This window comes from Dendrobates tinctorius, unplaced genomic scaffold, assembly GCF_039654945.1.
Source record: "Dendrobates tinctorius isolate UK_male_01 unplaced genomic scaffold, ASM3965494v1 ptg000084l, whole genome shotgun sequence".
In the NCBI taxonomy this organism is placed as follows: Eukaryota; Metazoa; Chordata; class Amphibia; order Anura; family Dendrobatidae; genus Dendrobates; species Dendrobates tinctorius.
This window is the reverse complement of record NW_027361752.1, coordinates 44,095,299-44,167,083: the sequence shown is the minus strand read 5'-3', so window position 1 is coordinate 44,167,083 and position 71,785 is coordinate 44,095,299. Positions and strand designations below refer to the sequence as shown.

At 45.8% G+C, this 71,785-nt stretch overlaps 2 protein-coding genes across 4 annotated transcripts; both read left to right on the top strand.

Moving 5' to 3' along the window:
• The first annotated feature begins 23,510 nt into the window (after nt 1-23,510).
• Nucleotides 23,511-39,111, top strand: DNAJC28 (DnaJ heat shock protein family (Hsp40) member C28). Of its 2 annotated transcripts, none has more exons than XM_073584602.1 (2): nt 23,511-26,005; nt 37,914-39,111. In XM_073584602.1, exon 2 carries the CDS (start codon nt 37,949-37,951, stop codon nt 39,080-39,082), a length of 1,134 nt encoding a protein of 377 aa, XP_073440703.1. In that variant the 5' UTR covers nt 23,511-26,005; nt 37,914-37,948; the 3' UTR covers nt 39,083-39,111. The 2 variants fall into 2 exon arrangements, with proteins under 2 accessions (XP_073440703.1, XP_073440702.1); XM_073584601.1 differs by lacking the exon at nt 23,511-26,005 and adding an exon at nt 28,465-28,580.
• A 2,556-nt stretch (nt 39,112-41,667) lies between these two features.
• Nucleotides 41,668-61,170, top strand: TMEM50B (transmembrane protein 50B). 2 transcript variants are annotated; one of them, XM_073584598.1, is made up of 7 exons: nt 41,668-41,806; nt 46,154-46,261; nt 47,922-48,034; nt 51,158-51,225; nt 52,258-52,350; nt 54,596-54,653; nt 57,034-61,170. In XM_073584598.1, exons 2-7 carry the CDS (start codon nt 46,163-46,165, stop codon nt 57,077-57,079), a joined length of 477 nt encoding a protein of 158 aa, XP_073440699.1. In that variant the 5' UTR covers nt 41,668-41,806; nt 46,154-46,162; the 3' UTR covers nt 57,080-61,170. The 2 variants fall into 2 exon arrangements, with proteins under 2 accessions (XP_073440699.1, XP_073440700.1); XM_073584599.1 differs by lacking the exon at nt 41,668-41,806 and adding an exon at nt 41,840-42,007.
• The last annotated feature ends 10,615 nt before the right edge of the window (nt 61,171-71,785 follow it).

Here is a 71,785-nt window from a genome sequence, read left to right as displayed (position 1 = left end):
GTAAGTATGGGGGCCGAGTCACGTCCTCCTCATCCCTAGATGGGCATCTCGGCGGCTCCAATCTTATTCAAAGCGGCCACTGCGGCCGCCGCAATTACTCCTGGCCCTGGTGTCAGAAGGGGCATTGCCCGGCGTTCCCCCCCCCCCCCGCCTTCAGTCCTGGGCCCAGCAGATGGCAACGGCGCTCTGCAGAGCGGTTGCTGCGGCAGCGCTGCGGGACCTCCGCGCTGACAGGCGGCTGCCGCTATTAATTTAGGCCCCGGCTTCATTTCGGGCCTTCTGCGTCGCGGCCACGCCCCCCGCCCCTTCTAAGCGGGCTTCTCTCCTGCCCGTTCCAGGCCCTCCCACCGCCTCCTTCTTGCACCCCAGCCAATTCTTGGCTAGCGGGCGGTGCCTCCTTCAGCCTGGCAGTTAACGCCGCCCTTCTTCCCCTGGGAGCGCGCGTTTTCCCATTCCTCTCAGGCGGTCACCATCTTCCCAGCCTGTCAGCCGGATATCGCTCTCTGGGCCTGTCAGCCGGATTTCGCCCTGACCTGCAGCTGCAGACAAGCCGGATAGCATTGTCTCTGGGGACACCGGACTGTGAGTAGCGCTGCATCTGCAGACTGACACCCTCCTCTGCCTTCTGTCCCCCAACCTTCCGGCACTACCTCAGTTATCACTATGTCTAACTCTAAATCTGATCGTGCCCGCTCTACGGCTCCCCCCTGCACTCTAGTCAAGTACTTTGCATGCTCTGCTTGCAATCGCAAACTTCCCTCAGGTCAGTCCACTCCCCTCTGCCTGGACTGTAGCAATCCAATTCAGCCTGATGCCGCCCATGAGCCATCTATGGCCCCATGTGAGAGTGAACCCCCCATGCCTGGCTGGGCTTCATCTCTTTCTCAATCAGTGGCAGACCTCACCAGGGTGTCTCAGTCCCTGGTAGCCGCTCTGGATAAGTTGCCCGTGGACACTTCTGCAGGGTCCAGCAGGTCTCAAGAGATTCCGTCTGAGTCAGCCAACGTTAGTCGCAAAAGACCCAGGCAGGATCTCCAGCCGGAATCCTCCCCTCATCCCATCTCACCGCATAGTCAGTCTCAGCAGCCTCCTTCCCGGGCCTCCTCTCCCGAGTCAGGTGAAGCGTTCTCGGACAGGTCTTCTGAGGGGATTTTAGAGCTGGATTCGGACCAGGATGCGAACATGAAGGTTACGGTGCAGAACCTCATTGCAGCGATTCACCAGACCTTCGAGATTGCTGACCCCCCTGCGAAATCCTCAGATCAGGAGGTTTCGTTCAGACGGGCGGAAACACCCTCCAGAGTATTTCCTTTCCATTCCGAGTTTGGAAAGATTTTTACCAGGGAAAGACTTTTACCAGGGAAAGACAAGATCCGACCAGACACTTTCAAAGAGGAAAGCGTCTCGGCGTACTGTACCCGTTTGCTAAAGAGCTCACGGACAACTGGGCTGCTTCTCCCTCGGTGGACCCGCCCGTGTCCAGACTTTCTAATAACACGGTTCTCCCGCTTTCAGGCGTGGCGGCTCTAAAGGATTCTAATGATAGGATTATAGAATCCCTAGCTAAGTCCGCCTTCGAAGCGGCTTCAGCGGCGGTATGTCCAAGCTTTGCTTCGTCTTGGGCAGCAAAAGCCCTAGCTACTTGGGCAGAGGATCTTCGTCAGGGCATCCTAGATAAAGCACAACCAGAGCGATTGGCCGATCTCGCCAATCAGATTTCCCATGCGGGGGATTATCTGCTTTCTGCTTCTTTGGATGCCGCATCCTGCGCGGTTCAGGCGGCAAGCAACGTTGTGGCAATCCGACGTACAATTTGGCTCAAGGCCTGGCAGGCGGACTTGTCTTCCAAGAAGTCTCTTACTAATCTGCCTTTTCAGGGAGTACGCCTCTTTGGATCCCAATTGGACCAGATTATTAAGGACGCCACCGGAGGCACAAGTTCCCTTCTCCCTCAGTCTAAGCCTCGCAGACCTCCACTAAGGCGTCAGTTTCGACCCTTTCGGGCTTTCCACCGTTTCAATACGGCGGAGAACCCATCCAACCAACAAAGACCGCAGGCGCGCCAAGATAAAAAGAAAGTTTCCTTCAGACCCACTCCTTCCTGGCGATCCCACTCTTCCCAGGGCAGACCATCCAGATCCAGGTCTGGACGGTCTACATCTGCATGACTATTGTCGGACTCCCGAGGGTCCCTTCCGATTGGGAGGTCGACTTCTCTTCTTCAGGGACGTTTGGCTGGCCTCAGTAGAGGACGTTTGGATCAGGAGGTTGTATCGTCAGGATACAAGCTAGAGTTCGTTTCTCTTCCACCGAATCGTTTCTTCGAATCCCGTCCTCCAAAGGATCCAGCCTTGATTCCGGGGTTCTTTACAGCCATCACCTCTCTTCTCAGTTCCGGGGTGATTGTGCCCGTTCCCGTCTCGGAGTGGTTCACAGGATTTTATTCGAACCTTTTTGTGGTGCCGAAAAAAGGCGGGGCGGTCTGACCCATCTTGGATCTCAAGCTTCTCAACAAGAGAGTACGCCTTCGCCACTTTCGGATGGAGTCGGTTCGTTCGGTAATCGCTTCCATGGAGGAGCAGGAATTCATGTGTTCAATAGACATCCAAGATGTCTATCTACATGTTCCCATATTCTCCGGACATCAGAAGTTCCTGCGGTTTGCGATTCGCCAGGAACATTACCAGTTCGTCGCGCTGCCCTTCGGTCTCGCCACCGCACCCGAGTCTTCACGAAGATCATGGCTGCGCTGATGGCCTTGTTGAGGATCAGAGGTCTCGTTCTTTTTCCGTACCTCGACGATATTCTGATCAAAGCTTCCTCTTTTCAACAGGCTCGCCTAAGTTTGACGATTGTCCTAGACACCCTTTCCAATTTCGGGTGGATCGTCAACAGGAAAAAGTCTTGTCTGATTCCTTCTCAACGTCTTGTGTTTCTGGGCCTACTGTTCGACACGCGTCGGTCAAGGGTCTTTCTCCCACGAGAGAAGATTCTTTCCCTGCAGCAGGATGTACGATCGCTGCAGACCACATGATTTCCGTCCCTCTGAACAGCTATGAGGGTCCTGGGAAAGATGGTGGCGGCGATAGAGGCAGTTCCCTTTGCCCAATTTCACGCCAGACCTCTCCAGCACGCCATTCTGTCGAGGTGGAACAGGTCGGCTCTGTCCCTGGATCGCCCTGTACGTCTTTCATGCCGGGTCAAGCGGTCACTCAACTGGTGGTTGACGTCACCTCTTATCCACTTGGGTCGGTCTTTTCTTCCCATTCACTGGCAGATTGTAACAACGGATGCCAGCCTCCTCGGCTGGGGTGCAGTGTTCCGCCATCACACTGTTCAGGGTCGTTGGTCGACTCAGGAATCAGCCTTGCCGATCAACGTCCTAGAGATACGAGCGATCCATCTGGCTCTCGTCCACTGGGAAAGGCTCCTCAGGGGCCTGCCGGTCCGGATTCAGACAGACAATGCCAAAGCGGTGGCATATGTCAACCGCCAAGGAGGGACACGGAGTGTCTCAGCCCTGGCAGAAGTGTCCAAGATCCTTCAGTGGGCAGAAATTTCGGTACCGACAATATCCGCGGTACACATTCCCGGCGTAGACAACTGGGCCACCGACTTTCTCAGCCGCGAGGGTCTCGCGGCAGGAGAGTGGTCCCTACATCCGGAGGTCTTTCTTCAGCTCTGCAGTCGTTGGGGAACCCCGGACGTAGATCTGCTAGCTTCTCGCCTCAACAGGAAGGTCCCACAGTTTGTATCCAGAGCTCGAGATCCTCTCGCAGTGGGCGCCAACGCTCTGGCCATTCCTTGGTCACAGTTCGAGCTCCCCTACCTGTTTCCTCCCCGCCTCTTCTTCCCAAGCTGTTGAAGAAGATCAAAGCAGAAGGAATTCCAGTCATTCTCATCGCCCCGAATTGGCCCAGAAGGTCTTGGTTCGCGGACATTGTCAACCTTCTCGCGGACGCCCCCTGGAAGCTTCCAGACAGGGCAGATCTGCTGTCTCAAGGTCCGATTTGCCACCCCAATTCTCGGCCGCTCAATTTAACGGCGTGGCTGTTGAGACCGAGGTTTTGAAACGAGCAGGATTCTGCAGTCGTGTAATTCATACCATGATCCGAGCCAGGAAGCCATCATCTTCCAAAATTTACTACTGTACTTGGAAGGCCTATTTCTTTATCGCCTTATTGGGGGACACAGATTACCATGGGTGTATGCTGCTGCTAGGAGGCTGACACTATGCAAAAAACAAGAAAATTGACTCCTCCCCGGCAGTATACACCCACCGACAGATACCAAGTACCTCAGTTTGTGCTTAGTGTCTGTAGTAGGTGGACCGGGATCTCCCCAGATCCGCATCTAACCATTTTCTTTTAGGTTTTTGTGTGTGTGTGTGTATTAATCTTTTCCCATTTATTTTCCAGATTCTACATCGGGAAACGGGGTAAATGTTCACCCTGCTTTCCCATATCATGCGGCTGAGCGAGCAGTGTGGTGTCGCCCACATCGCAACTCTCAGTACCGCAGGCAGGACTTTTTCCATATCACCATTCGGTGCTATGGGCGGACGACAGGTGGCCGGTCCTTGCCAAAAAAACCTCCTCATCCCTATCCTAGGACAGGGCTGAGAAGAAGACGGTAGTCACCATCGCTCCCAACAAAAGGACGCCGTCTTCTACGTGACACGGGTAAGAGGACCTCCCAGCGGCCTGTCTGCTATGCATGCCCCTGCGGTCATCCTCTTCAGGGACGTCAGGTAAGACCCTAACTATCCCTTTAGCCCCGTATGTCTTCACAAGCAGTGGTTTCAAACTTTGAATTTCCCGCCTCTACTTCCCCAACTGCAGCCGCGCGCATCACATCGCAGCCGCGCTCCGGTTATACTAGGGTCAGGGAGAGAGGCACACAAGGTCTACTAGGACACAGGGGGGTCCTTGTAAGCAGCGGTTCAACGCAGGCTCACCTTTTTTTATCGGCGCCGCGGGCATCAGTATAAGAACTCAGCATGGAGCGAGACATGGTTTCGCTTTCAGCGCGCTCCCTCCTCCCTGTCCGGAGCGCGCTCCCCTTTTCTCTGGGCGTGAATTTCCACTCTGGGCGCGCTTTTTCTCGCGCCCATTTCACACCAATCACAGCACTACTTTCTTTTTAAGGACGTCAATCTCCATTTTTACCGCGCCCCTCTTCTGCCATTGCCTAGTCTCGTCACGACGCCAAGTGCCGCCCACCGAGATCACAGCCAGCTTCCTCCTGCAATTTCACTGGCTTCCTGCGCTGCTTGGGGGACACGTCAGGGTCCAGTTCGTCAGAACTTCGGTAGGCTCGGCGCTTAATGGAAAAATTGTCTCTCCTCTGCAGCCCTTCTATTTAGTGCAGCCATAGTGCTCAACATACCTATGTTTAACCCTTCAGCGGCGCTATCTTTCAAGCCCACCGTTATCCACTACGCTTGTGCACGCTGTAAAAGGAAGTGGGCGTCAGGTCAGTCGTCTCCCCTCTGCCTGTCCTGCAGCCCTTCAGCTATGTCGGCCTCTCAGGAGCACACCGATTCCCGGGATGAGGGCACTTCCCCTCTCCCAGAGTGGGCCGTTGCAATGTTCCAGTCGGTCTCCGATCTGACTAAAGTCTCTCAGTCCCTGGTCCAGGTCCTAGAACGTTAGCCTCAGCTATCTACAGCCACCTGTGCACCGACCGCCTCTCAGGGTGAGTCGTCCGCACCTGACCGCGACCTTCAGAGGGACAGGCCGAGTAGGATTTCTAGGAAGCATGTTCTGTCTGACTCGTCTTCCAGTTCGCTAGGCCCGTCGGCTTCTCCCAGGTGTCCTTCTCCATCGTCAGAGGACGACCCTAGGTCTGACGACGATCTCCAATCGGGATCTAGTTCAGAAGCAGATAATATATCAAAAACGCGGAATATGGTCGATAGTCTTCTTTCTGCCCTCTTCCAAACCTTGGAAATTAAGCAGGACGAACCTCCTCCTCAGGAATGTTCTGTTCCATTTAAACGAGCGAGGCCTCCATCCCGAACCCTTCCAAACCACAAGGAGTTCAATACTACTCTAACCAAACATTGGGAGCACCCTGAGCAACGCTTTTCAGGCCGCAGGTACTTAGATGTCCTGTATCCCTTTGATGTAGATCTGCTCACAAAATGGACCAAAGCCCCCGAGGTGGATCCTCCCGTCTCTCGTATAGCCTCTAAGACGGTTCTATCCCTTCTGGATGGGGCATCGCTTAAGGATCCAACAGACAGGCAGATAGAATCTCTGGCTAAGTCTATTTTTGAGGCATCCGGCGCCTCTCTCTGTCCTATTTTCGCTTCCTCCTGGGTGGCAAAAGTCATTTTAGCTTGGGCAAAAACTCTTCGCAGAGGCATCTTAGCGGCAGCTCTCCAGGACGAGCTGACAGATCTAGCAGATCAAATTAATCATGCGGGTAAATACCTCTTAGCCGCCTCCTTGGATGCGGCTGGGTGCGTAGTAAGGGCTAACGGCAACATAGTAGCCGTACGCCGAGTCCTTTGGCTAAAGTCATGGAATGCAGGTACCACCTCCAAAAAGTCGCTTACCAATCTGCCTTTCCTTGGTTCTCGGCTCTTTGGAGCCAAGCTAGATCAAATAATTTTGGATGCCACTGGTGGTAAGAGCACTTCTCTTCCTCAGTCTCGGCCAAAACGCTTTTTTAACAGAAAGGGTTTCCGCCATTTAGGCCCTTTTCTGCCTTCTCGTCCACAGAAAAATCTACCCAGCAAGGTTCTCCTCCAAGTGACGGGTCACCCCCACCTGGAAGTTTTTCCAGGGTGGGAGGCAGACTTTCCTTTTTCGCGGACGCTTGGCTGTCTGTTGTCGACGATGCTTGGGTCAGGGAAATCATCGCATCCGGATACAAGATCGAATTTGCTCCCAGCCAAACAGATGTTTTTTCCTGTCTCGACCCCCAAGACAGCGGTCCCACGTCCCAGGATTCTTTCAAGCCGTCTCCTCCCTTCTTTCCGCCGGAGTGATTGTCCCCGTTCCCTCAGACGAACGGTTTTCAGGGTTCTACTCAAATTTTTTCGTAGTCCTGAAAAAAGACGGGACCCTTCGACCAATCCTGGACCCAGCGTCGGACTGGAACACCTTGGGCCCACCAGAGAAAATCATTCTTGGGGCCCACTATGTAGCTGCATAGAGTTAAATACCAGACCACCAATTATGCGGTAAAACACGCTAATATCCGGGTATAATATAAGGTTGTACATGTCTTAATTATGTAGCAGGAGTTGGGGTAGCCCCCTCATAGAATATAAAGCAGCCCCCTCACATAGTATAATGCAGCCATCTCATAGAATATAATACTGCCCCCCTCATAGGGTATAATACTGCCCCCCTCATAGGGTATAATACTGCCCCCCTCATAGGGTATAATGCACCCCCTCATAGGGTATAATGCACCCCCTCATAGGGTATAATAATGCACCCCCTCATAGGGAATAATGCACCCCTTCATAGGGTATAATACTGCCCCCCTCATAGGGTATAATACTGCCCCCCTCATAGGGAATAATGCACCCCCTCATAGGGTATAATGCTGCCTCCTCATAGGGTATAATACTGCCCCCCTCATAGGGAATAATGCACCCCCTCATAGGGTATAATGCTGCCCCCTCATAGGGTATAATACTGCCCCCCTCATAGGGTATAATACTGCCCCCCTCATAGGGTATAATACTGCCCCCCTCATAGGGAATAATGCACCCCCTCATAGGGAATAATGCTGCCCTCCTCATAGGGTATAATGCTGCCTCCTCATAGGGTATAATGCTGCCCCCTCATAGGGTATAATACTGCCCCCCTCATAGGGAATAATGCACCCCCTCATAGGGTATAATGCTATATAGATATATAGATATAGAGTTAGATAGATATAGATAGAAAGATAGATGTAGAAATAGATAGATATAGAGATAGATAGTAGATAATGGATAGAAAGTAGATAATGGATAGATATAGATAGAAAGATTCATAGAGATAGATAGAGATAGATATAAAGATAGATATAGAAAGAAATATAGATAGATAGATCGATAGGTAGATAGATATAGAGATAGATAGAAAATAGATAATGGATAGATAGATAGATATAGAGATAGATAGCTATAGATAGAAAGATATAGAGATAGATAGATATAGAGATAGATAATAGAGATATACAGATATAATAATAATAATAATAATATAGACATATATAGATAGATATAGAGATAAATATATATAGATAGATGGCTATAAATAAAAATAGATATAGAGATATATAGAGATATAGAGATAGATAGATAGATATAGAAAGATAGATATAGAGATAGATATAGAGATAATAGCTAGATATAGAGATATGTATAGAGATAGATAGATATAGAGTTAGAAAGATAGATATAGAGAGATATAGAAATAGACAGAGATAGCTAGATAGATAGATATAGATAATAGAGATAATAGATAGATATAATAGATAGATATAGAGATAGATATAGAGATAGATAAAGAGATAGAGATTGATAGATAATGAGATATAGAGATAGATATAGAGATATAGTGTTAGATAGAAAGATAGATATAGAGATAGATAGATATAGAGATAGATATGGATATAGAGATAGATAGATATAGAGATAGATAGAGATAATATATAGATAGATAGATATAGAGATAATATATAGATAGCTATAGAGAGAGAGATCTAGAGATAGATATAGAGAGAAACAGATCTATATATAGATATAGAGATAGATAGGTAGATAGATATAGAGATAATAGATATAGAGATAGATATAGATATAAAGATAGAGATAGAGAGAGCGGTAGATAGAGAGAGAGATAGATACAGAGATCGATAAATAGATAGAGAGATAGATATAGATAATAGATAGAGATAGATAGATAAAGATAGATAATAAATATAGAGATAACAGATAGATATAGAGATAGAGTAAGATAGAAAGATATAGAGATAGGTAGATATAGATAATAGAGATAGCTAGATAGATAGACATAATAGATATAGATAGATATAGATATAAAGATAGATGTAGAGATAGAAAGATAGATATAGAGATAGAGCGATAGACAGAGATAGATATAGATAATAGAGATAAATAGATAGATAGATAGAGAAAGATAGATAGATATAGAGATAGATATAGAGATAGATAGATAGAGAAAGATAGATAGATATAGAGATAGATAGAGAAAGATAGATAGATAGATATAGAGAGAGATATAGAGAGAAATAGATATAGAGATAATAGATATATATAGAGATAGATATATATATATAGAGAGAGATAGATACAGAGAAAAGATATAGAGATAAATAAAGATAGATAGATATATAGATATAGAGATAGAAAGATAGAGCGATAGATAGATATACAGAGAGATAGATATAGAGATAGATAGAGATATATAGATAGATAGCTATAGAGATATAGAGATAGATATAGAGAGAAATAGAGATAGATATATAGATATAGATATAAAGATAGATATAGAGATAGATATAGAGATAGAGCGATAGATAGCGAGAGATATAGATATAGAGATAGATAGATACAGAGAAAAGATATAGAGATAGATAACGGATAGATAAATAGATAGATAGGTATAGAGATAGATAGATATAGATATTAGATAAATATATATATATAGATAAAGATAGATAGATAGATATAGATGGTAGCTAGATAGATAATAAATATAGAGATAATAGATATAGAGATAGATAGAGTAAGATAGATAGATATAGAGATAGATAGACATAATAGATAGATATAGAGATATATATAGAAAGATATAGAGATAGATAGATATAGAGATAGATGTAGCGATAGAAAGATAGATATAAAGATAGAGCGATAGAGATAGATATAGAAATAGATAGATAGAGATAGATATAGAGATAGATAGATATAGATAATAGATAGAAAGATAGATAGATATAAGAGAGATAGAGAGAGATATATAGATAGAGAGAGAGCGAGAGATATAAAAAAAAAAACAAAACACAATACTCACCTCTCCTCCTCGCTCCCACGCTGATCCCGGCTTCAGTGTCAGGAGCTGCCCCCTCTGCCAGACACACAGCGGGTGCGCGATGTAGTGACGTCATCGCGCACTGGCTGTGAGCCAGGAGCAGAGAGGACTGAGGGCGGCGCCGGCCCTGATTTACAGCTGTCGTCTGCAGAGCGACTTACTGGGCTGGGGGCGGGGCCTCTGGGGGTGTGGAGACCTGAAATGATATTCACTGCTTCGCAGTGAATATTCATTTCTCTTTAGCAGCGGGGACAGGGGCTCCTGACACCCGCTGCTGCTCCGCTGGCAGGGGCCCCCATAGCAGCTGCATGGTGTGCGACACACCACTGGCTGGGGGCCCCTGGAGCAGCGGGGGCCCTAGGCAACTGCTGGCCCTGTATGCCAGCAGGTGCCAGGGCCCACCGGAGAATCCTCCGGTTCCCCGGTGGGCCAGTCCGACGCTGCCTGGACCTCAAGTTGCTCAATCGCCATGTGAAGATTCTCCACTTCAAAATGGAGTCTCTTCGATCAGTGATAGCCTCAATGGAACCCCGAGAATTCCTCTGCTCTGTGGACATACGGGATGCTTATCTTCACATCCCTGTTTGTTTGCAACATCAGAAATATCTTCGGTTTGCGATTCAGGAAAATCACTATCAATTCACGGCTCTTCCCTTCGGCCTAGCCTCTACTCCCCGTGTTTTCACGAAGGTGATGGTAACGGTCATGGCCATCCTTCGATCCAGGGGGATTCTCATCATCCCTTATCTGGACGATCTCTTGTTCAAAGGCTCGTCCCGTCAAGACTGTCTCCTAAGTCTTCACATAACCCTGGATACCCTCGGCCGTCTCGGATGGTTAGTCAACAAAGAAAAGTCCATTCTCAGACCCACTCAGGGTCTGACCTTCCTAGGCATGGAATTCGACACGAGTCTGGCCCGGGTGTTTCTTCCGAGGGAAAAATTTGCGTCTCTGTCCAAAGAAATTTGAGCTCTCAAACGGCCGAAGTCCATTCCCCTTCGGCTCTGCATGAAAGTTCTGGGAAAGATGGTGGCTTCAATGGAGGCAGTGCCTTTTGCAAAGTTTCATCTTCGCCCCCTTCAGCTGTCCCTCCTCTCAGCTTGGGACAAGACAACGTTGTCCTTAGACCGCCCCATTCTCCTCCCTCTCAGAGTGAGGCATTCCCTGACTTGGTGGGCAATGCCTACGTCAGTCCTACAGGGGAGGTCCTTCCTCCCGCGCCAGTGGCAAGTCATTACCACCGATGCCAGCCTTCTAGGTTGGGGAGCGGTTTTCCATCAGAGAACGGCCCAAGGACGCTGGATTCCACAGGAAGCTCTGCTCCCTATCAATCTTCTCGAAATCAGGGCAATCTTCCTGGCCCTTCTTCGCTGGCAACCTCTTCTCGTCGGCAAGCTGGTCCGCATTCAGTCGGACAACGCCATAGCTGTGGAGTACATAAACCATCATGGCGGCACGCGCAACATCCAAGTGATATCAGAAGTGGCCAAGATACTGCGCTGGGCAGAACAGTACGTTCCAGCAATCTCCGCTGTTCTAATTCCAGGGGTGGAAAACTGGGCAGCCGACTTTCTGAGTCGCCAAAGCCTAGCGTCAGGCGAATGGTCTCTCCATTCCACAGTCTTCGATCAGATATTCCAGCACTGGGGTTATCCGGATGTCGACCGCATGGCATCTCGGATGAACCACAAGGTTCCGCGTTTCGTAGCCAGGTCCAGGGACCCTCTAGCCGTCGCTTGCGACGCCCTAGTTATTCTGTGGTCCCAGGTCCAACTCCCTTATCTGTTTCCACCTCTTGCCTTGATCCCAAGAGTGGTCAAGAAGATAAAATCGGAAGGCGTGCCAGTGTTTCTTGTGGCTCCAGACTGGCCAAGAAGGCCTTGGTATGCGGAACTGGTGAACATGCTCGCGGACGTCCCCTGGAGGCTTCCAGACCGTCCGGATCTTCTCTCGCAAGGCCCCCTTTACCACGAGACTTCTCGGTCCCTGAATTTAACGGCATGGCCGCTGAGGCCGCAACCTTAAGAGGATCAGGTTTTTTTCCAACCAGATGTTTCAGATGATGGTCAAAGCCAGGAAACCATCCTCTTCCCGCATCTACCATAGGCATTGGAAGGCCTTTTTCCGTTGGTGCGACGATAAGAGTCTTTCCAATGTCCTTTTCCATTCCGTCCATACTGGGTTTCTCCAGCCTGGCTTAGATTCGAGTCTGTCTCTCAGTACCCTCAAGGGCCAGGTTTCCGCTTTGTTTATCCTTTTTCAAAGGAAGCTCGCTTCTTTACCGCAGGTTAAGGCTGGTTTCACATTAGCACTTTTTAAGCGCACGCACGGCCGGGGGTAGCTCCGCCCCCGAGCCGGCTCTCTGCCCGGCGTGCCCGCCCCTTGCTTGTAGCGCCGCCTCCTAGCGCACAGCGGCGCCTGCGATCGGCGCACCCTATCTTTAGCATAGGGTGCGCAGATCGTGCGCAGGCCGTGCGCTAGTTGCGCTTTGACCTGCGCTGCGCACTTTTGAGGGTGCGCCGTGCGCGCCAAAATCAAACTTTTCGGATTTTGGCGCGCACGCGCACCGTCAAAAGTGCGCAGCGCAGGTCAAAGCGCAACTAGCGCACGGCCTGCGCACGATCTGCGCACCCTATGCTAAAGATAGGGTGCGCCGATCGCAGGCACCGCTGTGCGCTAGGAGGCGGCGCTACAAGCAAGGGGCGGGCACGCCGGGCAGAGAGCCGGCTCGGGGGCGGAGCTACCCCCGGCCGTGCGTGCGCTTAAAAAGCGCTAATGTGAAACCAGCCTAAGACATTTCTCCAAGGAGTTGCTCATGTGGCCCCTCCTCATCATTCACCGATAGAACCGTGGGATCTCAATCTCGTTCTTAGCGCTCTCCAAAAAAAAGAAAAAAAAAAAAAAGAGCGCCGTTTGAGCCCATCCAGGACATTCCTTTGTCTTTTCTTTCATGGACGGTAACCTTTCTGATTGCCATAACATCCATCAGAAGAGTTTCTGAATTAGCGGCCCTGTCATGTCGTTCTCCTTAGCTGGTACTCCATCAGGATAAAGTCGTCCTCAGGCCCATTCCTTCCTTTCTTCCAAAGGTGGTATCCTCCTTCCACATCAACGAGGATATCGTTCTTCCATCATTATGTCCTGTTCCTTCTCACCCTCTTGAGAAGTCACTCCACAAACTGGATGTTGTTAGAGCCTTGCGTGTTTATCTCGCTAGGACTGCTTCACTTCGTCAATCCCATTCATTGCTGGTCATCTCCGGTCACCGGAAAGGGCTTCCGGCATCCAAATCCACGATCGCTCGCTGGATTCGTTCTACTATTCTGGAAGCATACCGTCTTCAGGAAAAACGGCCGCCTCCGGGAGTGAGAACTCACTCCTCCCGGGCGGTGGCAGCTTCGTGGGTCGTTCGACACCAGGCTTCGGCTCTGCAAATTTGCAGGGCCGCGACCAGGTCGTTCTTGCATACGTTTGCGAGGTTCTACGGGGTTCATACCCAGGCTTCGTCTGATGCAGTCGTTGGTAGGAAGGTCCTGCAGGCGGCGGTGGCGCATCGGCCGACCTAAGCCCTTCCTGTTCTTTCGTTCCTTTTTGCTGTTCCCGCCCTTGGGACTGCTTTGGAACGTCCCATGGTAATCTGTGTCCCCCAATAAGGCAATAAAGAAAGATGGATTTTTGGTTCTTACCGTAAATTCTCTTTCTTGGAGCCTTCATTGGGGGACACAGCACCCTCCCTGTCTAAGTTGTACCGTGTTGGGTCCTTGAGTCCCTTGTTGGGTTGGTAGATATGTTTATAGTTCTGTGGCTTCTCCTACTGCTTTCTCACCAACTGAGGTACTTGGTATCTGTCGGTGGGTGTATACTGCCGGGGAGGAGTCAATTTTCTTGTTTTTTGCATAGAGTCAGCCTCCTAGCAGCAGCAGCAGCATACACCCATGGTAATCTGTGTCCCCCAATGAAGGCTCCAAGAAAGAGATTTTACGGTAAGAACCAAAATCCATCTTTCACTTGGTGTGAGGCCAATAACATCGCGCCTATGTGCTTTTCGCTCCCTTCCGTTCTGGCGTTTCTTCAGGCAGGGCTGGATGCGGGGCTTGCTCTCAGTTCCTTGAAGGGTCAAGTTTCGGCACTGTCCATTTTATTTCAGAAGACTTTGGCCTCCCGCCCTCAGGTCAAAACCTTTCTTCAGGGCGTGGCTCACACGGCTCCTCCGTATCGAGCGCCCATGGATCCATGGGATCTTAATCTGGTTCTTGAGGTTCTGCAAGGTTCTCCCTTTGAACCTCTCAGAGAAGTCTCCCTTTCCCTTCTCTCCTGGAAGGTAGCCTTTCTGGTGGCCATCACCTCCATCCGGCGCGTGTCTGAATTGGCTGCTCTTTCTTGCCGCTCTCCTTTTCTGGTACTTCACCAGGACAAGGTAGTACTGCGGCCTCCGCCCTCTTTTATTCCGATGGTGGTGTCATCCTTTCACCTCAATGAGGATATTGTTCTGCCGTCCTTCTGTCCGAGTCCAACTCACCCTCGGGAGCGGTCCCTGAACAAGCTGGATCTGGTCAGGGCGATGAGAGTCTATCTGTCTAGGACGTCTTCCTTGCAAAAGACAGACTCTCTTTTCGTCATTCCAGATGGGGCGCGGAAAGGTCACCCGGCTTCCAAAGCTACTATTGCTCGCTGGATCAGATTGGCAATTTTGGAGGCCTACCGGGTTAAGCATCGAGTGGCCCCTCCGGGGATCAGAGCGCACTCTACCCGGGCAGTGGCTGCTTCCTGGGCGGTACGTCACAGAGCCTCCGCGCTGCAGCTTTGCAAAGCGGCAACCTGGTCTTCAGTTCACACGTTTGTGAAGTTCTACAGGGTCCACACCTACGCTTCGGCGGACGCCAGCCTAGGTAGAAGGATTCTGCAGGCAGCGGTGGTGAGTCCACTGGCCTGATGGAAGTTTGTTTCCCACCCCAGGGACTGCTTTGGGACGTCCCATGGTCTCTGTGTCCCCCCCAATAAGGCGAACGAGAAAACAGGATTTTTGGGTTGCTTACCGTAAAATCTGTTTCTCGGAGCCTTCATTGGGGGACACAGCACCCTCCCATGTTCTACAACTCCTGTTCTTACTTTGGTGGATTTGGTTACAGTTGAGTTGTTTGTTCTGGTTTCAATCTATTCTGTTACTTCTCCTACTGCTTTCTCTCTAACTGAGGAATTCCCTGCCGGTCGGTGGGGTGTACACTGCGGAGGAGGAGCTAACCTTTTTTTGTGCATAGTGTCAGCCTCCTAGTAGCAGCAGCATACACCCATGGTCTCTGTGTCCCCCAATGAAGGCTCCGAGAAACAGATTTTACGGTAAGCAACCCAAAAATCCTGTTTTTGAATAGTCATTGCAAGATGGCCTCCAGTTGTATTTATAACTAGCTGAAGAGCCCGGCGCTGCCCGGGCATAGTAACTAACTGTGGTTAGTTATAACAAATTATAATAATCCTCCATCCCATAGTCCCGTGCCCATATACCCTTCACACATCCACGATCCCATTGGCCCGTGCCCATATACCCATCATACATATCCTCCATCCCATAGTCGAGTGCCCATATACCCATCCTCCATCCAATAGTCCCATGCCCATATACCCATCATACATATTCTCCATCCCATAGTCCCATGCCCATATACCCATCATACATATCCTCCATCCCATAGTCGAGTGCCCATATACCCATCACACATCCTCCATCCCATAGTCCCGTGCCCATATACCCGTCATACATAGCCTCCATCCCATAGTCCCGTGCCCATATACTCGTCATACATATCCTCCATCCCATAGTCCCGTGCCCATATACTCGTCATACATATCCTCCATCCCACAGTCCCGTGCCCATATACCCGTCATACATATCCTCCATACCATAGTCCCGTGCCCATATACCCATCATGCATATCCTCCATACCATAGTCCCGTGCCCATATACCCGTCATACATATCCTCCATCCCATAGTCCCGTGCCCATATACCCGTCATACACATCCGCCATACCATAGTCCCGAGCCCATATACCCGTCATACATATCCTCCATCCCATAGTCCAGTGCCCATATACCCGTCATACACATCCGCCATACCATAGTCCCGAGCCCATATACCCGTCATACATATCCTCCATCCCATAGTCCAGTGCCCATATACTCATCACACATCCTCCATCTCATAGTCAACCATTATGACATCATAATGAGCGGCGGCAGGGCTTGCAACCTATGATGACATCAGCGTCGCCATGGCAACCATTGTGACATCATAATGAGGGGCGGGGCTTGATATGCACACACTGCTTCCCCAGTATGCAAATAGGGGCATTATGACATCATAATGAGGGGCGGGGCTTGACGCGCACACACTTTTTCCCCAGTATGTAGACGGGGGCAAAATTGTTTGGTGAATTGGAACGCGCGAGGTTAAAATTTCGCCTCACAACTTAGCTTAGGACGCTCTCGGGGTCCAGACGTGTGACTGTGCCAAATTTTGTGGCTGTAGCTGCGACGGTGCGGATGCCTATCCCGGACATACACACACACACACACACACGCACACACACACACATACATACACACACACATACATACACACTTTGAGCTTTATATATTAGATATCAAGAAAGTTGAGATGCTCGCTTTACATCTCACTTGTAAAGAATAGGCCAATCTCATTATGACAGAAGCAATTCACAAATTTGGTGAATTTTCTTTATGTACCTGCCCATTGTATGAACATGTCACCAATATACCTCACCCATAGTAAAATGAATGTGATACATCGTTCCATCTGTTCAGAGAAGACTATGTTGGCCTCACCCAGCGTGACACTACGATTGTGGGAAGGATAAGTGCACAACAATGGGAAGAAGGAAGGCGGAGCCCAAACACTAAGTAAGAGGGAGTGGAGACCTCTAGGCAGATCTAAAAATCCCCCTGTCTGCCGTAAATGTCCCTATATAGGTTCTGCACCTAACGCCGCGCAGGAACGTAATCCTTGCCTGACCCTAGCGATAGGACCTACATAGGGGATGGGGTGGAACATGAGTCAGGCCCCACTAAAACTGAAGACGGATGCGGAAACAGCTTGAGAAGACAACTGAGATGTCTCGCCAGCAATCCCTCAAGGGTCCTCAGGGAAAGATGCTAACCGACTGCTAGAACTTTCAACAAGACTGAGGCAAGTATGAGCTAACACCCGCATCTTGCTGCAGCAATTGGATGTATATAATCCTTCAGAACAGGCGTGTGAATAGCAGCAGAAGGTGGAGGTAACTATTGAGTCCTAGAGGGAAAAGGATATCACTCCATAACAGAGATGCAAAAATCAAGAAGGTGCTTGAGCTAAATGCAAAAATCTTCTATAGCCGAATCCAGGATGACTCACACCCGCGACACCTAAATAGAGATTTGCAAAACTTGGCGCACAGGGACTTTCCATGGCAGTCCCTAGCTGTTGATGGTAAAACTGTCCCCCAAATGTCAAAATGAACATTAAAATAACGACCGTTATGTTCCTTATATTGCATTGCCTTGTTTCTAAATTGTATTGCACTGCCTCACATCCCGAGGTGTGAGAGATGGAACTATAAAGGGCCTGTACACTGGCTAGGCTAGGCTGGTTAGGAAGGTATTTGATGGCGTCTCAATTCCTTCCAATTTTTAGAGTATGTTCATAGTATCCCACACATGGGAGGGTAAACAGATGACAATGTTTCTCCGTATTTTCTCCACCTAAATACTGATATTTTGAGACAATTCCCTAATGCCAGATACTATGGGACGTCCTTTAAGATTTTGAATACCTTTGGGGATACTGTAGGTAGAACGTTGGCATTTGCGGTTAGTCTATATAGAGAAACTTTTGTCTGAGACCCTTAATCCTAGCCTCCCCTAAAATGTTCTTTAATTCTTCTCGAAGCTGGGGAAGGGGATTACGGTCTAATTTCTAATAATTACGAACTTTCAAGATGTTTCAACACATTTCTTTGTATTTCTCATTGTCCAGGAATCCTACCCTTAAATACATGTCAGTTTGGTGGTCGAACACGGCCAGCAGCCATGCCGATACGTTTAATCAGAAACTACCACATTGATGAATGTTGGGTAAATATCGATAAAACTGCTAGCGCCAGATGATCACGACAGTCATTAATAATGATGAAACGCGTAGGGCTTGATTAAATGTGTGCGTGCGGTTAGACTAGTCTTGCTATTCGCATCAGTGTGTAGCTAGCTCTCCAGGGTGAAAAGAACTGAAAAACTGCTAGAATGGCTAATATAGTGTGATGTGCTGTCTCTGATGGCTTCTAATATCTGTTTTACAACTAACAATAGGAAACCGATGTTGGTGAAAGAGTCCGGACTGGTATTGGAAGCTATTTGTAATAACAGTACATTTAGTGTTGTGCTCTGCTTTTCATAGCTTTAAAGACAATTGTTCTATACATAAATAATAAAACGGGGATTCGTTACTGCTGAAAGGTGCCTGGTGCTGCTATTATTATCAAGAACAGGTCATTTTTGATACCTTTCAGGGTAGATGGTCAGATAAAATCTAAATATATCAATAAGAGGTTCCCCCAATTTGGTGGTATAGTGCATGTCCAACACCATATCTGCATTTGTGGTGTGTGATCACCGAGTTGGTGTTAAATAACACTAGTAATATTAATAAAGTACTATCATTTTAGATATGATAACTAAAAGTCAAATTTTGTAAATCACTCCAAAAGGATTAGTCTGTGAAAATTTGAATATCGTTTTTGGAGATATCTTGCTAAGCTGATCAGCTGTGAATTATAAAATAATAATAAATTTTATTTCTATAGCACCGACATATTCCACAGCACTTTACATTTCAATTTATTGCTGTTCACCAGAGGAAACCATCTAATTTGAAGGAGCTGCAGCAGTTTTGCCTTGAGAAATGGGCAAAAATCCCAGTGACAAGATGTGGAAAGCTCATAAAGACTTATCCAAAGCAACTTGGAGCTGTAATTGCTGCAAAAGGAGGCTCTACAAAGTACCGACTTTAGGGAGTGAATAGTTATGCAGACTGAAGTTTTCAGTTATTCTGTCGACGCACAATACAAAATAATATTGTACCATGTTAGCCACAAAAATCGATGTAAATACTTATATCCCAAAAAATGAGAAGTATTCAAGGAGTACCTTTATAGGCTAACCAGAGAAATTATATTTTCATGCTTTCGAGACTCAAAAGGCCCCTTCGTCGGGCTGTATTGACTTGTAATATAACTTATTGAAGGGACCTTTTGAGCTCTGAAAGCTTGCAAATATTTCTCAGGTTAGCCTATAAAGGTATCACTCCTTGAATACTTCTCATTTTTTGGGATAGAAGTATTTACATCAGTTATTTTGTCCTATTTGTTGTTTGCTTCACACTGGAAAGAAAACCAAATGTTCACAGTTGTAGGTATGATTCATTACATGAACGGATGCAATCCCTCAAAAAAGACAGTGAAATTCCAGATTGTGAGGTAGAAAAAAAAAAACGCGAGTGGTTGGTGTGTCCTTTGAAAATACGGTAGTAATGGTCATACAAAGGGAGGCAATTACTATGTGAACTTACAAGATTAATTTTATTTAGGTACTAAAGTCTAAAAAAACACCAAAATCCCATGTGTAGTAAAATAATACTGTATATAAAAATGTGTCATCTATCATTGATACTGGCTCCCAGTGGAGGTTGGCACCCTAAGATACGAGTGGGTCCCCCTTTCTCACCGTGTCGGTGTCCTGTCACTGGGGTATAGATTTAGTAGTGAAGTAAGGAAAGGTAGAATAAGGTTTACAGGTTAAGTGTCTGTATTCATATCAATAGTAGTGGATGGGAACTTCAGTCTGTCTTTGTTAATGATATACCACTACTTTGTCCTTAACCCCATAACCACGATAAGGCCAGAAAAATAGGGTGGAAAATCATAGGGTGTACAGCTCTGGCAAAAATGAAGAGGCCACCACATCAAATCCCTGTCATGGGCAGCCCATTCTCCAGACCTGAACCCCATTGAAAACCTCTGGAATGTAATCAAGAGGATGATGGAAAGTCACAAGCCATCAAACAAAGAAGAGCTGCTTACATTATTGCGCCCGAAGCAGTGTGAGAGACCGGTGGAAAGCAGCCAAGACGCATGAAAGCTGGGATTAACAATCATGGGGATACCGCAAAATATTGATTTCTGAACTCTTCCTGAGTTAAAATATTAGTATTGTTGTTTCTAAATGATTATGAACTTGTTTTCTTAGCATTATTTGAGGTCTGCGAGCACTCTGCATTGTTTTGCTATTTTGGCCATTTCTCATTTCCTGAAAATAAATACAAAATTTATTGCTTGGAAATTCTGAGACATGTTGTCAGTAGTTTATAGAATAAAAGAGCAATTTAGATTTTACTCAAAAATATAAAGAGAAAAATCAGACAAACGGAACATTTGGAAGTGCTCTCTTAATTTTTGCCAGAGCTGTATACAGTGGGGCAAAAAAGTATTTAGTCAGTCAGCAATAGTGCAAGTTCCACCACTTAAAAAGATGAGAGGCGTCTGTAATTTACATCATAGGTAGACCTCAACTATGGGAGACAAACTGAGAAAAAAAAATCCAGAAAATCACATTGTCTGTTTTTGTTTCATTTTATTTGCATATTATGGTGGAAAATAAGTATTTGGTCAGAAACAAAATTTCATCTCAATACTTTGTGATATATCCTTTGTTGGCAATGACAGAGGTCAAACGTTTTCTGTAAGTCTTCACAAGGTTGCCACACACTGTTGTTGGTATGTTGGCCCATTCCTCCATGCAGATCTCCTCTAGAGCAGTGATGTTTTTGGCTTTTCGCTTGGCAACATGGACTTTCAACTCCCTCCAAAGGTTTTCTATAGGGTTGAGATCTGGAGACTGGCTAGGCCACTCCAGGACCTTGAAATGCTTCTTACGAAGCCACTCCTTCGTTGCCCTGGCGGTGTGCTTTGGATCATTGTCATGTTGAAAGACCCAGCCACGTTTCATCTTCAATGCCCTTGCTGATGGAAGGAGGTTTGCACTCAAAATCTCACGATACATGGCCCCATTCATTCTTTCATGTACCCGGATCAGTCGTCCTGGCCCCTTTGCAGAGAAACAGCCCCAAAGCATGATGTTTCCACCACCATGCTTTACAGTAGGTATGGTGTTTGATGGATGCAACTCAGTATTCTTTTTCCTCCAAACACGACAAGTTGTGTTTCTACCAAACAGTTCCAGTTTGGTTTCATCAGACCATAGGACATTCTCCCAAAACTCCTCTGGATCATCCAAATGCTCTCTAGCAAACTTCAGATGGCCCCGGACATGTACAGGCTTAAGCAGTGGGACACGTCTGGCACTGCAGGATCTGAGTCCATGGTGGCGTAGTGTGTTACTTATGGTAGGCCTTGTTACATTGGTCCCAGCTCTCTGCAGTTCATTCACTAGGTCCCCCCGCGTGGTTCTGGGATTTTTGCTCACCGTTCTTGTGATCATTCTGACCCCACGGGGTGGGATTTTGCGTGGAGCACCAGATCGAGGGAGATTATCAGTGGTCTTGTATGTCTTCCATTTTCTAATTATTGCTCCCACAGTTGATTTCTTCACTCCAAGCTGGTTGGCTATTGCAGATTCAGTCTTCCCAGCCTGGTGCAGGGCTACAATTTTGTTTCTGGTGTCCTTTGACAGCTCTTTGGTCTTCACCATAGTGGAGTTTGGAGTCAGACTGTTTGAGGGTGTGCACAGGTGTCTTTTTATACTGATAACAAGTTTAAACAGGTGCCATTACTACAGGTAATGAGTGGAGGAAAGAGGAGACTCTTAAAGAAGAAGTTACAGGTCTGTGAGAGCCAGAAATCTTGATTGCTTGTTTCTGACCAAATACTTATTTTCCACTATAAAAAAGAAAAAAGAGGGGGAGAAGCCAGCGCTGCTTGTGGTCAGAACGTAATACAAGAAGTGTGAAAACACACATAGGTTTCAATCTGTATTCAAAAATGAGACATTTAGCAAAAAATTGATCAATTGTTTGAGCTACCCCGCCACGTCAAGGCAGTCTCGTATGGGGAGTCCTACTCTACGTTTTTTATATTCGCTGTGCCATTACGGCCTCCTAAATGTATAAAAGCAAGACCTCATTACATGCACACTGTACCTCAAGCATTTCAGAATCGCTCCTATGGCACCAGAGAGGACAAGCGCAGATAAAGATTAGCCAGGTCCATGCAGACATTTCAGGTCCAACCTCCACACTGCCTGTCCAGCACCACATGATAAAGGACGATCCAGGCCCAGATACAGGTGCGTAATCAAATAAAGCCTAGGGCAGGGCAGGGCTGCCGTTTAATGTGAACAGCAGCCTAGATCAATCACTGAGAAAACAGAAAGAATGGCGTACATGACCCAGCGCGCACGGCTACAGTGGTGGTCAGCCACAAAACCAATATCAAGAAAAAAGAGGGGGAGAAGCCAGCGCTGCTTGTGGTCAGAACGTAATACAAGAAGTGTGAAAACACACATAGGTTTCAATCTGTATTCAAAAATGAGACATTTAGCAAAAAATTGATCAATTGTTTGAGCTACCCCGCCACGTCAAGGCAGTCTCGTATGGGGAGTCCTACTCTACGTTTTTTATATTCGCTGTGCCATTACGGCCTCCTAAATGTATAAAAGCAAGACCTCATTACATGCACACTGTACCTCAAGCATTTCAGAATCGCTCCTATGGCACCAGAGAGGACAAGCGCAGATAAAGATTAGCCAGGTCCATGCAGACATTTCAGGTCCAACCTCCACACTGCCTGACCAGCACCACATGATAAAGGACGATCCAGGCCCAGATACAGGTGCGTAATCAAATAAAGCCTAGGGCAGGGCAGGGCTGCCGTTTAATGTGAACAGAAGCCTAGATCAATCACTGAGAAAACAGAAAGAATGGCGTACATGACCCAGCGCGCACAGCTACAGTGGTGGTCAGCCACAAAACCAATATCAAGAAAAAAGAGGGGGAGAAGCCAGCGCTGCTTGTGGTCAGAACGTAATACAAGAAGTGTGAAAACACACATAGGTTTCAATCTGTATTCAAAAATGAGACATTTAGCAAAAAATTGATCAATTGTTTGAGCTACCCCGCCACGTCAAGGCAGTCTCGTATGGGGAGTCCTACTCTACGTTTTTTATATTCGCTGTGCCATTACGGCCTCCTAAATGTATAAAAGCAAGACCTCATTACATGCACACTGTACCTCAAGCATTTCAGAATCGCTCCTATGGCACCAGAGAGGACAAGCGCAGATAAAGATTAGCCAGGTCCATGCAGACATTTCAGGTCCAACCTCCACACTGCCTGTCCAGCACCACATGATAAAGGACGATCCAGGCCCAGATACACAAGCAGCGCTGGCTTCTCCCCCTCTTTTTTCTTGATATTGGTTTTGTGGCTGACCACCACTGTAGCCGTGCGCGCTGGGTCATGTACGCCATTCTTTCTGTTTTCTTAGTGATTGATCTAGGCTGCTGTTCACATTAAACGGCAGCCCTGCCCTGCCCTAGGCTTTATTTGATTACGCACCTGTATCTGGGCCTGGATCGTCTTTTATCTGTGGTGCTGGTCAGGCAGTGTGGAGGTTGGACCTGAAATGTCTGCATGGACCTGGCTAATCTTTACCTGCGCTTGTCCTCTCTGGTGCCATAGGAGCGATTCTGAAATGCTTGAGGTACAGTGTGCATGTAATGAGGTCTTGCTTTTATACATTTAGGAGGCCGCAATGGCACAGCGAACATAATAAACGTAGAGTAGGACTCCCCATACGAGACTGCCTTGACGTGGCGGGGTAGCTCAAACAATTGATCAATTTTTTGCTAAATGTCTCATTTTTGAATACAGATTGAAACCTATGTGTGTTTTCACACTTTATGTATTACGTTCTGACCACAAGCAGCGCTGGCTTCTCCCCCTCTTTTTTCTTGATATTGGTTTTGTGGCTGACCACCACTGTAGCCGTGCGCGCTGGGTCATGTACGCCATTCTTTCTGTTTTCTTAGTGATTGATCTAGGCTGCTGTTCACATTAAACGGCAGCCCTGCCCTGCCCTAGGCTTTATTTGATTACGCACCTGTATCTGGGCCTGGATCGTCTTTTATCTGTGGTGCTGGTCAGGCAGTGTGGAGGTTGGACCTGAAATGTCTGCATGGACCTGGCTAATCTTTACCTGCGCTTGTCCTCTCTGGTGCCATAGGAGCGATTCTGAAATGCTTGAGGTACAGTGTGCATGTAATGAGGTCTTGCTTTTATACATTTAGGAGGCCGCAATGGCACAGCGAACATAAAAAACGTAGAGTAGGACTCCCCATACGAGACTGCCTTGACGTGGCGGGGTAGCTCAAACAATTGATCAATTTTTTGCTAAATGTCTCATTTTTGAATACAGATTGAAACCTATGTGTGTTTTCACACTTTATGTATTACGTTCTGACCACAAGCAGCGCTGGCTTCTCCCCCTCTTTTTTCTTGATATTGGTTTTGTGGCTGACCACCACTGTAGCCGTGCGCGCTGGGTCATGTACGCCATTCTTTCTGTTTTCTTAGTGATTGATCTAGGCTGCTGTTCACATTAAACGGCAGCCCTGCCCTGCCCTAGGCTTTATTTGATTACGCACCTGTATCTGGGCCTGGATCGTCTTTTATCTGTGGTGCTGGTCAGGCAGTGTGGAGGTTGGACCTGAAATGTCTGCATGGACCTGGCTAATCTTTACCTGCGCTTGTCCTCTCTGGTGCCATAGGAGCGATTCTGAAATGCTTGAGGTACAGTGTGCATGTAATGAGGTCTTGCTTTTATACATTTAGGAGGCCGCAATGGCACAGCGAACATAATAAACGTAGAGTAGGACTCCCCATACGAGACTGCCTTGACGTGGCGGGGTAGCTCAAACAATTGATCAATTTTTTGCTAAATGTCTCATTTTTGAATACAGATTGAAACCTATGTGTGTTTTCACACTTTATGTATTACGTTCTGACCACAAGCAGCGCTGGCTTCTCCCCCTCTTTTTTCTTGATATTGGTTTTGTGGCTGACCACCACTGTAGCCGTGCGCGCTGGGTCATGTACGCCATTCTTTCTGTTTTCTTAGTGATTGATCTAGGCTGCTGTTCACATTAAACGGCAGCCCTGCCCTGCCCTAGGCTTTATTTGATTACGCACCTGTATCTGGGCCTGGATCGTCTTTTATCTGTGGTGCTGGTCAGGCAGTGTGGAGGTTGGACCTGAAATGTCTGCATGGACCTGGCTAATCTTTACCTGCGCTTGTCCTCTCTGGTGCCATAGGAGCGATTCTGAAATGCTTGAGGTACAGTGTGCATGTAATGAGGTCTTGCTTTTATACATTTAGGAGGCCGCAATGGCACAGCGAACATAAAAAACGTAGAGTAGGACTCCCCATACGAGACTGCCTTGACGTGGCGGGGTAGCTCAAACAATTGATCAATTTTTTGCTAAATGTCTCATTTTTGAATACAGATTGAAACCTATGTGTGTTTTCACACTTTATGTATTACGTTCTGACCACAAGCAGCGCTGGCTTCTCCCCCTCTTTTTTCTTGATATTGGTTTTGTGGCTGACCACCACTGTAGCCGTGCGCGCTGGGTCATGTACGCCATTCTTTCTGTTTTCTTAGTGATTGATCTAGGCTGCTGTTCACATTAAACGGCAGCCCTGCCCTGCCCTAGGCTTTATTTGATTACGCACCTGTATCTGGGCCTGGATCGTCTTTTATCTGTGGTGCTGGTCAGGCAGTGTGGAGGTTGGACCTGAAATGTCTGCATGGACCTGGCTAATCTTTACCTGCGCTTGTCCTCTCTGGTGCCATAGGAGCGATTCTGAAATGCTTGAGGTACAGTGTGCATGTAATGAGGTCTTGCTTTTATACATTTAGGAGGCCGCAATGGCACAGCGAACATAAAAAACGTAGAGTAGGACTCTCCATACGAGACTGCCTTGACGTGGCGGGGTAGCTCAAACAATTGATCAATTTTTTGCTAAATGTCTCATTTTTGAATACAGATTGAAACCTATGTGTGTTTTCACACTTTATGTATTACGTTCTGACCACAAGCAGCGCTGGCTTCTCCCCCTCTTTTTTCTTATTTTCCACTATAATATGCAAATAAAATGAAACAAAAACAGACAATGTGATTTTCTGGATTTTTTTTTCTCAGTTTGTCTCCCATAGTTGAGGTCTACCTATGATGTAAATTACAGACGCCTCTCATCTTTTTAAGTGGTGGAACTTGCACTATTGCTGACTGACTAAATACTTTTTTGCCCCACTGTATATAGAAATAATGAATATAGACTTGGCGACATAAAGAAATAAATATTACTCCATCACGGATAAAAGAACACTTATCGTACTGGTGACTTTGCAGCAACGCTTTTCCCCGTATTTGTGGTTCGTCAGGCGGCTCTGGATGGTCACATAGAAAGTATAAGTGCTATGATAAGCTGTCACTTGCTCTTACTGACACCAGAAAGAAAGTGGGTCCATATCTTGTATCTTAGGGTGCCAGCCTTCCCTGGTAGGTATCAATGATAGATGTAAAATAGGGCAATATAGGTATCGGGCTGTGTCTGGTTTCATATCATTGTATCATGGAGACACATATTTATATATACCGCACATGGGTTTTTGTTGTTTTTTTTTCTAGACTTTAGTGCATAAATAAAATTAATCTTTTAAGGAATTGTATGTTTGCATGGTTGATGTGACCTTCAGTAAGGGCAGAGGATAATAAGGTGCCGTCTTCTTGTTATTGTCCTCACAGAAGTGAGGAAAAACGTTTAGGGTATGTGCACACGTTGCGGATTTGCCGCTGCGGATCCGCAAGAGATTTAAAGTACAATGATAATCTAAGGGGAAAAAATTAGCTGTGCACATGCTGCGGAAAATTCCGCATGGAATCTGCAGTGGTTCACTTTCCGCAGTGTTTTTACACCCGTTCCATTATAGGAATCCGCAGGTGTAAAAACGCATGCCTAATCCGCAGGAGATCCGCATTAAAAAACTAGCGGATTTTGACCTGTGGATTCTGCCAAGAGATGCAGAAACTAAAATCTCCGAGCACGCCAAAATGTGACCCCCTGACTCCTCCCCTCCTGTGACCTCATCACAGGTCCTGTACACACAGAACAGCCCAGCGATGTCATTGCTGGGATTCATCAGTGTGGGGCTGCGGTGGCCGGTGGGTCTGTCTGGGAGGGCGAGGATGGGGTCGATGCATCAGGGGGGCGTGCGGCTCAGTGAAATGCGGGAAAAATAAGCTCCTGCCCGGGACAGCAGGACAGGCAATCAGAAACAGGACTGTCTCGCCAAATCCGGGACGGTTGGGAGCTATGCCTAACCAGGTAACCCTGATTACAACTATGGTGGCGCACACTAATAGTGGATGTAGGAGAACCTCAGCAGATGACAGCACCGCTACTGAAAAAATATCTTTACACAAACACCGACACTAATATTACCGCCATATATTGGTAGATACCAGTGCTGCAGAACATGTAATAGATTACAGCACAGTTAAAGATGGTGTCTTACGGCTGACGTTCTTTCTGGTGGAATCGTTCACTTTTCCCGTCTTTTCCTTCTGGCCCAGACCGACATGACAACTTCTCTAGCCAGGACTCAGCAACAGAGAATACAAGAAAGACACATCTGACTCACAATTTCTGTGCCGTCTATATCTATCCCCAACCTGCACAATCTCCTCATCCTGCTATTACTGAGCAGCTGCTGCCGTGTCCCTATTACTGCACCTGCTGTGCAGCCCTCTAATTTTTGTCCTACTGGACCTCTACATTCCCCTTTCTTTGCACTTACAAAGTGTAATGTCAACAAAGGTGCCCCACAAACACTAAGATACCCCCATAGTGACTTCCTCCACACTCACAGTATGATGACCCTGCTGCACTCCTCAACTGCCCCGGAAACATATGGTGACCCCCAACACAGTATGATCCAACAATGGTGACCCTCACACAGCCCTCCATGCAATATGGGCAGACACAGTGTCTGCAAATTCAGATTTTGGCTTTTATCCTAAGTCATGTGACAAGGCTCTTTAGAAGGTCGATAATGACTTGTGTAGGATCGCTACTTCCAATAGGTGGCTCTTGAGTTCTAGTCCTCTTCCTCTCTAAAGAGACAATTTGCATATTTCATAGAGGAGCACTGCTTAAAAGTCTCCTCACCTTGACATGTCACTCTCTGCAAGGAGAAACATTTACCCCTTGGATCCAGACCCTAAAATCACACAGGCAAAAAATAAAGAATTCATAAAATGACCACCAGATGGCAGTGCTGTCAAATAAAACAGAACTACATTTCCCAGAAGTCTGTCCTGCACAACAAACATGTCTGCTTCCTGAAAGGCAAGGAGAGCACAGCTGATCTGTGCAAGTATAATCCATAGGTAAGTGAAGGCCACATGCACACACAGCTGTTTTATCAATCTGGTGGAGCCTCTGCTCTGAATGAAGAAATGGGAAAAGCAGTGTCACTGTGACCTGACCCCCAGAGAGTCAGTGTTAACCCCTCAGTCTCTGGACTCTGATGATCACTGGCAGCAGAAAATGCAGAATCCTTTTCATTATATGTTCATATTGGAGTTTTATGAGTAGATTCTGCATATTATAAAGGTTGCCCAATTTATTTATTTTTTATTAATTGCATGTATTTTGGGCTAAAAAATATTTTTTTTCAATAAATATTTTGCACCGTTTTGATTTGACAGGGTTTTTGTTTCCCTGCGCACTCAGCCTTGACGTGGTCTGTGGTCATAAATCAGCTGAGAGGAGCTAAAAATAAAATCACAGTTAAAAGAGTCACAGTTTTCTATTAAACTTCAGAACAAGCTCACTGATGGATTCTCAGTCAACTCATTTTTGTGATAGACAGCGCAGTACAGAGGCTACAGAAGGCAAAAGGTGCATAAATTTTAACCAAACCCAATTTCAGACATTATTTTTAGCCAAATTTACAAGCATTTAACTAAAAAAAATTGTCTCCAAAGGTGGACAACCCCCTGATTAGCTTATGATTAAGGATCCAGCTGCGGAAACCACTCAGTGTTCAGAAGGAAAGTATCAGCACAGCGAGTACTCCAGAGTGTTAGCTGCTTTTTTCCCAGCAGGTTTCTGGCAGATTATTGTAAATGCTGCTGTTTATTATAATGCTGTGATGTATATACTGTATATACCACCCTGGACACGACGATTCTACTGGTAATGGATTGATACTGCCCAGGGTGATCATCCACAATGTCCTCCTTTACATACATAAATGCTATGATATCTCCGATACGCAGCACACACAGTTCTGAGAAATTCCTGCTCTCCTGTCTCTATGTAACACATGTTCCGAAGTTGCAGCCACATGTAGGACTTTATGCTGCAATACTGAGCAGTGTAACTGTGAATCCAGCTCTGGAGTGAGCTAAAACACTTACTAAGAAGCTCCAGCACAAGTCTGTGTGTTTCTGTCTCACACACTGTTCCTTACTCCTATTCTCCCTAGACATCCCTGTACTCTGACCCTCAGTGAGCTGGAAGTCCATCTGTTGGATCCCTCAGTGAGCTGGAATTCTGTCTGTTGGATCCCTCAGTGAGCTGGAATTCCATCTGTCGGATCCTTCAGTGAGCTGAAAGTCCGTCTATCGGATCCCTCAGTGAGCTGGAAGACCGTCTATCGGATCCTTCAGTGAGCTAGAAGTCCGTCTATCGGATCCCTCAGTGAGCTGGAAGTCCGTCTATCGGATCCCTCAGTGAGCTGGAAGACCGTCTATCGGATCCTTCAGTGAGCTAGAAGTCCGTCTATCGGATTCCTCAGTGAGCTGGAAGTCCGTCTATCGGATTCCTCAGTGAACTGGAAGTCTGTCTATCGGATCCTTCAGTGAGCTGGAAGTCCGTCTATCGGATTCCTCAGTGAGCTGGAAGTCCGTCTGTCGGATTCCTCAGTGAGCTGGAAGTCCGTCTATCGGATCCCTTTAGTGAGCTGGAAGTCCGTCTATCGGATTCCTCAGTGAGCTGGAAGACCGTCTATCGGATCCTTCAGTGAGCTAGAAGTCCGTCTATCGGATTCCTCAGTGAGCTGGAAGTCTGTCTATCGGATCCCTTCAGTGAGCTGGAAGTCCGTCTATCGGATTCCTCAGTGAGCTGGAAGTCCGTCTATCGGATCCCTTCAGTGAGCTGGAAGTCCGTCTATCGGATTCCTCAGTGAACTGGAAGTCCGTCTATCGGATTCCTCAGTGAGCTGGAAGTCTGTCTATCGGATCCCTCAGTGAGCTGGAAGTCCGTCTATCGGATTCCTCAGTGAGCTGGAAGTCCGTCTATCGGATTCCTCAGTGAGCTGGAAGTCCGTCTATCGGATCCCTTCAGTGAGCTGGAAGTCCGTCTATCGGATTCCTCAGTGAGCTGGAAGTCCGTCTATCGGATTCCTCAGTGAGCTGGAAGTCTGTCTATCGGATCCCTCAGTGAGCTGGAAGTCCGTCTATCGGATTCCTCAGTGAACTGGAAGTCCGTCTATCGGATTCCTCAGTGAGCTGGAAGTCCGTCTATCGGATTCCTCAGTGAACTGGAAGTCCGTCTATCGGATCCCTCAGTGAGCTGGAAGGCCGTCTATCGGATTCCTCAGTGAACTGGAAGTCCGTCTATCGGATTCCTCAGTGAGCTGGAAGTCCGTCTATCGGATTCCTCAGTGAGCTGGAAGTCCGTCTATCGGATTCCTCAGTGAGCTGGAAGTCCGTCTATCGGATTCCTCAGTGAGCTGGAAGTCCGTCTATCGGATTCCTCAGTGAGCTGGAAGTCCGTCTATCGGATCGTTCAGTGAACTGGAAGTTTGTCTATCGGATCGTTCAGTGAACTGGAAGTCCGTCTATCGGATCGTTCAGTGAACTGGAAGTCCGTCTATCAGATCGTTCAGTGAACTGGAAGTCAGTCTATCGGATCCTTCAGTGAGCTGGAAGTCCGTCTATCGGATCGTTCAGTGAACTGGAAGTCAGTCTATCGGATCCTTCAGTGAGCTGGAAGTCTGTCTGTCGGATTCCTCAGTGATCTGGAAGTCCGTCTATCGGATTCCTCAGAGAGCTGGAAGTCCATCTGTCAGATCCCTCAGTGAGCTGGAAGTCCTTCTGTCGGATCCTTCAGTGAGCTGGAAGTCCGTCGGATCCTTCAGTGAGCTGTGTTGTGAGCTCATTTTCGGGTTTGCCTCTGGCTTCTGGTGAGGGTTATGGAGCTGGCTGTGCTGACAGAGGAGTAGTGAGTTCTCTATCTGACCTCCCTCTGTGGGTGAAGGGAGGTAATGAAGCTGATCTAAATGGCAGAGACCGGCCACCTGAGGAAGAGGACTGCGATTGGACATCTGGAGTTTCTGATTGGATTTAAGGCAGCCGACTCCCTAGTTTCTTGCTGGTGATTTTTCCTGACTGTGGCTTCTGGTTTCCAGTTTGGTTCCTGCCTTCTTAAAGCTAAATTTTCTCTGCTATTGTTCATATGAGTTTTTGTCTGGTTTACTTAGTTTTTGTGTTCAGCCAGCCCTGGCTGGGACTGGGCTGAATCCCCATTTTGTCTCTGATCAGTTGATCTCTTTTGCTCTTTCTTCAGAATATACCTGAGTGCTGATATAGGGAATTGAAGTCTAGCGACTTCAGGGCTTTTTTCTATCAGACGTGTTGGACATTTTTTGGCAGGGTTTTTTGCGTGATTGCAGACAGCAGCTTTTCTTTCCTGTCCTTTCTAGTTAGTAGGGCCCCATCGTTTGCTCAGCCTATTTTTCTATCTGTGTTTGTGTTTTCATCTTGTTTCACCGACAATACATGTTGGGGGCTGTCTATTGCTTTGGGGTCTGCTCTGGGGCAGTTTAGATTTTCCCTTTCTTTCTTTAGGCTTATTTAGTTCTCCGGCCGTGATGAGGCGTCTAGGACCACCGTAGGCACGCTCCACTGCTACTGCTAGTTGTGTGGATAGGATCAGGGGTCTGCAATCCGCTAGTTACCAACCTCTCCGGTTTTCTGGGCTTAGCTTGCTTTTTGTTTTTTCCTCCTCGGTGACTCATTCATAACAGAATCACCAGCCATACCGCAGATTCTAGGGTACTCAAAAGCAGGAGAAAATTGTTAAAAAAAAAAAAAAAAAGTGTCAGAATTTTTTTTTTATATGTATATTTTCTCCTCTTTTTCTCTGGGGCCGTAGGAGGATTCTTTTTTTCTTTCTCCTTGATGGAGATTAAGCAATTGTCTGATCGTGTGGAGCAGCTCGCTGCTGAAGTGTGGGGAATTTCCGCCTATCTCACTCATTCACATGCTGTTGAACCAAAGATCCCTACTCCTGATGTGTTTTTGGGGGATCGGTCTAACTTTTTGAATTTTAAGAATAATTGTAAATTATTTCTTGCCTTGAAGCCCAACTCATCGGGGATCTCTGCGCAGCAGGTTAAAATTGTCATCTCCGTGCTGCGTGGCGATCCCCAGGATTGGGTGTTTTCTTTGACACCTGAAAATCCTGTTTTGACTAATGTGGATGCATTTTTTCAGGCCTTGGGGTTGTTGTATGATGAACCTAATGCTATTGATCAAGCTGAGAGAGCCCTGTTGGCATTGAACCAGGGTCAGGATCCTGCAGTTATACTGTCAGAAATTCCGAAAGTGGGCGGTCCTTACTACATGGAATGATAGTGCATTGGCAGCTCTCTTTCGGAAGGGTTTGTCTGAAACTTTAAAAGATACTATGGTGGGATTTATTGTTCCCTCTGGTCTTGACGATTCTATGTCATTAGCCATTCAAGTTGATCGGTGTTTACGTGAACGCAAGACTACACGGGAGGCGTTACCACCTTTTGAACAAATGTCTGAACCTATGCAATGTGATAGAGTTTTGTCTAGGGCGCAACGTCAGGAGTTTAGAAGGCGTAATAAGCTGTGTTTTTTCTGTGGAGATGCCTCTTATGTTATTTCTGTCTTCCCTAAACGAGGGAAACGTTTTGCACACACAGGGAGCTCCGCGCAGCAGGTTAAAATTGTCATCTCTTTGCTGCGTGGCGATCCCCAGGATTGGGCGTTTTCTTTGAAACCAGATGACCCTATTCTGACTAATGTGAACGCATTCTTTCAAGCTTTGGGGTTGTTGTATGACGAACCTAATGCTATTGATCAGGCTGAAAAGACCCTGTTGGCATTGAACCAGGGTCGAGATTCTGCAGAATTGTACTGTCAAAAATTCCGAAAGTGGGCGGTCCTTACTACCTGGAATGATAATGCCTTAGCAGCTCTCTTTCGGAAGGGTTTGTCAGAAGCCGTAAAAGATACTATGGTGGGATTTCCTGTTCCCTCTGGTCTGGACGATTCTATGTCATTAGCCATTCAGGTTGATCGGCGTTTACGTGAACGCAGGATTGCACGAGAGGTGTTGCTACCGGTTGAACAGACGTCTGAACCTATGCAATGTGATAGAGTTTTGTCTAAGGCGCAACGTCAGGAGTTCAGAAGGTGTAATAAGCTGTGTTTTTTCTGTGGAGATGCCTCGCATATTATTTCTGTTTGCCCTAAACGAGAGAAACGCTTTGCACACACGTTTTCTGTTGGTGGTGTACAACCTAAGTTTCTTTTGGCAATTACTCTGATCTGCTCCTTATCCACATTTTCCGCCAAGGCTTTTGTGGGTTCAGGAGCGGCCTTGAATCTGATGGACTTGGATTTTGCTAAACGTTGTGGTTTTCCCATGATACCTCTGCGGATGCCTATTCCTTTGATGGGTATTGATGCTACTCCTTTGGCGAAGAATAAACCTTAGTTTTGGACCCAGGTGATAATGCGGGTCGCCACAGACCACCAAGAAAATTGCAGATTTTTGGTGTTGCATAATTTACATGATACCATTGTTCTGGGTTTTCCCTGATTGCAAATCCATAATCCGGTTTTGGATTGGAAATCTGTGTCTGTGGTGAGTTGGGGTTGTCGGTGTGCTCTTAGTGACACTCCTGTTTTCTCCACCTTTCCCCAGTCGCATGAGGTTCCTGACTATTTGGCTGATTTTTATGATGAATTTAGTGAGAGCAAGTCTGCGTCTTTGCCTCCTCATAGGAGTTATGACTGTGTAATTGAGTTGAGACCTGGGTGTAAATTTCCCAAGGGTCGACTTTTCAATTTATCTGTACCCGAACACGAGGCTATGCGATCTTATATTAAGGAGTCGTTGGAGAAGGGTCATATTAGACCATCCTCTTCGCCCTCAGGTGCTGTTTTTTTTCGTGGCCAAGAAAGATGGTTCATTAAGGCCTTGTATTGATTATCGTTCCCTCAACAAAATTACGGTTAAATATCAGTATCCGTTACCCCTGATTTCTGATTTATTCTCCAGAGTTAAAGGTGCTTGCTGGTTTACTAAGCTTGACCTCAGGGGGGCGTATAATCTTATTCGCATCAAGCATGGGGATGAATGGAAGATTGCGTTTAATACTCCGGAGGGACATTTTGAGTACCTGGTGATGCCTTTTGGGCTCACTAATGCCCCTTCTGTCTTCCAATTCTTCATGAATGATATTTTCCGGGACTTTGTGGATAAGTTTTTGATCATCTATCTGGATGATATTTTAATCTTTTCCAGGGATTGGGATTCTCATGTGGAACATGTTTGGACTGTGTTCCGGATTTTGAGGGAGAATTCGTTGTATGTTAAGGGATCGAAGTGCCTTTTTGGTGTACAGAGGATTTCATTTTTGGGATTTATTTTGTCTCCGTCAACTATTGAAATGGACCCGGCTAAGATACAGGCCATTTATGATTGGGTTCAACCCACTTCTTTGAAGTCTCTCCAGAGGTTTTTGGGTTTTGCTAATTTTTAACGTAAATTTATAGCTAATTTTTCTGGTATTGCTAAACCACTAACTGATTTAACTAAGAAAGGTGCTGATGTGCTGAATTGGTCTTCAGAGGCTGTTTCGGGCTTTCAGGAGCTGAAGCGGAGGTTCACTTCTGCTCCGGTTTTGCGGCAACCTGATGTCTCACTCCCGTTCCAGGTAGAGGTGGACGCTTCAGAGATTGGTGCAGGAGCTGTTTTGTCCCAAATAGATCCGGTGACGTCTAAAATGAATCCCTGTGCCTTCTTTTCCCGAAAGTTCTCCCCATCTGAACACAACTATGATGTGGGGAATCGGGAACTGTTAGCCATGAAATGGGCATTTGAGGAGTGGAGACATTGGTTGGAGGGAGCTAGACATCAAGTTGTGGTCCTCACTGACCACAAGAATTTGATTTACCTTGAGTCGGCCAAACGCTTGAATCCTAGACAGGCTAGGTGGGCCTTGTTTTTTACGCGTTTTGATTTTGTGGTCTCCTTTCTTCCAGGCACTAAGAATGTTAAGGCAGACGCCCTTTCTAGGAGTTTCTTTGCTGATTCTCCTATTGTGACCAAGCCTACTACCATCCTAGGTGAGGGGGTAGTTCTTTCTGCCATCTCGCCCGATTTGAGACGTGCGCTGGAAGAATTCCGGGGCAACAAACCTGAGTGTTGTCCTATGGGAAAATTGTATGTTCCTGACCAGTGGAGGAAGAGAGTGATGTCTGAAGTTCATTGCTCTGCATTAGCTGGTCATCCAGGTATTTTTGGTACCAGAGATTTGGTGAGTTGGTCTTTTTGGTGGCCTGCCTTATCTCGTGATGTCAGGAATTTTGTGCAGTCCTGTGGGACTTGTTCCCGGTCTAAACCCTGTTCTCACTCTAGTGGGTTGTTGATGCCCTTGCCGGTGCCTAAGAGGCCATGGACCCATATTTCAATGGATTTTATTTCTGATCTTCCTGTCTCTCAGAGAATTACTGTTATCTGGGAGATTTGTGATAGATTCTCTAAGATGGTCCATCTTGTAACTTTGGGTTTCATCCTCGATTTTCTTCAGGGCAAGTGGAATCTTCAGCCTGCTCAGGTGTTGACACTGTGGTTGAGAGAATGCAGCAGATTGTGGACCAAGTAGTGGATAAGATGTCTCTCTCCCAGGAAAAGGCCCAGCGGTTTTCTAACCGGCATAGGACCATTGGTCCCCGGTTTAAAGTGGGTGATATGGTTTGGTTGTCATTAAAGAATATCTCTATGAATGTGGCTTCTCCAAAGTTCAAGCCAAGATTTATTGGACCTTACAAGATTTTGGAGATTCTTAATCCGGTTTCTTTTCGATTGGCTCTTCCTGTTACGTTTAAGATTCATAACGTGTTTCATAAGTCGCTGTTGAAGAGATATGTTGAGCCAGTAGTTCCTATGGCGGCACCTCCTGACCCTGTATTGGTTGAAGGTAATGTGGAATATGAGGTAGAGAAAATACTGGATTCTCGTCTGGCTAGACGGAGACTCCAGTATTTGGTCAAGTGGAAGGGTTATGGCCAGGAGGACAATTCTTGGGTCTCTGCCTCTGATATTCATGCCGATAGATTGGTTCGTGCTTTTCATCGAGCCCATCCTGATCGGCCCGGTGGCGTGGATGAGGGTTCGGTGACCCCTCCTCAAGGGGGGGGTACTGTTGTGAGCTCATTTTCGGGTTTGCCTCTGGCTTCTGGTGAGGGTTATGGAGCTGGCTGTTCTGACAGAGGAGTAGTGAGTTCTCTATCTGGACTCCCTCTGTGGGTGAAGGGAGGTAATGAAGCTGATCTAAATGGCAGAGACCGGCCACCTGAGGAAGAGGACTGCGATTGGACATCTGGAGTTTCTGATTGGATATAAGGCAGCCGACTCCCTAGTTTCTTGCTGGTGATTTCTCCTGACTGTGGCTTCTGGTTTCCAGTTTGGTTCCTGCCTTCTTAAAGCTAAGTTTTCTCTGCTATTGTTCATATGAGTTTTTGTCTGGTTTACTTAATTTTTGAGTTCAGCCAGCCCTGGCTGGGACTGGGCTGAATCCCCATTTTGTCTCTGATCAGTTGATCTCTTTTGCTCTGTCTTCAGAATATACCTGAGTGCTGATATAGGGAATTGAAGTCTAGCGACTTCAGGGCTTTTTTCTGTCAGATGTGTTGGACATTTTTTGGCAGGGTTTTTTGCGTGATTGCAGACAGCAGCTTTTCTTTCCTGGCCTTTCTAGTTAGTAGGGCCCCATCATTTGCTCAGCCTATCTTTCTATCTGTGTTTGTGTTTTCATCTTGTTTCACCGACAATACATGTTGGGGGCTGTCTATTGCTTTGGGGTCTACTCTGGGGCAATTTAGATTTTCCCTTTCTTTCTTTAGGCTTATTTAGTTCTCCGGCCGTGACGAGGCGTCTAGGGCCACCGTAGGCACGCTCCACGGCTACTGCTAGTTGTGTGGATAGGATCAAGGGTCTGCAATCCGCTAGTTACCAACCTCTCCGGTTTTCTGGGCTTAGCTTGCTTTTTGTTTTTTCCTCCTCGGTGACTCATTCATAACAGAGCTGGAAGTCCGTCTGTCGGATCGCTCAGTGAGCTGGAAGTCCGTCTATCCGGATGCCTCAGTGAGCTGGAAGTCCATCTGTCAGATCCCTCAGTGAGCTGGAAGTCCATCTGTCTGATCCCTTAGTGAGCTGTGTCTGTTTTGGGAATTTAGCAGATTTTCAAAGAGATTGATTAGTCCCGGAGGCAGGGAAGAAGAGGAGAAAGCCAATCATAATTAGAAAAAAAGCACCTTAAATGAATAAATAAATTAAAAAGTTTCCTATATTCTCTTGTACTTTTGATTTCTGTACAGTTTGTTGAGACAACAGTGACTATGCACTTCTGTCCCATTTACTGCTTTATTGTTGTTGTTTCCCTCTCGCAGGTTTCCTTCATTTTTGCTTTCTTCACTACTCGAACATGAAACTCTTTAGTGTTCTTCTAACTCAGAATACAAGAAATCTCCTCTGTTTTTTCGCTAATGCAAGGAAATTTCCCAGCTGTGAAGTCTTGAACTTCTGTGGTTATTCCACCTACAAGCAGAAAAGAAACATCAAAGATTGTTACCGGATTCTTAATGTCCCCGAAGGATGCTCTGCCGATGAAGTGAGAGATTCTTATAAAAGCTTAGCAAAGAAATACCATCCAGATAGCGGTGCCACCACTGCAAGTTCCACCATGTTCATGCAGATAGATGAAGCCTATAGGGACTTATTGATCCACTTGGCCAAAGAGTCTAAAAAAAATCAAACTCTGGAAGACGATGAAGAAAAGGTGTCAGAATATAAAATACCGCAGCATAGACATTACTTGAGTTATGAAGGTGTAGGTTTTGGTACGCCAAGTCAAAGACAGTGTCAGTATGTGCAATTTCGTGTTGACCGGGCTACTGACCAGGTTCTAGATTTTCGGAAGCAGAAGCTAGAACAACAGTATGCTGAAAACTCAATGATAGCCAAAGACATAAAACACAGCAAAAAGGTCAAAATTACTCAAGCCATTGAGCGTCTAGTAGAAGACCTTATCCAGGAGTCCATGGCTAAAGGGGATTTTGATAATCTCAGTGGAAAAGGAAAACCCCTCAACAAGTTCTCCTCGTGTCCACATACGGACCCCATGACGCATAATCTCAATAGGATATTGATAGATAACGGTTATCAACCTGAGTGGATCCTGTTGCAGAAAGAGATCCGGGATACTATAGATAAACTGAGACAAGATTTGGTGGCTTCTCGGAAAAAACTAGGAGATCCCATGACCAACAGGCAGGAAACCCAGTGGACGGAGATTTGTGAGACTTTCAAAGAGGACATAACCAAACTCAACAAGAGAATCAATTACTTTAATCTGGTTGTTCCTATAATGAGCAGACAGATGGTCCATTTCAGGGTGGAGAAAGAAATATCGCGAGCGGAGAAGGCTTTTCTCACCTTCAAGGAAGAAATGAGTATGTCAAATAACTCTAAAGTTGCCGAAAAGACAGGCAATGATCGGGTCAACCCTACGGAGATCTTCTTAAATTGGATAAACCGGTGGAAGAACTTCAAAAATTAATAAATAAAAACTAATGAGATGTTATATAATGAATGGATCTATTATTTCAGGTTATGAATGATACGGGGCTGAGCAGCAGTGATGTAGTTGGGTAGTAATGTTGTCCTGCATTAATGAGGCCATGGATTTCAGTCCAATTTGGGCAACGTGTAATTTGCTTTTTTCCCCTATTCTTTGCTTTCTATCCTTCAAGGGAACCTGTGATGTTTCAAAACACTATTAACCTGCAGATATAGGGTTAATTTGTAGGTACATATCCTTACAATGCTGTCCGGCCACCTTACTGAAAGCACAATTAACTTTACAGCTTCTGGGAGTTGTAGGCTTTCAGTCATGGAGGCGTGAACCAAGAGGCTTCAATCATCACTCAGTACACTGTCAGAGGTGACTGTAAGCAGTGGCACACGTCGACATCTTGACAGCTTGCTCTGCACAGATGCGCTGCAGTGTCAGCTGTCAAAATGCCGGGGTGTGCTTACTACCACTAGGCACACTGCTGTGAATTGCTGAAGCTGCAAAAGTCAGCGGCTCCCGGGAGGAATAAAGTTTATTTTCTTCCAGTAGCTGCTGCAATGTAGCACTGTTTACCTGCAGGTCAACCCTATATCTGCAAGTTAATGGTCTTTAGGGACAGTGCAGCTTCTTTCTAAAGGGTTTGCAACATGGCTCTTATCCATAAAATAGAGCTGCTCATAGCTGGGGGCCCGTCGCCCTGTGTGAACAACTACACCTCTTTCTCTAGCAGCATGGGTGCCGCGGCTTCATTGGCTTCATTTAGAGTCTACAAGACTATGTCGGTATCTTTTTCCAGTAGTTCCAAAGACAATGAATGAAGCAGCAGTTTCATTCTCTTTTGCCTCTCCGCCACAACCTCTTCCACCGCCCAAGGTTTGGGAACAGGACTTAAGCGTCTTGGGAACTGTTGACTATCATGGACCTTCTTTAGTGGCACATGCAGTCCATATGGTCCTGTAGGCACCTTTAGTAAGGCATTTCCAGGTACCATATACTCACTTAGGAAAAAAAACTTCTATGACAGGAATACTTTGGAACATGCTTCAGTTTTTTTTAATATATTCCACTTTTATATAAATAATTGACATAACATAAAATGTGTAAGTACGTTCCTAGGGCCTACAAACATAATGGGGCATAAACCCGAGAGGTTACACTAGTATGTGACTTGGATGCAGCCTGTGCATATTCCTCATCCGATTCCAGCGTTGTGTCCAAACCGACAGCCTATGCTGACAGCCGTATCAGCTGGCCAGGCTACTGAATGCATCCTCCTGTGCTGGTCTGACTCCCGTCTTCTGCTGCCGCTATGACTTGCTTTCTTAGGTTCATATCATCCTGGCTTTCATCACCTGTGCTACCGATCCTGGATCTCACTGACCCTGATCCTGACCTCATCCTTACTTCTACCTCACCATTGGGGTTGTTGTTCATGGACGTTTTCTACTCCTATCCCTGAGCCGTGGCTCCATTCCTGAATTTCCTCCCATCTTGTCTTCTGCAGAGTTGTGAAAATCAACCCTCCTAAAGCGTTCAGAAGGCTCCCAGCGAACGTGGACACCTTTATAAACTCCAAAAAGATTTGGGTGCTGCTGAAATCTTCGGGAAAGCAACTCTCCTAAAACTTCTTCTAGTGTAGGGCAGAGAAAGGGTCTGCTATGGGCATAAAACATTTCAGCAACTGCACTTCAAACCACAAGGACATGTTTTTCTGCCCCTTCCCGACTTGTGATGTCCATGCACAGTGGGTGGGTAATACAGATGACATCTGCCTCAGTTTTTCTGCTGTTTAACCACTTAAAAAGTGGGCAGTTTTTGCTCCTATCTTATTCCCACTGCTCCTGAGTATTTTTTTCTTTTTTCAAATCCCCCATATGGTTCCAGACACACGAGCTTTTTTTTTTATTGCTATATATATCTTTACTAAAAAGGGTGTGGCTCACGGAATATTAATGCAGAGCAGACTAAAGCCACGCCCCTGAGGATCCTAACAGCCACACCCCCAAGGATCATATAAGCCACACCCCCTTAGTAAAACCATAAAATTAGCACTAAATAAAAGGCTCTGGAAACATAGGGGATTTAAAAAGTAATAATAATGATTTGGGAGACCAGCAGGAATAAAAAAAAAAGAACAAAAATTGGCCACTGTTTTTCTTTAAACGTGGTGGCACAATCCTGGTGGGGTGATAAATCCACGCGATGTGAATAAAATTTGCCGATGAGTACCCATAGCAGCAGATGGCTTACTGGAGGCACCATCACCGCAATGTTTTTTTTTCCACCATAACACCCCACCACCTGTTTCCAGTACGTTTTGAAGACCGTCACAAAAATAATAGTTAAAAAAATCGCAGATCAAAGTACCCTTTTATTAGAATCCCATATTATTGTCTGTTTGTATTTTTTTTCCACAACAAATAAAGCTTGGCGAAAAAAACAAGGTTCCTGTGCACAGTGCTCGTGTGCCCATCACAACAAATAAAGCTTGGCGAAGAAGAAAAAAAAAAACAAAACAACTTCCTGTTACTGTTTTGAGTGCGCGAATGCCAGTCACAACATGGCCGCCTCGCGCAGGCGTAGTACGCAGGCAATGACTTGATCGGCGTAAGTGACGCCCCCCTCGACGTCGTGACGTAAACTAGGTAGAATTCCCTGCCCCAGATGGAAGTAGTGTAGCGCGTGAGCCGAGCGGCCGGACTGCGGAGGGTAAGTGGCACACCCGTTCACTGCCGGCCGGGGCTGCTGCTCCCATCCTGCGTGCGTGCAGCTGCTGTAGGACTACAAGTCTAAGCATTTAGGTTGCAATTGTTTGGTTTTTGCAGTTCCAGAACTGAGCTGTGTTGCTGGTATTGTTATACTGTGACCTCTTCTAATGATATGGATGCACTTTACTGAGTCTGGGCGCAGGTGAGCTGTGATGGAGCCCTGGGAAACCGTCAGCAGGTTGCACACCTGCATTCTGACTGATAGAAGCTGCCACACATCAGGCTGCATAATACTCCACTGGGAGCAGATTCCCCATAGAAGTGAATGGAGGGAGCCAGTGCAATGCATTGTCTACATGTAGAGTGTGGGGGCCCAGGGGTGCAAAGCCGCACAGCGCCATGCACTCTAGTGGCCGCTCCCAGGCACTGCAGCTCAGCTACCACTCACTTCAATAGGAGATGAGGAGCAGAACCTGAGAACGGCCACCAGACAGTGAACGGCGCTGTTCTGGCTCCGTACATTGTGCACATCCGGCCCAGTATCAACTGATCGGCGGGAGGCATCGGGTACTGGACCCCCCCACTGGTCTAATATTGATGATTTATCCAGTGTCATTGCAACCCCTTTAAAGGAAACCTATAGTCATAATCTGTCCATGGGATCTCTCTATTGATCTCGTCCATGGAAACGTGACTATGAAGTATGTGGGTTTTTAAATTAAAGTGAGAATTGTTTGTTTTTTTGGTTGGGGTTTACGTGTATTAGGGTATGTTTACATGGTCAGGATTGGCTCAGTATTTGCTCAGGATTTGATGCAGGGGAAATCTGCATCTGAGGTCACTTGCAGGTCATCTGCGTTTTTGATGCGTTTTTTACATGCGTTTTTCATGTGGATTTGTATGCGTTTTTGTAAGATATAAAGAGATATTATTTAACAAAAAAAAAATTGTAACGTCATTTCTTTGTCCAACTTCTTCTTTTACATAGTCCATTGAAGAGTAATGTTTACACACACACAGATGCAGTCAGATATATAGATAATAAAGTGGTACATAAAGAGTTAAATAAAGACACACACACACAAAATCTGTGTTAGGCCGGGGTCACACTTACGAGAAACTCGCATGAGTCTCACACCTCAGTATTCGGCACTGCCGCCAGCACTCGGGACCGCAGTGTGCGGCTGTATGTATTTCTATCCAGCTGAACGCTGCGGTCCGAGTGCCGGCGTCAGTGCCAGGTATTGAGATGTGAGACTCATGCGAGTTTCTCATAAGTGTGACCCCGGCCTTAAACGCAATAACTGTTTAATTAAAAAAACTAAAAAAAAAACGACTTGGGCTCCTGCTCGATTTTCTGCACCAGAGAGGGAAAGCCAGCAACTGGGGGCCAATGTTTATAGCCTAGGAAGGGGTTAATACCCATGGATCTTCCCAGACTCTGAATATCAACCCGCAGCTATATATTAAGCCTTTACTGGCAATTAAAATAGGGGGGTCCTATTTTAATAGCCATGTCAATAAGACCCCTATCCATTAATAATTCTATAGTTGTGAAAGGGTTAAATAAACACAGCCAGAAAAAAGTATTTTAATTAAAACGCAAAACACAATTTGCCATCTTTTATTATACAGCTAATCTATGCGACGCCCTCAATCACCTGTAAATAAAACTAAAATAATAAACCAACTCAAATACTCCCTGTCCGATGTAGTTCTTAATAACAAGTGTCCCACGAAGCGTCCAGCTCTGTTACTTCTGGATGCCTGACATCCAGACATAGCAGAGCTTGTAGATGACCACCGGAGATCTCCGGCGATCACCTGCACTGCAGTTCTCGCGGTCGGCTAATTGTGAGAACTAGCCTAGTGGCCGCAGATAAACCCGGCGGTCACGTACACGGCAGTTCTCGCGGTCAGCTCAGTCATCACGAGAACTGCAGTGGACGCGGACTTCTGTTGGTGGGACAGGTAAGACCTTATGTAAATTAGTACACATGCATAGTAAGCTGCGTTCCCGCAGTTATTGTGCACGTGACTTACTATTAGATGCGGTTTTACCACGCCTCTGCATCGTAAATATACATGCTGCGGTCTAGAAAGATGTGCCGCATGTCCGGTTACGCAGGTCTGCCACATGTGTCTCTGAATGCATAGTGGAGACGGGATTTTGTGAAATCCCATCTACTGTGCTGTAACATCTGGACACTGCGTATGTATGCAGCGTACAACCTGCAGCGTTTACTGACCGTGGAAACATACCATAAGTGCCCCATAGGTTGATTGCTTTGGTTGTTGATGGGGCCATGTGGGGGCTCCTACTGTATCTGGGGGGCCATGTGGGGGATCATACTGTATCTAGAGGGCCATGTGGGGGATCATACTGTATCTAGGGGGCAATGTGGTGGATCATACTGTATCTAGGGGGCCATGTGGGGGATCATACTGTAACTAGGGGGCCATGTGGGGGCTCATACTGTATATAGGGGTATGTCACCGCTATCTGTCATTTTCCATCTGCAGATGTGCACCAGAGCACATGGGTTACTCGTGTGACCTATCCCATGATCTGTTAAAGGGGATCATGTGACAAGTCACGTGATACATTGGTTACATTGCAGATGACACTAAACTCTGCAGGGTAATCAATACAGAGGAGGACAATTTTATATTACAGAAGGATTTATGTAAACTAGAAGCTTGGGCTGATAAATGGCAAATGAGCTTTAATGGGGATAAATGTAAGGTCATGCACTTGGGTAGAACGAACAAGTTGTATAATTATGTGCTTAATTGTAAAACACTGGGCAAAACAGTCACTGAAAAAGACCTGGGTGTATGGGTAGACGACAAACTCACATTTTAGTGGCCAGTGTCAGGCAGCTGCTGCAAAGGCAAATAAAATAATGGGATGCATTAAAAGAGGCATAGATGCTCATGAGGAGAACATGATTTTACCTCTATATAAGTCACAAGTGCGACCACACTTAGAATACTGTGTACAGTTCTGGTCTCCGGTGTATAAGAAAGACATAGCTGAACTGGAGCGGGTGCAGAGAAGAGCGACCAAGGTTATTAGGGAACTGGGGGGTCTGCAATACCAAGACAGGTTATTACACTTGGGGTTATTTAGTTTGGAAAATCGAAGGCTTAGGGGTGATCTTATTACAATGTATAAATATATGAGGGGACAATACCAAGAGCTTTCTAATGACCTTTTTACTCTTAGACCTGTGACGGGGACAAGGGGGCATCCTCTACGTCTGGAGGAAAGAAGGTTTAAGCATACTCACAGACGCGGATTCTTTACTGTAAGAGCAGTGAGACTATGGAACTCTCTGCCATATGATGTTGTAATGAGTGATTCCCTACTAAAATTTAAGAGGGGACTGGATGCCTGTCTTGGAAAGTATAATATTACAGGGTATATACACTAGTCTCCTTGATATTGCGTTGATCCAGGGAGCTAGTCTGATTGCCGTATGTGGAGTCGGGAAGGAATTTTTTCCCCAATGTGAAGCTTACTGTTGCCACATGGGTTTTTTTTGCCTTCCTCTGGATCAACATGTTAGGGCAAGTTAGGATAGGATATGGGTTTAACTAGATGGACTTAAAGTCTCCCTTCAACCCTTAATAACTATGTTACTATGTTACCTGGGGGGGCAAGCCTTCTAAGCTGCCCGGGGCCCTGGACGAAGCTGTGCTGCTCCGCTCCGGGAATAGCTGATCAGTAGGGGATGCCGAGTGTCCCACCCCCACCAATCTGGTATTTAAGTAGCTGATGACCCCTTTAACTTGGTCTCTTATGTAGTCAGTAATCAGGAGAGAGAAAAAAAAAAATAATTGAAAGGGAGAAAAAGCTGCCAGCAATACCGTGTCCAAACCCAAAAGCAGAAGCAGGATGCAGCAGCTCCCCATGATAAAGCCGGGGGCCGCACAGGTGCAAATACTGAAACCAACCACTTACTAACCCACCAAACATCTGTGGGGGGCCGCCTGGTGTTCTAATTGTTTTCGGTAATTTGCACCTGAGCGGCCCCCGACTTTATCACGAGGGGCTGCTGCATCCTGTTTCTGCATTTGTGTGATTTTTTTTAATTGTTTTTTTTTTTCTCTCATCGCCGCACTTGTCCTTTTTTTTTTTCAGTAATTAAACTTTTTTCCCCCCATTGAGGTCAATGAGGCTTGCAAATAAAGTATAGTTTTCTGCATAAAACCGGATAGAAAATGCAAAATTTAATCTATATTTTCGACAGTTTTTATTTTCTGGACAAAAATGCAGTGTGTGAACATACCCTAATAGTAACCGCTATAAGCCTCATCCATCAGTAATGGCTCTTTTCTTTAGCTGGTGAACATGGCCGGGTTTCTGGATAATTTCCGATGGCCGCAGTGTGAATGCATCGACTGGGGCGAGAAAAGGAACACCATCGCGTCCGTGGTGGCCGGCGTCCTGGTAGGTGATCAGGTCACGATTTACCATTTACCTCATCACAGTCACTTCAATATGGAGTCCAGCTGCCGCCTGATTGATGTTTCCCCCATGGTGTTCTTTAATACATGGACTGCCCAAATCTGCCAGAGGGAGCGCCGCCGCCGCTGTTAAAGGGGTCTCCACTTCAGACAGTGGCGACTTATTGGAAGGCCCCTTCATAATAAACAGATCAAAATGTGTCCCACTGATCAGCGGTAAACCTGACAGTAAGTGTTGCATTTCCTTACAGCACCACCACTGGTGAAATGAGGTATTACACATTGTCCCTAAATTTCATTGTCCTGTCTGGGTGATGCAGGACAGGATGGGTCCTCCACCGCCAGAGACCATCTTTGCAAGTTCCTTACACTCTAACCAAAATGTGGGGATGCCGAACAGAAAAGCCCCATGTATAAATCTCTAATGGGGTACATGAAACCGGGTTTCCTCAACTACAGAAGTGTTAATAGTCCTTTTATTTAATATTCAAGATGCCAGAAGGTTCTTCTGTGATGAATAATCAGACCCGTGTTTCTTGGTCTTGGAGACGGATCTTATGTTTTGGCTTTAATGTCCTTAAAGGGGCTTGACATTTTCGGAAAATGTTAATTTTGTTTAAAAAAAAAAACAAAAAAAAAAAACAGAAAAAAAAGCTCTACTCACCCTCCTCTGGTCTAGCACTGAGCTAACTATCTGCCTGTTGTGACCGGCGCCGATCTCTGCGGCACAGCAGGGTCACAGACCGCTCCTGCCAGCAATTCCACGGCTCCCACTGACATCCCTGACAGAGCAGTCGCTTGTTTTCTACTCTGTCCTGTTGCTCGGGTGTGACTGACGTCATGCTGATTGACACTTGGCTCCCTGCTACCTAATTGCGGGGAGCTGGCGGTCAATCAGCATGACTTTGGCAGTCACGCCCCATTGACAGAGAAGAAGAGCTGCTCTTAGGTGGCTGGAAAGAGCTGTCAGTGACTGCTGTGAGCCGGCGCCGGGTGGTAGAACAGGCAGATAGTTGCCTTTGTTAGTAATTCGTGATGAGGAACGTGCTGAGATAATAAAGTGTTATCCGCCATGCTCGGGCGCTGAGGGTCTTCTGCGTGCTCGAAAGATATGTTCGAGTCCCTGTGGATGCGTGTCTCGCGGCTGTTCGACAGCGACAACCAATGGAGATGGAGGGAATTTCTGTTAGGCAATTCCTCCATGTGTTGCAGAATAAAGATGACCCATTATTTGTGCAGCGCAGGGAATGGCATAAAATGTAAAATTGTAGAAAAAAAAATAATGGTAGAATTGCATTATTTATTTATTTTTTTCATTATGCCTCCCTGTTTAATGAGTTATATGAACCCCAAAATGGAGCCACTGATGAATACTGATGCTGTAAAAAAAAAAAAATGTTGAGCTTTCTGAATGCGACGGTGGTCTGACAGAGAGATGCTGCAGTGGTCTGTGTCAATCAGTCACATAGACAGTGAATGGAGCGGTGATGCCCTGGTGAAACCTCGCTCTGGTCCGTAGCGTTTGCAGAAATGATCATCGATGTCCCCATTCGACATAGTTTCTCCCCAGCGCTGCAAAGCAGCACTGCTAACCACTGAGCCACCGTGCTGGTTGTATTCTTCTTACTTTGCTTCTGGTTCAGTTTTTTTCAGGGTGGTGGATTATGATCGATGCCGCGGTGGTGTATCCTAAGCAAGAGGATCTGAATCACGCTTTCCACACTTGTGGGGTCTTCTCGACGGTGGCGTTCTTCATGTAAGTTGGAGATACAATCATATATTCCTAAGGTAGGGGGTAACTTGCTGATCTGGAAGGTCAGGGTTCTGGAACCTCCTGTGATCTCAAAGTCAGGGTTCTGGAACCCGGAAAATGGGGCCCAGGATGGAGCAGGTGTGTGCATGCATCCATTCCATTCACTGTCTATAGGACTGCAGGAGGAAGCAGAGCGCTGTGCTTGAATATCTGTCAGACCCCTAGACAATAAATTGGGTGGAGGCCAAGCCATGTACAACTCCACTCCATTTAGTAGGATGTCAGAGCCCCCTACTTGGGATTGCTAGGAAGTCCCAAAAGTCAGACGCCCACTGATCTGCAAGTTATCCTTTTTTGGAGGGGGATACATGTTGGGGGGGCACGCCGGGGGAGGGGATAATCCTTGAAATATAGTACAAAAGTACTGAAATGTTATGACCTATTGGGGTTCCATATTATATATAACAAAATTATATATATGTGTATGTATATATGTATGAATTTAAAAAGAAGTAAAAATGAAAAAATTCCCCTCCACTAAAACACTACAAAAAAATACTGTTTAATATAGAATAAATTGATTTGTGCAAGCATCACCTAATTACAAAAGCCTACAACTGTTAGGGGCCCACACAAAGCATTAGCCAGTTCACACTCGTCAGGGCCGAAAAGCGAGACCATTTTTACTCCAGAAAATACATGCCTTACTGCTTTGGATCTGCATTGCTTGCACAGTATATTGTGATCTGTGAGCAAAGTCATGATAGATGAAACGCATGACACCGGAGGCGGTTCCCACAGCAGAGGAGGAAGACGAAGCACAAGGTGCAAACACCGAACCGTAGAGGAACAGGGGATTGTACGCCTGATTACCCTCTGGCATAATGCTTCATATTTTTTTTTTTTTTTTTTTTTTTTACACCATGCCAAATCAGTATCTGTCCAGAAATGTGTGATTTATCTTGTATGTTACTGCTATATCCAGTGATGTCGTTTCGTTGGTGACCATAAATTTGAGGACAGTTCGACAGGGGAACAAGGAGTTAAAAGTTGAGTAGAAATAATGAGTTCGGCATTTGTCCCGAGGCTTCTGCTGCGCCAATATTCTTGGAGATGGAAATTAGCAATGTCGGCTCTACGTCTCCAAGCACCCTTGTATCAGACGCCATTTGGCCACTTCCTGTTCTAATTCCTAGTTCTGACCGGTGCCGATAATGGACGTCAGGCAGCAGATGGCAGATGACGGCAGGGATTTTGCTAACCATGCTGTTAGGAAAACCAATCAGTACTCTGCTCAATGCAATCCAACCAGCAGAACTGACTGCTAGAAAGAGCTCCGCCTTATTCTGCAAGTGCTCAGTTTCTCTACAGCACCCCCGCAGGAAAAATTAAGTATTACATGGGGGAAAAAATTGTAATCCAGCAGCACCATGGAAAAACGAAAAGAAATTCAAATTGAATCCCAACAAATTCTGCAATGGAAAGGTGTTCATCGCCTCTATTCTTTAGGATTGTCATTAATTGAACATTTATGATTAGAGTTGAGCCAAATGATTCACATGATCCTTGTCCACCGGCCACAGCCCTCCTAGCATCTCCAGGTGTCTCTTCTGTCCTCATACATGTGGCCTCTGGATCAGGGTTGTACAATTTTTTTCTATTTAACCCTAGTTGTGACTTACGATCATTGTTCAAGATTGGAAAATTCCTTTGAAAACTTAAAGGGGTATTCCCATCTCAAAGGTCCTATCCCAATAAGCAGTAGATGTATTAATATTAGAAAATACCTCCAATGAGAAATGCAGTACAGTTCTTATGATTAGCGATGTCGCTTACCTCATGTGCAGGGCGTTGCAGTAGCTTAGGTGTCCATGATTACGACCACTAGCAAATAACTGTCACTCTGAGTGGTCGTAACCATGGACACCTGAGCTACCGCAATGCCCTGCACATGGGGTAAGTGGCAAAGCGAATCAGAAGAACTATACTACTTTTGTAATTGGAGGCATTTGCTAATATTATTATACCTACTACATATTGGGATAGGATCTTGGAGATGGAAAGATCCGTTTGCGAATCATCACGTCCCTGATGCCGGGAGGTGGTCCGAAAGCTGAGATATTGCTTTTGTCCTTAGCTGGTGGTCTCCACTAACTTTACCGAGTGCTGCATATTCTCATATTCTCAGTTATTTTAAGCTTTCTGTAAATTAAACTGGCAAACAGGATATCTCGGCTTCCTGGACCCCCACGGAGGCAGCGAGGCGTATAGAGCGTTAGATCTAAGGCTTCAAGGTTGTTAAAGGCGCCTTGAACTGTGAGTTATTACATACAATTATCAGAAATGACTCCGTGGCCATAAATACCGTCATTAGGTGCAATCATAACACCGCACATGCACTTTCAGGATCTTCAGTATGAAATGTTTTTACTCGGCAAACATTTCTACACGGTAATGACCTTGCTTTTCCCTGCAGCACTTCTCCAGGTGGACTTTACCAGAAGGGCCCTGATATCCGCTATTGACAGAGCAGATTACTCAGTAACAATCCCTGGAAAAAGTTCTGTGCTCCTTACCAGATAAAGGGGCAGCACTGCCTGACTCCTGAAGGGGCCGGCCACTTTACCTTTATTTTCACAACGTGTAGGAGGACGTCATCTTGTGGCACTTACTAATCTATAAGCTTAAGCATTAGGTTATGTTCACACATCGGGCATGAAAAACAAAATTCTGCCCATCCACCATCGAGGCCGATGAGTTTCATGAAGCAGACGGAGTTGATCTCTTTTTCAGGCAGGTACAAAAAAAAAAAAAATGTGGTCGACAGCGGTTTTTAGAGGACATCAGTGGACTGGTCTGAGGTTTTGTATGGGGCTGAGGTCCGGGCTCTGTGTGGCCGCTCACGTTCTTTCACACCGAACTCGCCCCGCCGTGTCTGTGGACCTTGGCACCGTCATGGGACTACTCCAAAACCTAAGCGCGCACACTCTAAGATTTTACACGGTAACTTTCCTCATTGCAGTCATTCAGGGGTGAAGTATGTCTTGCCACAGGCAACAGTCCAGTTCCTTAAGTTTCCGCGTCTCAGAATGATTTCCTGTAACCGACTTGTCTTTGTCCTCACAGGATAAATGCTGTATCCAATGCCCAGGTACGAGGCGACGGCTACAGCGATGGCTGCCTGGGTCGCACAGGTCAGTAATAGATTTTTTTTTTTTTTTTGCTTTTTCTCCCCATATATAGATACTAGTGATGAAGAAACGTGCTCGAATAATGTGTTCGAGTCTCCCCTTTGCCTGAGCACGCGCTCAACACTAATAGTGATTTGTGGTGGTCGTCATCCCTATCCCATGGCATAACTAGACGAGCACCCTGATGCTAAATCTTCAACAGAGCACCGACTATCATCTTCTATAAGAGTATTGGTCTCATATGGGCCTTTTGGACCCCTCTAGGCTCCAGGTGCCAGATGTGTCTGCACCCTCTGCAGAAAAACCTTTTTCTCTATCGTTACAGGGTCGTCTAGTATTAGCTCAACACCTGCCTTGTTCTCTTTGATCTTCTTTGTCATATTGTAGCTCAGCCCCCATATACTTGAATGGAGGTAAGCTACAATACTGGATACACCCATGGACAGCTGTGCCTAGAATAAAGCACCAGTGTCTTTAGTACTGGACAACCCTTTAAGGGTAAATACTGACAGTGTGGATTTGCATGCAGAATTCCACTATGTAACACAGAAACAGCTAAGCAGATGAGAGTTCATGCACATAAATTGACCTGCGGTGTGGATTTTGAAACCCTCTCTGCACATTCTTAAAGTGCAGCCTGTGTGTTCTGCCCTCCCTGAAGACTTGGATGCTTTCCCCCTCTTCACAGTCTGACTACACTACTTATCTTCCTCCAATGCTGCCATCTCTAGAACTGAGAATTGGAAAGGGAAGAGCAGAGAACTGAAACAGCCAGGAGCAGTGCGCTTACAGGTCTATGTCAGATGCAGCAGTATAGACAGCTATGTACAGGAGCTACACAGATTCTGCAGAATGAAAATGGGCAGAGAGGTTTAGTGAAGACTATTCAGAATGTTTTTTATTTTTGCATTTAGAAGCAAATTAACAATAAAAAAGTAGTGCATGGATGTCCTCAGGCTTCAAAGGAGCAGGTGTAAGTTTTGGCCACTAAAATGGGACTAACTACACCAATTCCAATTCTACTCTGTTGTGCAGGTGCCCGGATCTGGCTTTTCATTGGCTTTATGATGATGTTTGGATCACTCATTGCCTCCATGTGGATCCTTTTTGGAGCTTTTGTCACACAAAGTAAGTATCCCGTTGTCCCTTAACCCAGAAATGACACTTATCAAATATATTGCACAGGAAAGTAGAGGAGTTGCCCATTGCAGCTGTCAAAAATTTGCATTGCTGCCTCTTATGACTTTCCTTATCTTCCATACTGCCAGCTGAGGTTTCTCTTACCCCCATATAGTTGTATGGAGCCTCAGTGTAAATGCTCGGACACGCTCCGTGCAACCCGATGCTGCCCTCTGGTGTGGAGGTAACTATTAAAGACTGACCATCACTTCCAAAGCGGGGACAGGTGTGAACAGGTGTAAGCTAAGAGTGGCTATCTCCACATGTAACAAATATACTTGCACTCTGTAACACTACAGCATGGACACATGAAATATATGAAATTGGAATTGCATTACTGCTGTATAAAATAGATAAAAACGAAGATACTTGGCACTTAAATTAGCAAATTCATGTGTGCCCAACAGCCACGACAAAGCCATACTCTTTCCTGGGAACCTAACCTAATGTGACTCTTTTCATGGGCTGATAGCCTACATTAATCACAGCAGTATCCTACTTACCCATATGAAGGTAGGCTATCAGCCCAGGAGAGGACTCACATTAAGTTTGGTTCCCAGCAAAGAGGATCGCCTTGTCATGGCTGCTGGGCACACATGAATTTGCTAATTCATGTGCTAAGTTTCTTTGTTTTTTCCTATTTTCTATAGCAGTGATGCAATTCTAATTTCATATATTTCATGTTTACTTGCTATAGCGCTACAGAATGCTACTTTATTTGTGAGTCATACTCTGGTATGGAGAAGCAGCAGGCTGGACCCCCTTCATTCTAGTGTTCGGACCCTCCTGTATTTTGCATATCCTTTGCATTGGTGATACATATTAACAGCTCTAATACCCCTTTTGATATGAGCTGTTGGAGTGCCCGCCAGGGCCAGGGGTTACTCTGTACTGGGCCCGGTCAGTTCTTAAAAGGATGTGTCACGGCAGCAGTGACCCGGTCCGTGGCCCTGGGCGTCCAGTGAAAATGAGGATAGAAAGAGGGATAAAGTTTATAGTAAATAGTTCGTGACGCCACCTGTGGTATTCGGCAAATAAGTTGTTAGCTGATGCTGCAGGTTCAGTCCTCTGGAGCAGTTGTTGATGCAGGAGAGTTGGTTCAGCTCTCCACAGGCAGAGCTATTCCCCAGGGCAGTGATAGTGAAAAGATGGAGATGGTGGTGGTTGTAGTGCATGGCAGATGACGCAGCAATAAACTGAGGACACAGCAGGGTGCAGTCTTTACACTTTTACTAACAGTTCTGTTGCTACAGTCCCCAGCCGGGGTGCTGAGTCCTCCAGGCTTGTGGTCCAGACAGCTCTCAGGTAGCTTGGACCTTTTGGGGTGTACGTTGCAGGGCTACCTTTGATGTTCCTTTCCTGGCCGTCTCACTACGTTGGCTACCACCTCTCCTGCCCTTGTTCGTCATACACAGTGTCCTGGGCCAGCAGACTCTGATCTTGTCGGGCGACGTTGGTCAGACCCCTGGATCTTATATGTCCGACTTTTCAGCGATTGAGTGTAGATTGACTGCTGCCTCTGGTTTCCTAGCTGAGTCCTTAGTTTCTCCACTAGTTTTGGGGCCGGTCCCCTTACTGCGACCTGGTCCCTCCACCTGGTGAGGACAGGTGGATGCAGGCCCCACAGATGGATTGCTCACTATCCCTGCCCCTAAGACCTCTTCTTCCTCTCCTCTGGAGCTTTCCTTCCTTTCTTCTCTATCTTCACTCAATCTCCACAAGCGACTCCTTCTCTCTCCCTACCTCCCTCCTGACTCCTTCCAGAACAATCTATCTCAGCACTAACTCCTCCCACCAACTGTCACTCCCATAAGCTCTGCCCGTTCTCTACTTTCTCCACCCACACCCTCTACTTAACTCCCCCCCCGGCCTGATGGGGACTAGTGTTTGGTGCTGGGTGTGTGAGTCCTAGCAGTGCCCCTTCCTTACCTGAGAGCAGAGTACCACACCTCTGGATGAAGTGCAGTACCCTGTGGCGACTGAGACCGCAGGGGCGCCACACTGTGACATCGCTGCCTCAGTTTGTGCAGTATGAATGCTTTTCTTGCGCCGTTTCCAAACTCTTGCTGTGCCATCGGCATCACCAGAGCTTGTGTAGAATAGATCCCTGCTGCCGGTGGTGCTGGACTTCTATAGCAAGAACACCGGAGTGTCAGCGCTCCATACTCACCCTCGTTGTTTGCTTCTTCTCTAGATGTCAATGTCTACCCTGGTCTGGCTGTGTTTTTCCAGAATGCTCTGATATTTTTTAGGTAAGTCGCCGGTTTTAATATTCATTTCACATTATTCTGTTCAGTTACAGCTTGAAAGCGAAGTCCACATGTGTAGCCTTTTTATTTCTCCAGCACGTACATTTGTAATTTTGCCTTAACCCCTTCACGCTATGGCCATTTTCCATTTTTTTTGTTTTGTTTTTCCTCCCCATCTTCCCAGAGACATAACTTTTTGTATTTTCCCGTCAATATGGCCATGTGAGGGCTTGTTTATTGCAGGACAAGTTCTACTTTTGAATTAAACCATTCATTCTACCACATCGTGTACATGAAAACAGGAAAAAAAAATCCAAGTTCACTGAAATTGCAAACAAAAGCGCAATTCTGATATTGACAAGCGCTCTCCAGCAAGATCCATCAGCATTAGGTTTCTAACCTTTACCACAAAAGTAAATAGAAAATTCTTTAAAATAAAAAAATTAACACATTTGGTACATAATGAATGACAACTTTATTTTTATTTATTTTTTTTTACTTTGAATTTTGGAAATTTCGATACAATGGAGCAAAAAGACCTCAGAAAGTCAATAAATAAAATGGCACAAAACTACTGAAAAATATTGAACATTATGGCTCTCAGAAAATGGCAACTAAAGCCAAATGTTTATTTTATTTTATTTTTTTTTTGCAAGGCTTTTTTACTTTTCAAATAGTTAAGCAAAAGGAAAAAAAAAAAAAAAAAAAAAAAACTATTTAACCCCTTAACGTCCAATGATGGACAGAGTCCGTCATTGGACAACTCCCCCTGTTTGGTGCGGGCTTCGGCAGCTGATGCGGATCTCAACAGCTGACATGTGCCCGTAACAGCCTCCGGTGAAATCGTGATTCACCCGCGGCTGTTAACATGTTAAAAGCCGCTACCAAACTCTTGACAGCGGCATTTAACATGAACGCGCAGGAAGCGCCTCCTTTCCTCCTCCCATCAGTGCCCGTGTCACATGCCCACGGATCACTGATGGGTTGGCATGATAACCCAGGGTCAGCTGGAGACCCTTGTGATTGTCATAGCCGGATAGCTATGAGCACCGCCCAGCGGTCGGCGCTCATAGCAAGTGAGCATATCTGCTACATAGAACAGGCCTGCAGCCCTGCTCTGTGTAGCACAAGCGATCAGATGATCGCAGCTTCTAGTTTCCATTGAGACTATTGAAGCAAGTGCAAAGTATAAAAAAAAATGTGTTTTAAAAATATAATAAAATGATTGCAGCTTCTAGTTTCCAGGGAGACTATTGAAGCAAGTGAAAAGTATAAAAAAAAGTTTTTAAAAATATAAAAAAAATTAAAGTTCAAATCACCCCCCTTCGCCCCATTCAAAATAAAACATTAAAAAAAAACAAATATACACATTTGGTATCACCGCTTTCAGAATCGCCCGATCTATCAATATATAAAATTAATTAATCCAATCTGTAAACAGCGTAGTGAGAAAAAAATCAAAGCGCCAGAACTACGTGGTTTTTGGAGGCTGCAACATTGCAATAAAATGCAATAACGGGCGATCAAAAGATCGTATCCACACCCAAATTGTATCATTAAAACATCAGCTCGGTGCGCAAAAAATAAGCCCTCGCCCGACCCGAGATCCCAAGAAATGGAGACGGTACTGGTCTTGGAAAATGGCAACTTTTTTTTTATTTACAAACAGATAAAAAAGAACCAAGACATGTTTGTTGTCTATGAACTCGTAATGACCTGGAGAATCATAATGGCAGGTCAGTTTTAGCATTTGGTGAAAATGGTGGTAAAAAAAAAAAATAAATTGTGGAATTGCACTTTTTTTTTTTTTGCAATGTCACCGCATTTAGAATTTTTTGTTTTCCCGTTTTCCTGTACATGATATGGTAAAATCAATGGTGCCATTCAAAAGTACAACTTGACATGGCCATATTGACCGAAAAATAAAAAAAAAAGTAATGGCCGTGGGAAAAAGGGGGAGCAAAAATGGAACCGCAAAAAAACAGAAACACCCCTGGTCCTTAAGGGGTTAAATGTTGTATCCTCATGACTACACAACAACAAAGTAAACTGGTTCTTTTTTACTGCAATGTGAATGTCAAAAAAAAAAAAAAAAAATGTTTAAACGATATGGTATACTCGTCCTGCAAAAAAAAAAAGCCCCCTTTTGGCTATATTGACAGAAAAATTAGTTATGCCTCTTGGAAAAAAAAAAATGGCCCGGGTTAATACTGTGTGTTGCCTTTGGTAACTTACAATATGGAAAAGCCATAAGCGCAGCTTGCTGACTGTTTCCACTCCCTGTATGACCTCAGCATAGGACATGTAGAACAAAGTAGTCGTGATCAGACGATGCTTTTCAGCACTTGTGCCGTGAACTCTCTTCTTTGTCTCTGGTCTGCAGCACTCTCATCTACAAGTTTGGAAGAACTGAAGAACTCTGGTCCTGAAGCCGCCGTCCGCCATGTTTTCTCCCGTGTCACCATATGTTTTTATACAATCACGTCTCCAGTATTGAGAAGACCTCCTCTTTACCGCATCGGCCCATCCATTCACACTGGAATCTGTTGTGACTATTTCCGCCTCTCTCCCAATCATTGGGGTCGCCTACGTGTGGGGCTTGTAGGGTCACCCTGAAATTTGAATGGAAAAGTCCACAATTTTTATTAATATTATTACACATTTGGCATGAACCATTGTTTTGTCTACAGTCGCTATAGCGACAGACTACAGACAAACCCCGTGTAGTCGGGTCCTGCCACCCTATTGCCGTTTCTTGTTAACTTCCCAAAATACGATAGTAAAAAATTGCAGAAAGACAGACAAGACCGTGAACGTAGTGGGATCAGATGACATGGGGTCTGTTTTATTTCATATAATATATATAATTTTATATTATAAATATATAATCTATATTATTATAAATGTACATTATATTATAAATATATCAATCTATAATATATAGATATAGAGATACATAGATATATATCTATAGATAGATATATTATAGATATAGCATATTTATAATACATGATTATAATATATTTGTAAACACAAAACACTCTTTTTATTTTATTTTACGGATTGTTTATAAATTTCAAATTTTATTTTTAGATAAATTGAAATGGTAAAAAAAAAAAAAGACAAATTGGACCTTTCCTTTAATTTCAGAAAGGTTGCATTCCCAGTTTGTGGCTGTTCAGATGTTACAAAAAATCTGGATGCACAGCAAATCTGGATGCACAGCCACTCGCTCAACTCTGCACGTATTGGGTACTCTTTGTGTTTACTTTCCTTTTTTGAAGCAAATTAATTTTTATTCGCCTCTAAATTGCTGTGACCTAGCCCCATCAGCAATGTAGGGGGGGGCATGCGGTTCTCATATGGTAAGGGCATCGCCTCCATCATACATTGTGCTGCGCAGTCCATGAACTACTTGTAGTAGTGCAGCTCGCTATTGCTTTCCAACGGTAAGAAAGCTTTACCTGCATTTTGTGCTGTACCCGAGCCTAAAGGGTTTGTCCAGAATTAGAAAAAATGAAAAGACTGCTTTCTAAGCTTAGACGACCCCCTTTAATAGCGGGTCGAGTGACCTCACATTTTATAGGAAAATGTTGCGCCAATAATTGCTGCATAGCGCCAATCCCAATAGCCATATATAGTGTAATGCGTTGGGAAGAGACGGTTCTCAGCGTATTTACCGTCCGGTCGGGTGTGAACGGCTGCTTTTTAGGTCTCCCTTCCTTGACTGCTGCTATGAAGTCACCATGTCGCACGTCTTCTGTTATCCTTGTCTTGCCTCGTACGGAATGTCGGCGTTGTCAGTGTCGCACAGTCATCCTGCTGATTAGATAGTTGCACGTTGTCTTTATAGCATAGCCATACTGATGGCCGCCTCGGCGGGTGTCACCCACCTGTTTGAGTATATGCACCCTGATGCGGATTTAGTACATTTTTCGTCCCTGTTCTGTTTGATAGAGCCAATGATGGATCCCATCAGTAGTTAAAGGGAATCTGTCAGCAGGTTTTTGCTATGTAATTTGAGAGCACCAAGATGTAGGGTCAGAGACCCTGGTTCCATTGATGTATCACTTTCAGTCATTTTGATGCAGTCACTGTTTTCTCTGCTGCAGATGTAGCAGTGCTCTGAATGCTGAGCCTTGTACACACCGTGCCCTGATAAAACACTGATGCTATTGAAACCGCAAAACACAGCCTTGTAAGTGATACATCGCCGGAATCAGGCTCCCAGTCCCTACATCATGATGTTCTCAAATTTCAAAGCAAAAACCTGCTGACGTATTCCCTTTAAAAGAGGGGGTTGACCACTACTTGGACAAATACTTCTTAAATACTATATTATGCCAAGTAACATAAAAATAATACACTCGCCTCCCGCATCAGCGCTGCTCCTGCTCGCAAATCGGCACCAAATGTGTGAGCCTAGCCTGAGTCTAGGCATAATATGCAGATACGGCCAGGTGATAATGGAGGGAGCTCCAGACATGGTCTTCTACTATCAAGCAAGGAGTTATCTACCTTATGGGAAGAATGTTGTTTTTTTTTTTGTTTTTTTTTAAATGCATGTTTGGGTTTTATTAAAAAAACAAAAACATTTGCAGCATTTGGCTTTTACAGGTTCTTGGTTTCCCTGAACATTTAACTTTATTGTGGTCATTAATCGGCTCAAGAGGAGCTCGGAAGGAGAGATTAAAAGACTTGGAAACTCTCCTATTAGAACCAATTCACTGACTCATTCTCTGTTACCTCATTCAGCAGCCAGCAATAGGCAGTACAACACACACAGAAGCTATAAAAGGCAAACTGCCAACGTATTTAAAGAGAATCTGTCAGTGGGTTTTTGCTATGGAATCTGAGATTATCGTTATTTAGGGGCAGAAAGCCTGATTCCGATGATGAATCACTTACTAGGCTGCTTGGTGCAGTTTTGATAGAATCCCTGTTTTCTTTGCTGTAGATGTAGCAGTGCTGAGAATGCTGAGCTGTATAACCCCGCCTACACCCCCTGATTGGCAGTTTCCTAAGTACACTGTCAGCAAACTGCCAATCAGTGGTGGGGGCGGGGTTACACAGATTAGCTGGACTGTCTGGCACGAAACACCTAGTCATGTAGTTATAATCTCCTGCTTGTATTGAAACTGCAGCGCAAAGCCTAATAAGTGACATATCCCTGGACTCGGGCTCTCTTCCCCTACATCATGCTGCTGTCAGATTAAATAGAAAAACCTGCTGACAGATTCCATTTGATTTTTTCTTTTTTTTTTTTTTGCCCAAAATACATGCACTTGGTAGAAAGAAAAAAAAATAGTCCCATAAGGTTGTCAACCCCCTTTAATTATGTTGTGACTGTCACCGACTTTCTCATTGAGTGTTAAACAAGCTTTATCTATGTGAACACACTGGATTTTGCACATGGCTGGGAATAATGTGTGCATTTTATTCTGTATTCTCGTTATTGTCTGGTAATTTATGTACGTTAGTAAAATGTTTAATAAGACATTAAGGGGAGATTTATTAAAATTACTGCAGAAAAGGAGATACCCAGAGCGACCAATCGGAGTGCGTCTTGCATTTTAAAAAAGGCTTTTGAAAAATGAAAGGTGGAATCTGATTGGTTGATTTGGGCAGGTCCTATTCCTTTGCTCCCTTGTTTTAAATACGGGTTTTCCATTATGGTTTTTAGTTTTCTTCTTCTGAAGTCTGGGATTTATGTAGAATAAATTGTTGGATTCCAACTAAATTTATGAAATAAAGCCTGGAATTGGGAATATGGCTGTGTTTCAAGGTCCATATCACTGCTACAGGAAGCAGTTTTAAAGTGGTTGTTTGTTACTTTTTTCGTTGATGATCTATCTTTAGGTCATGTCTGATCGGTCGGGATCCAACCCCTCGGCACACCCACCGATCGGCTGTTCTGTGTCCGCGGCCGGAACAGCTCCATTGCGGCGCTGCTCCGTCTTCTGGTAGTGGCTGCGGCAGGGTACTACACGGCTGCCTCCTATTCAAATCAATAGCGGGTGAAGGTGCAGTACCCTGCCGCGGCCACTGCCAAAAAAACGGAGCAGCACCGCAATCGAGCAGTTCCGGACGCCAATAACAGCTCCTACAAAGGGAGCCATTTTCAGACGGCAGCAGCCGGTCGGTATATTCCCCGTATCCAGTTACTTCTATTTATTGCTCGCAGGATATTTTAGGAGCCAGGCCGCGTCTACCATTCTAGAGTTAGCGGCCCACGATCTTGATTACTGCTCCGGCATTGACTACTGATTCACTGATCTCGTGCAGGGAAGTGTGGGCCTGGTCTAGGTACAATGTATACTATGCATTTCTGACGGAGTCAGAGACACAGGACATGAAGCCGGGCCGTGGACACCTGTGATCTGGGACTCTTTGTTCCCCACCTTACATCTATTGTAAATATAAATGAATGCGTCGGCTGTTACAGTAGCATCGTACGTTCTGCCAAAATATCCCGGTATTGTGCAACCTGAACTGTAATAAAAGCCGCCTGTCTATTATACATATATGTTGTGATTTTTAATTTATTTATTTTAGTTTTCCAATCTAGTGGTCCTATCTGCATCCTGCTGTCATGTTATAAAAGTGTGCACTATTCCATGTATGGTGACAGATTGTAGATCACTGACATACGTGTTTATAGCTCTGCATAGGAAAAAGTAAAAAAAAAAAAAAAATCACAAAGGGATATATAAATTTTAGGGTAAGTTCACACGATGAGCTTTTGATGCTGTGTATATTTAACCCCTTCACCCCCCAAGGGTGGTTTGCACGTTCATGACCGGGCCAATTTTTACAATTCTGACCACTGTACCTTTATGAGGTCATAACTCTGGAACACTTCCATGGATCCCGGTGATTCTGACATTGTTTTCTCGTGACATATTGTACTTCATGTTAGTGGTAAAATTTCATTCAAATAACTTGCGTTTATTTGTGAAAAAAATGGAAATTTGGCAAAAATTTTGAAAATTTCGCAATTTTCCAACTTTGAATTTTTATGCCCTTAAATCACAGAGATACGGCACACAAAAAACTTGATAAGTAACATTTCCCACATGTTTACTTTACATCAGCACAATTTTGGAACCAAAATTTTTTTTTTGTTAGGAAGTTATAAGGGTTAAAAGTTGACCAGCGATTTCTCATTTTTACAACACCATTTTATTTTTAGGACCACATCACATTTGAAGCCACTTTGAGGGGTCTATATGATAGAAAATATCCAAAAGTGACACCATTCTAAAAACTGAACCCCTTAAGGTGCTCAAAACCACATTCAAGAAGTTTATTAACCCATTAGGTGCGTCACAGGAATTTTTTTGAATATTTAAAAAGAAATTAACATCTAACTTTTTTTCACAAAAAAAATACTTCAGGTTCAATTTTTTTTATTTTACCAAGGGTAACAGGAGAAATTGGACTGCAAAAGTTATTGTGCAATTTGTCCTGAGTACGCTGATACCTGATTTGTGGGGGGGGAACGACTGTTTCGGCGCATGGCAGAGCTCAGAATGGAAGGAGCGCCGTTTGACTTTTTCAATGCAAAATTGGCTGGAATTCAGATCGGACGCCATGTCACGATTTCTGGATAGTCCCTGATGTACCTAAACAGTGGAAACCCCCTACAAGTGACCCCATTTTGGAAACTAGACCCCCCAAGGAACTTATCTAGATATGTGGTGAGAACTTTGAACCCACAAGGGCTTCACAGAAGTTTATAACGTACAGCGGTACAATTAAAAAATCATATTTTTTCCACAAAAATGATCTTTTCACCCCAATTTTTATTTTCCCAAGGGTAACAGGACCCTAAAAGTTATTGTGCAATTTGTCCTGAGTATGCTGATACCCCACATGTGGGGGTAAACCACTATTTGGGCGCATGGCAGAGCTCGGAAGGGAAGCAGCGCCATTTGACGTTTTTGGCTGGAATTGAGATCGGACATCATGTCGCGATTGGAAAACCCCTGATGTACCAAAACAGTGGAAACCCCCCACAAATGACACCATTTTGGAAACTAGACCCCCTAAGGAACTTATCTAGATGTGTGGTGAGAACTTTGAACCCCCAAGGGCTTCACAGAAGTTTATAACATAAAGCCGTACAATTAAAAAATCATATTTTTTCCACAAAAATGATCTTTTCACCCTCAATTCTTATTTTTCCAAGGGTAACAGCACCCTAAAAGTTATTGTGCAATTTGTCCTGAGTACGCTGATACCCCACTTGTGGGGGTAAACCACTATTTGGGCGCATGGCAGAGCTCGGAAGGGAAGCAGCGCCATTTGACGTTTTTGGCTGGAATTGAGATCGGACACCATGTCGCGATTGGAAAACCCCTGATGTACCAAAACAGTGGAAACCCCCCACAAATGACACCATTTTGTAAACTAGACCCCCCAAGGAATTTATCTAGATGTGTGGTGAGCACTTTGAACCCCCCAGTGCTTCACAGAAGTTTATAACGCCCGCGCGTGAAAATAAAAAATTCGTATTTTTTCCACAAACATGATCTTAGTCACCATTTTTTTTATTTTCCCAAGGGTAACAGGAGAAATTGAACCCCAAAAGTTGTTGTCCAATTTGTCCTGAGTACGCTGACACCCCATATGTGGGAGAAAACTACTGTATGGACACACGTCAGGGCTCGGAAGGGAAGTAGTGACGTTTTGGAATGCAGACATTGATGGAATGGTCTGCGGGTGTCATGTTGCCTTTGGAGAGCCCCTAATGTACCTAAACAGTGGAAACCCCCCACAAATGACCCCATTTTGGAAACTAGACCCCCTAAGGAACTTATCTAGATGTGAGGTGAGCACTTTGAACCCCCAAGGGCTTCACAGAAGTTTATAATGCCCGGGCATGAAAATAAAAAAATCGTATTTTTTCCACAAACATGATCAATTAGTCCCCAATTTTTTCATTTTCCCAAGGGTAACAGGAGAAATTGGACCCCAAAAGTTGTTGTCCAATTTGTCATGAGAACGCTGACACCCCATATGTGGGAGAAAACTACTGTATGGACACACGTCAGGGCTCGGAAGGGAGTAGTGACGTTTTGGAATGCAGACTTTGATGGAATGGTCTGCGGGTGTCATGTGCGTTTGGAGAGCCCCTGATGTACCTAAACTATTGAAACTCCCCACAAGTGACCCCATTTTGGACACTAGACCCCCTCACGGAACTTATCTAGATGTGTGGTGAGCACTTTGAACCCCCAAGTGCTTCACAAAAGTTTATAACGCTCGGACGTGAAAATAAAAAAAATCATTTTTTTCCACAAAAATGATATTTTTGCCCCCAAATTTTTATTTTCCTAAGGGTAACAGGAGAAATTGGACCCCAAAAATTGTTTTGCAGTTTGTCCTGAGTAGGCTGATACCCTACATGTGGGGGTAAAACACTGTTTGGGCGCATGGCAGAGCTTGGAAGGGAAGGAGCACCATATGACTTTTTCAACTCAGAATTGGCTGAAATTGAGATCAGACGCAATGTTGCATTTGGAGAGCCCCTGATGTGCCCAAACAGTGGAAACCCCCAATTCTAACTCCAACCCGAACCCCAACACACCCCTAACCCTAATCTCAGCCCTAACCCTGGCCCTAACCCTGGCCCTAACCCTAGCCCTAACGGAAAAATGGAAATAAATACATTTTTTTTATTTTATTATTTTTCCCTAACTAAGGGGGTGATAACGGGGGGTTTGATTTACTATTTGTGGCGGTTTTTATGTTTGGCAGCTGTCGCACGCTAAAAGACTCTTTTTATTGTAAAAATAGTTTTTGCATCACGACATATTGAGAGCTATAATTTTTCCGTATTTTGACACACCGAGTCATGTGAGGTCTTATTTTTTGCGGGACGAGTTGACGTTTTTATCGGTACCATTTTCGGGCACGTGACATTTTTTGATCGCTTTTTATTCCGATTTTTGGGACGCAGAATGAACAAAAACCAGCGTTTCATAAATTTCTTTTGGGGGGTGCGGTAAAATTGATAAAGCGGTTTTATTTTTTGGGTCAGTACGGTTACAGCGATACCTCATTTAGGTCTTTTTTTATGTTTTGTCGGTTTTATGCAATGAAAACTATTTTATATAAAAAATAATTATTTTTGCATCGCTTTATTCTGCGAGCTATAACTTTTTTATTTTTTCGGTGATGATGCTGTGTGGCGGCTCGTTTTTTGCGGGACAAGATGACGTTTTCAGCGGTACCATGGATATTTATATGCGTCTTTTTGATCGCGCGTTATTACACTTTTTGCTTGGCGGTATGATAATAAATCATTATTTTCTGCTTCGTTTTTTATTTTTATTTTTTAAGGGGTTCGCTAAAGGGGTTAACTAATGGGACAGTTTTATAGGGCAGGTCGTTACGGACGCGGCGATACCTAATATGTGTACTTTTATTGTTTGTTTTTTTTTATTATTTCCAAAAAATGAATTTATTGGGGAATATTTTTTTTTTTTTTTTTTTACTTTATTACATAGTCCCAGGTGGGACATCACAGATCACTGTGACAGATCAGCGATCTGTCACAGGCAGTGCCGAAGGCTTCCTCATGCCTGCGCTTTGCAGGCACTGAGGAAGCCAGCTTCCTCAGGTCCCCGAAGGCCCCCGTCGCCATCTTGGATTCGGGGGCCTGGAGGATAGGAGCCCCCCGCAGCAGCGCTGCACATTGCGCTGCCGTGGGGGGCTCAGGGAAGCACGGAGGGAGCCCCCTCCCTGCCGATGCTTCCCTTTAACTCCCGGTACACCGCGATCATGTTTGATCGCGGTGAACATGATCGCGGTGTGCAAGGGGTTAACGTGTCGAGGGCGGTCCGTGACCGCCCCTGACACATTGTGCCGGGTGTCAGCTGTGATAATCAGCTGACACCCGGCCGCGATCAGGTACCGGGTACCGTGGACGGGATAGTACGTCGGATGTCAGGAAGGGGTTAATGCACAAAAAGTCTTACACCCCATCAAAGTGGCTGTGATTTATAGAAATCTCTTGGTCACTGCTTTTTTTTTTTTTTTTTTTCTCCTTCGCCTCATTGGGGGACACAGGTTCTGTGGGTGTTATGCTACTGCCGCCAGGAGGCTGACACTAAGTGAATGAAAAAAAAGGTTAGCTCCTCCTCCGCAGTATACACCCTCGCCTCGATTGCAGGCGGAACCAGTTCTTGCTTAGTGTCCTAGGAGGCACACACGTCTGGTCTCTTTTTTTTCCCAGACTCTTTTATTTTTTTCATTTTTTCCATGAAGATGAGACAGGGGAGACGGATCCTATTGAAAAAGGGTCTGATCTCCCCAAACCAACAACGGGCGAGCACGTGCGAGTGTCGCCTCCACGTATATTTTCCCGCAATGTGGGACATGATGTCGGACTTGCCCTGACCACATTAAGTTATTGAAACCCTAGGCTGTACAGAGGCACAAGTATAGTCCGTGCGGTCCCCACTGCACCACCAATGCTAGACTGCGATGCTGCAAGGCGGCGGACAATCCCTCTCCTCATCCCTTGGAGGGAAAGATGGAGCTAGGGTGCTTGCACCGTCCTTGATTTGGATGCAGCCCCCCCCCAACCTGAGGATCAGCTGGAGCTCCAGGGGTGAGGCGCGGAAGGAGATGGGCTGGGAGGGCTCCTGTAACCCCCCCAGGGTCGGCATTCCCCTGGGCGGCAGCAGCAGTCAAGCGCATTTCCTGGCAGGTCTCTGTTTTTTGGCCCCATTTTCAAGCGGGCACCGTAAATTTAGTCCCCGGCGTCTGCCGGTACTAGGCTGCAGGAGGAAGCCCCGCCCCGTGACGCCTGTACTTCCGGCAGACCCGCCCCCGGAGCCTCGGGCGGGTGCCGAAAAATTTAGTCCCTGGCCTCAGCCGACGCTAGGCCTCGAGCAGAAGCTCAGCCCATAGGATGTCACCGGTGGCACCCACACGCCGAGGCGCACTTTTTGGAAAAGGGTGCAGCGGTTCCACAGGCTGGACGCCTAAAGGGGATCCAGGACTGGGATAAGTGCTACCCCCTCTGTTTTTTTGGGGGGGGGGGTTTTTTGCCAGAGGCTAAGCAATAGAACCCCGCAGGCATATCGCCTAGCAGGGCCACCATGCCCAGAGCAGCTAAGACGCACACGTTTCTTAATGCTGCGTGCACCTCCTGTCGGTCCGCCTTCCCACATGAAAAATCTGTGAAGTCTGCGAGTCCGAACGTACCCAGGAGCCCTCCCCTGCGACATCCCGGAATGGGCTCTTGCTCTGTCGCAGTCTATGGCATTACGAGAGCAATCGAGTCCCTTCGCTTTTCTCTTTTGTCTTGTGAAGTGAAGGCTGGATGCACACAGAGAGAGTATTACAGGGAGCGCGCCCCGGAAGTTAAGCCGGGTGCGCGAGGAACAGGCACCCGGAGTGGGAAGTACCGGAGGTAACCCAGCGCGCACCGGTAGTTGTTGCCGGGTGCATGCATGGGGAACCAGGAGGCATGCGCGGTGCATTATGGGGCCGGAAATTGCAAGCCAGGGCTCAGCAGGTGCAGCGATCAACCAGGTGATCAATTAAAAAAAGAAATGGTAAGCAGGATATTTAAAGGCGGTCAGAAGTGCTGGCGTGGTCAAAATGGAGATCTTTTCGCCAGAGCACTTACAGCCGCACCAGGAGGAGCAGGAAAGGCAGTCAAGCTCAAAAGAAAAGAGCCAAACAGGTCGCAGCAGCAGTGGGAGCCGCTCGGGCTGATCTTTGTGGTTCTAAAAAGGAGAGGTCCATAGTCTCGCTGGGAGACATTGAGAAGACCATTCAGCCTCCGGATCCAGTACCGTTTTTTTTTTTTTTTTTTTTTTTTTTGAAGCGTCCGAGTGGTGAGTGAGCTTCGAGAAAGTCCAGTACGCTACTGTCTGTTCTTTCTCTTCTCTTGTCTCCAACTCTCCCCTCTTTTTCATACATTGGTGGGATGTCGTATAAGGGTGGGGTGGTCCCTAAGCAGAGCAAGGCTAAACTTAAGATACAAACCAGACAGGTCTAAATGCATCTGCACTAATACAGGGTGCAGCGGACCCAAGTAAAATGGCAGCTGCACAGGTGCATAAATACCAAATGAAACAGCCAGCCTACAATCAGGGATTGGCCGTGTAGTACACCAGTGCAGAAAAAATAATCCGCATGTGGCAGTGTTCACAAAGGGAATGCAGGGCTTCTGGTTCACAACCTCTTAGTAACACCATATAGGGGGGCTGCCCAGTGCCAACTAGAATGCATCCCGTGTGAACAGAGGCCACAAGTCTGCAGAACCATTTGGGCCCAACTGCACCCTGAAAGAAATATAAAAAGTGCACAAAAAACATATCAATATATGTAAGGTATTGGTTGATATTAAGGCCTTAATACGGAAGCTGGCAAACTGTGTCAAAGTTCCTTACACTCGGGCGGGCTGGGCCCGGTGGCAGGAGGGCGTATGCCCTCCCGGGCTGGTGCCTAAGCGGCTGCACAGGGCCGCTGGAGGACAGACAGGTCAGGGCTGGACTAAGCAATGTTCGTTGGGCATTTTTCTCAGTGTGTGTTAAGTGCCCCACTTCCGTCCTGCACTATGAAGGCTCTCTGCCACACATCTGAATCACAGCATGACGTCATCTCCTGCAGCAGCAGAGGCGGCTAAGGCTACTTTCATACTTGCGTCGGGCCGACGTACCGACGCACGTTGTGAAAGATATGCACAACGGGGGCAGCGGATGCAGTTTTTCAACACATCCGCTGCCCCATTGTAATGTCCAGGGAGGAGGGGGCGGAGATTCGGCCGTGCATGCGTGGTCGAAAATGGCGGACACAACGCACCAAAAAACGTTACATGTAACTTTTTTTGTGCGTCGCGGCCGCCAAAACACAACACATCCGTCGCACGATGGATGCGACGTGTGGCCATACGTCGCAATGCGTCGCTAATGTGAGTCTATGGAGAAAAAACGCATCCTGCGGGCAACTTTGCAGGATGCGATTTTTCTCCAAAACGGCGCATTGCGACGTACGTCACACGACGCTAGTGTGAAAGTAGCCTTAGTCAAACCACTGGCTTGCTGAGCCTGACACCACCTGCATCTTCAGCAGCAGATGGCCATCTGTCTCCCCTGCCTGGTGAGTGCTTGTGACGCCTCCTCCCCCTGTATTTGAGTATTTCTATTCATTGCAGTCCTCATTTCTCCTTACCCCTAGTTCCCTCCTGTTTGCCTTCATCTTCCATCATAATTGTTTGCTGCATTACATATTTTAGCCTGTGCTCTCCATTTTATTGCTGGCCTTTTTCTCTTTTTTTTTTTTTTTTTTTTTCCCATCCTTACCTTTAGTTACCCCTTCTGTCATATAATTATTTTATCACCCCGTTTTCTATTTTTTCCCCCTCACTTTCTATACCTAGTCCCCTTCCTTGACTTTCTCACCTACTTTAATCCTTATGTGCCTTATCAATAAGGGTACGTGCACACGCTGCGGATTTTGTAAAATCCACAGGTGAATCCGCAGGTCAAAAGACCTGCGGTTTCACACCTGTGCAATGGAGAAGGTGTAAAACCGCTGCGGATTCCGCACAAAGAAGTGACATGCTGCGGATTTGAAACTGCAGCAAATCCGCGCGGAAAAATCCGCACCATGTGCACAGCGATTTTTGTTTTTCATAGGTTATAATGGTACTGTATAACGCAGCAGAAACTGCTGCGCCAAATCCCCTGCGGATCCACAGCGGAATCCACAGCGTGTGCACATACCCTTAGGCTATGTGCACACGTAGTTTGAAGTGCTGCGGATTTTTCTGCACAGATTTAGAAAAATCTGCAGGTCAAAAGACTTGTGGTTTACCTGCGGTTTAGCCCTGTGTTGTCACACCTCTACAATGGAGGAGATGGTAAACCGCAGCGGAATCCGCACAAAAATTGACATGCTGCGGATTGTAACCTGCAGCAAATCCGCGCGGAAAAATCAGCAGCATGTGCACTGCGTTTTTGGTTTTAACATTGCAAAGAATGGTACTGTACAAAGCAGCAGAATCCGCAACGTGTGCACATAGCCTAACTCTTCTCCTCACCTTACTGACATTCCATGTTCATTGTAGTCCATATCTTATTTGTTCCCACCTCCAGGACATATTCCCGTTTTTTTTTTTTCCTTTTCTTTTCCTTATCTTCTTTTTTACTGTATTTTTGGCTATGTGCCCACATTGCAAAAATGCTGCGGAATTGTCCGCAGCATTCTGCAACCCCCCCTGCAAAATACAAGCGTTTTTAGCTTGCAGAATGCTTATGCTTTTCCAAGTGATTTGTAGCATCGCTTGGAAAAGTGATTGACAGGTTGGTCACACACAAGCATAGCGCTTGACAAGTTTTACCAAATTTTACCATTGAGGCTGCCTATGCGGCATCAGTAGTAAAAGAATTTAAAAAAAATAAAATAATAATAAATATGGATATACGCCCTCGATCTCCTCAGTGGCACTCCTCAGCGGTGCTGCCGGCAAGTTCCGTTCCCAGTGATGCAGCATTGCGAGAATGACCTCTGATGACGTAGCGGTCACACAACCACGACATCACAAAGGTCATTTTGGCGCGAAGCACGCCTGGGAGCAAAGCCACCGCGTGCACCGCTGAGGACTGGGAGGACTCCGGGGGCTGACAGAGGGTGAGTATATCACTATTTTTTATTTTAATTCTACTTTTTACAGGGATATGGTACTCGGGGCATGGAGGAGAGTCTCCTGTCCTCCAGACCCTGGGTACCATCCGCACATGACGCGCTCACTTCATGCATGGTGGGCATAGCCGCATGCGTAAAGTGAGCATTTCAATGCAATCCTATGGCAGCGGAACCGCCGCGAATCCGCCAAATTAATGGACATGCTGCGGATTTTTCCGCAATGCGATTCAGCAGTGGAAAAATCCGCAACATTGGCACAGCAACTGCGGAATCCCATTGGAATTGCATGGGATGTGTTTTAACTAGCATTTTTTAAGCATTTCCGCGGTGGCCTTGTCGCTGCGGAAACGCTTAAAAAACGCAACGTGGGCACACAGCCTTTTACTTATTCTTTTTCTCTATTTCCATGTATATACTGACCGTGCAGGACGCTTGGCATTTTCCACAAAACACCAGGATTGGCAAATTCGCCACTGGCACCCTGTGCTCTTCACAGATGAAAGCAGATTCACACTGAGCCCATGTGACAGACGTGACAGAGTCTGGAGACGCCGTGGAGAGCGATCTGCTACCTGCAACATCCTTCAGCATGACCGGTTTGGCAGTGGGTCAGTAATGGTGTGGGGTGGCATTTCTTTGGAGAGCCGCACGGTGTTGGGCTGAGAGCACAACCCCCATCTGTGGATGTCGGGCCCACAGACCGTCCTCATGGAGTTGGTTTCTAACAGTTTGTGCAGACACATACACTCTTGTGGCCTGCTGGAGGTCATTTTGCAGGGCTCTGGCAGTGCTCCTCCTGTTCCTCCTTGCTCAAAGGCTTAGGTAGCAGTCCTGCTGCTGGGTTATTGCCATCCTACGGCCCCCTCCAGGTCTCTTGGTGTACTGGCCTGTCTCCTGGTAGCACCTCCAGCCTCTGGACACTATGCTGACAGACACAGCAAACCTTCTTGCCACAGCTCGCATTGATGTGCCATCCTGGATGAGCTGCACTACCTGAGCCACTTGTGTGGGTTGTAGAGTCCATCTCATGCTACCACGAGTGTGAAAGCACAACCAACATTCAAAAGTGACCAAAACATCAGCCAGAAAGCATTGGTACTGAGATGTGGTCTGTGGTCCCCACCTGCAGAACCACTGCTTTATTGAGGGTGTCTTGATAATTGCCAATGATTTCCATCTGTTGTCTATTCCATTTGCACAACAGAATATGAAATTGATTGTCAATCAGTGTTGCTTCCTAAGTATATATATATAATTAGTACAGACCAAAAGTTTGGACACACCTTCTCATTCAAAGAGTTTTCTTTATTTTCATGACTATGAAAATTGTAGATTCACTCTGAAGGCATCAAAACTATGAATTAACACATGTGGAATTATATAATTAACAAAAAAGTGTGAAACAACTGAAAATATGTCTTATATTCTAGGTTCTTCAAAGTAGCCACCTTTTGCTTTGATTA

What these genes read in the sequence shown, in the direction of transcription:
- DNAJC28 (XM_073584602.1), top strand. Translation starts at nt 37,949, where the DNA reads ATGAAACTCTTTAGTGTTCTTCTAACTCAGAATACAAGAAATCTCCTC.
- TMEM50B (XM_073584598.1), top strand. Translation starts at nt 46,163, where the DNA reads ATGGCCGGGTTTCTGGATAATTTCCGATGGCCGCAGTGTGAATGCATC. An exon ending in TGGCTGCCTGGGTCGCACAG is followed by an intron (nt 51,226 to 52,257) that starts GTCAGTAATAGA and finishes TCTGTTGTGCAG; the next exon opens with GTGCCCGGATCTGGCTTTTC. An exon ending in TGGAGCTTTTGTCACACAAA is followed by an intron (nt 52,351 to 54,595) that starts GTAAGTATCCCG and finishes CTTCTTCTCTAG; the next exon opens with ATGTCAATGTCTACCCTGGT.